The sequence below is a fragment of the Gastrolobium bilobum genome, unplaced genomic scaffold (assembly GCF_033153095.1).
Source record: "Gastrolobium bilobum isolate Gb01-03AN ecotype WA unplaced genomic scaffold, APGP_CSIRO_Gbil_v1 utg2263, whole genome shotgun sequence".
Taxonomy (NCBI): Eukaryota; Viridiplantae; Streptophyta; class Magnoliopsida; order Fabales; family Fabaceae; genus Gastrolobium; species Gastrolobium bilobum.
Window position 1 is genome coordinate 1 of NW_026895158.1, and position 58,302 is coordinate 58,302.

At 32.9% G+C, this 58,302-nt stretch overlaps 5 protein-coding genes across 6 annotated transcripts; 2 read left to right on the forward strand and 3 right to left on the reverse strand.

The window, feature by feature from the left end:
• Positions 1-11,654: 11,654 nt before the first annotated feature.
• LOC133296419 (pyruvate dehydrogenase (acetyl-transferring) kinase, mitochondrial-like) lies at positions 11,655-13,655 on the reverse strand. The gene is made up of 6 exons (XM_061495400.1): positions 13,413-13,655; positions 12,954-13,212; positions 12,633-12,813; positions 12,335-12,482; positions 11,852-12,065; positions 11,655-11,764 (listed from the first exon to the last, which is right to left on the reverse strand). The coding sequence occupies exons 1-6, from the start codon at positions 13,653-13,655 to the stop codon at positions 11,655-11,657; spliced, it is 1,155 nt and encodes a 384-aa protein (XP_061351384.1).
• A 4,754-nt stretch (positions 13,656-18,409) lies between these two features.
• On the forward strand, positions 18,410-23,051 carry LOC133296492 (novel plant SNARE 13-like). Its single transcript, XM_061495492.1, has 10 exons — positions 18,410-18,775; positions 19,948-20,040; positions 20,565-20,658; positions 20,975-21,012; positions 21,297-21,388; positions 21,681-21,760; positions 21,828-21,884; positions 21,976-22,068; positions 22,155-22,229; positions 22,583-23,051. The coding sequence occupies exons 1-10, from the start codon at positions 18,699-18,701 to the stop codon at positions 22,685-22,687; spliced, it is 804 nt and encodes a 267-aa protein (XP_061351476.1). The 5' UTR covers positions 18,410-18,698; the 3' UTR covers positions 22,688-23,051.
• Positions 23,052-28,883: 5,832 nt separating this feature from the next.
• Positions 28,884-34,971, forward strand: LOC133296530 (probable receptor-like protein kinase At5g18500). Its single transcript, XM_061495537.1, has 8 exons — positions 28,884-29,051; positions 29,886-30,553; positions 30,706-30,810; positions 31,179-31,301; positions 31,391-31,561; positions 31,972-32,101; positions 32,365-32,577; positions 34,483-34,971. The coding sequence occupies exons 2-8, from the start codon at positions 29,907-29,909 to the stop codon at positions 34,609-34,611; spliced, it is 1,518 nt and encodes a 505-aa protein (XP_061351521.1). The 5' UTR covers positions 28,884-29,051; positions 29,886-29,906; the 3' UTR covers positions 34,612-34,971.
• A 1,190-nt stretch (positions 34,972-36,161) lies between these two features.
• LOC133296425 (uncharacterized) lies at positions 36,162-36,620 on the reverse strand. The gene has a single exon (XM_061495410.1). It carries the CDS (start codon positions 36,618-36,620, stop codon positions 36,162-36,164), a length of 459 nt encoding a protein of 152 aa, XP_061351394.1.
• Positions 36,621-39,896: 3,276 nt separating this feature from the next.
• On the reverse strand, positions 39,897-43,943 carry LOC133296539 (pto-interacting protein 1-like). Of its 2 annotated transcripts, none has more exons than XM_061495548.1 (8): positions 43,812-43,943; positions 42,668-42,755; positions 42,020-42,267; positions 41,763-41,889; positions 41,340-41,613; positions 40,796-40,928; positions 40,629-40,715; positions 39,897-40,276 (listed from the first exon to the last, which is right to left on the reverse strand). In XM_061495548.1, the coding sequence occupies exons 2-8, from the start codon at positions 42,747-42,749 to the stop codon at positions 40,145-40,147; spliced, it is 1,083 nt and encodes a 360-aa protein (XP_061351532.1). In that variant the 5' UTR covers positions 42,750-42,755; positions 43,812-43,943; the 3' UTR covers positions 39,897-40,144. The 2 variants fall into 2 exon arrangements, with proteins under 2 accessions (XP_061351532.1, XP_061351530.1); XM_061495546.1 differs by having other exon boundaries at positions 42,668-42,760.
• Positions 43,944-58,302: the final 14,359 nt, after the last annotated feature.

Consider the following 58,302-nt stretch of genomic DNA (forward strand, 5'->3'; position numbering starts at 1 on the left):
TACTAGAATCAAAGCTGTGACAATTGTGGTAGAAATTCAAAGGACTCTCGAGGACATGAAAAGTAACTCTTGGTAAAGGTTGACACAGGGCTGATTGACCCATCCGCGTAAAAAAACAATGAGACTTATCAAAACGGGTCAGGTGAAAAATTTATTTACCATATTTGGGATAAAAAATAACATGTGGCACTTCTAGTTCTAGGAAGAGGTGTTATTGTGGCCAGCGCCTCTCCCTAACAAAAAAAAATTAGGACGTGTTGCTGATAAGCATATATTAGGATAATGGGCCATCAAGGCCCAATCCATTAAGAGTTAGTTAAATTAGTTACACATGTTAGTTTAGCCTCTTCTGTACATATATCAGAATGTACACAGAGATATTAACAATCAAGCAATATACAAAGTATTATTCAGATACATGCTTTCTTTTCAATTCTTTCATTTAGAACTCTCATTTGAGAGTTATCTTGCTTCCTGGGTCTGATATCTTTCATGGTATCAGAGCACACAAGATCCATGGACTCTCCACAATCAGATGCAACCTCCATGAGCAATGCCAACACGTCAACAACAAAAATCATCATGAAGTCTTTTTCCCAACCAATTGCTGATAAACTAGATGAAGACAGTTTTCTTCCATGGCAACAACTTGCCCTTGCAACCATCCACGGTCATGATCTTCAAGATCATCTTGATAAAGAAAAAATTCCACCTCAATATCAGACACCAGAAGATCAAGATCTGCAGATCATCAATGCTGCATACACTCAATGGCATCAACAAGACAATCTTCTTGTCTGATGGCTTCTTTCTTCGATGAACATGTCCTTCAAAAATAGAATGGTTGGCTGCACTCATGCATATGAGATCTGGATCAAACTTCAGGTATATTTTGCTTCTCATACTCAAGCGAAAATCAAGCAACTCAAGAACTTATTAAAGAACACCAAGAAAAAAGGTCCAGCTTCTGAATATCTACTGCAAATCAAGAAGATCACTGACTCTTTAGAGCTGTTGGTGCACCTCTTACTGATAATGAATACAATGAAGCAATTCTTGATGGATTGGGAGAAGAATATGCTCCCCTCATTACATCTGCAATGTCCAGATCTCCTCCATTCTCTATCATTGAATTAGAAGCCTTTCTACTGGCACAAGAAGACATGCTTGATCGCTTCAAGAAAACAGAACTCCCCCCATTCAAGCCAATTTCAATCAAAGAAATCCATCTCAAGACCCTGCAGCTATTTTCAATACACAAAATCAGCCATCAGAACCTGCTGGTAATCGTAATTTTGGTGCTCGAAGAGGCAGAGGTTACAGAAATTTCAGAGGAGGCAGATATTCCAACCCCTCTTGGAATCAAAATCGACTTCAATGTCAAATATGTGGCAGAAATGGCCACCCTGCTTCTAGATGTTTTTATCGCTATGATTCTTCTCCACAAAACACACCTACAGTTCCTATGAATCAGAGAACACCACCACCACCACCACCCACTTTTCATAATCCAACAGCTTACTTAGCTGGTCCTGCCTCCCTTGTTGACAATTCCTGGTATCCTGATTCTGGTACAACTCATCACCTCACCAATGATATTAACAATCTCACTACCTGTTCTGAATATAATGGATCCGATAAGGTACATGTTGGTAATGGTGCAGGTATGTCTATTCAACACTTTGGTAACTCCACCTTATGCACCTCCCATTCATCTACAATTTTTAAACTTAACAATTTACTGCATGTTCCTCACATTACTAAAAATCTGATTAGTGTATCCCAATTTGCCAAGGACAATGATGTTTATTTTGAGTTCTATCCTAATTATTGTCTTGTCAAATCTCAGGTTACCAAGGAAATTGTTCTCAAGGGCAATCTTAGAGATGGACTCTATCAGTTCACCAACTCTTATGAGCATTCACACCCTACATCACTCACATCTCCCACTGCACTTTATTCTAAACTTGCTTCTTTTGATGTTTGGCATAAACGTCTAGGACATGCTGCTCCACCTATTGTTAGAACTGTCTTACAACATTGTAATATTCCTTTTCATATGAATAAACGTTTTTCTGCTTCATCTGTTTGTGAAGCCTGCTGTCTAGGAAAAATTCACCAATTACCTCACTTTGATTCAAATACTCAATATACCTCTCCTCTTGAATTGGTTCTGATTGATGTTTGGGGTCCTGCACCTATTCCTGGTAATTCAGGATCATTTTATTATGTGTTATTTGTTGATACCTTTACTCGTTTTAGTTATCTATTTTTTCTGCGCAACAAATCTCAAGTTTATCAAACCTTTATACAATACAAGACAACTATTGAAAACCTCACTGGTTTCACAATTAAATCTGTGCAAACAGACAATGCCAAGGAATTCAATTCATCTCAGTTTAACCATTTTCTCAACATGCATGGCATCACTCACAGACTCACCTGCCCCTATTCTCATCAGCAAAATGGCAAAGTTGAAAGAAAACATCGCCACATTACAGAGGTTGGCTTGGCTCTCTTAGCCAATGCTAAATTACCTTTATCATACTGGGAAGAAGCCTTTATAGCAGCCATCTATCTTATCAATCGGTTACCAACACCTATCCTTCACTTTAAATCTCCCTTTGAACTCATATATCACAACAAACCCGATTACAGCTTTATGAAGATATTTGGCTGTGCTTGTTTTCCCCTACTTAGACCATATAACAGACATAAACTTGATTTTCGATCCACCAAATGTATTTTCTTAGGATATGCAGTTAATCACAAGGGATACAAGTGCCTTGCTCCAAATGGTAAAATCTACATCTCTAGAGATGTTTTATTTGATGAATTTAATTTTCCATATTCTGAATTATTTCCTCCATCATCTCCTATATCTCAATCAAATGATATTTCTCTCATTCCCCATATTCCTTTGTTACATCAGCATCTTCCTACACATATTTCTCCACCCTCTCATTTATCTGTTACTACTAACATTTCTCCTAGTGTTTCAGCATCACCATCCACCTCTCCTGATCCAAATCCTGTAGTTGCTCCTTCACATCCTATGCAAACTCGAGCCAAATCAGGGATCTTCAAACCAAAGTCCTTTGCAACTACAACCACTACCTCTGATCCACATCTTCTACATTCTGAACCTCAGAATGTTGCTCAAGCTCTCAAATCTCCTCATTGGAAACAAGCTATGCAGGAAGAATATACAGCCCTCATCAACAATGGTACCTGGACTGGATGATTTATTGGCCATCAATAACATCACGGTAAAGTATAGACATCCTATTCCTAGATTGGATGATTTATTGGATGAATTGCATGGTGCTTGTTTCTTCTCTGAAATTGATTTAAAAAGTGGATACCATCAAATTAGGATTAGAGAAGGGGATGAATGGAAAACAACTTTTAAAACTAAATATGGGCTGTATGAATGGTTGGTTATACCCTTTGGTTTAACCAATGCTCCTAGTACCTTCATGAGACTAATGAATCATGTGTTAAGGGAGTTTCTAGGAAAGTTTGTTGTGGTTTATTTTGATGATATTCTGATTTATAGCAAATCCTATGATGATCATCTTGTGCACTTGAGGTATGTTGTGGAAGCACTAAGGCATGAGAAATTGTATGCTAACATGGAAAAATGTGTGTTTTGTATAGACCATGTTGTTTTTCTTGGTTTTGTTGTTAGCTCACAAGGAGTGCAAGTTGATCAAGAGAAGGTGAAATCTATTCAAGAGTGGCCAACTCCTAAGAATGTAAGTGAGGTGAGAAGCTTTCATGGCTTAGCTAGTTTCTATAGGAGATTTGTTAAAGATTTCAGTACCATAGCTTCACCCTTGAATGAAGTGATTAAAAGGCATGTTGGTTTTAAATGGGGTGAAAAACAAGAGAAAGCCTTTGCTGCCCTCAAAGATAAATTAACTCATGCACCTATTCTTGTATTGCCTAATTTTTCTAAATCTTTTGAGATTGAATGTGATGCATCTAATGTGGGGATATGGGCTGTTTTGATGCAAGAGGGGCATCCCATTGCCTATTTTAGTGAAAAACTGAATGGGGCTGCACTTAATTATTCCACATATGATAAGGAATTGTAAGCATTGGTAAGGGCTTTGCAAACATGGCAACACTATCTCTTGCCCAAAGAGTTTGTCATCAACAGTGACCATGAGTCCTTAAAGTACTTAAAAGGACAAGGCAAGCTTAACAAAAGGCATGCCAAATGGGTAGAGTTCTTGGAGCAGTTTCCCTATGTGATCAAGCACAAGAAATGTAAGTCTAATGTAGTTGCAGATGCACTTTCAAGAAGGTATGCTTTGTTCTCTACTCTTGAAACTAAGTTTATTGGTTTTGATCATATTAAGGCATTGTATGAGCATGATCCAGACTTTGCACAAATCTATGAAACTTGTGTGGATGCTGCTCAAAATGGATTCTTTAGGCATAATGATTACTTATTTAAAGAAAAGAGATTGTGTGTTCCTAAAGGTTCTATTAGGGAATTACTTGTGAAAGAGGCACATGCGGGGGGATTAATGGGACATTTTGGAATCCAAAAGACTCTAGACATGCTGCATGAACATTTTTATTGGTCACACATGAAGCGTGATGTACATAAATTGTGTGAAAGATGCATTGTATGTAAGCAATCTAAGTCTAAATTATTGCCTCATGGGTTGTATACTCCTTTACCTATTCCAGATTGCCCTTGGATTGATATTTCTATGGATTTTGTGTTAGGACTACCTCGGTCTAAAAATGGTAAAGATTCTATTTTTGTTGTGGTGGACAGGTTTTCTAAGATGACACATTTTATTCCGTGCAAAAAAGTTGATGATGCAATCCATATTGCTGATTTGTTCTTCAAGGAAGTGGTAAGACTCCATGGACTTCCAAGAAGCATTGTCTCTGATCGTGATACTAAATTCTTAAGCCATTTTTGGAGGACATTATGGAGTAAGTTGGGGACTAAACTTCTCTTTTCTACTACTTGTCATCCACAAACTGATGGCCAAACTGAGGTAGTGAATAGAACTCTTTCTTCTCTTTTGAGGGCTGTAATTAAAAAGAACATCAAGTCATGGAAACAATGTTTGCCCCACGTTGAGTTTGCATATAACCGGGCAGTTCATAGTGCTACTCATTATTCTCCTTTTGAAATTGTTTATGGCTTTAACCCTCTCACTCCTCTTGATTTGCTACCTTTGCCTAACAACTCTATTTTTCAACATAAAGATGGTAAGAGTAAGGCTGAATATGTGCGAAAACTACATGAAAGGGTAAAAGAAAACATTGAGAAAAAGGTAGAGAGCTATGCTAAGCAGGCAAATAAAGGAAGGAAGAAGGTAATTTTTGAACCAGGTGATTGGGTGTGGGTTCATTTGCGAAAAGAGAGGTTCCCTTCCCAAAGGAAATCTAAGCTTCAACCAAGAGGAGATGGCCCTTTCCAAGTGCTGTCCAAAATTAATGATAATGCCTACAAAATAGACCTTCCTGGTGAGTATGGTGTAAGTGCTACTTTTAATGTGGCTGATTTGTCCCTTTTTGATGCAGGAGACGAGGATTACAATTTGAGGACAAATTCTTCTAAAGAAGGAGGGAATGATGAGGACATAGGAGGTGGCATGACCAAGACAACAAACTTGGAGGACATACAAGGTCTTGGAGGCCCAATGACAAGAGCAAAAGCTAAAAAGGCTAAAGAGGCTCTAAATCTCTTGGTGACCACTTTACTTGAGACAAGCCCAAGTCTAAAGGAAGAAGAGCCCAAAATGATACACTTAATTAAAATTGAAGACCTTGAAGAATAAGCCTCAATGGATATGCATGAAGGATTTATTTTACTTGGCCCAAATTCTGCACTTAATTTTTTATTTTCTTATATTTAGTTAAACTTTTTGTAATAAGGCTTATTGGGCTGGATTATTGGGCTGTCTATCTTCTTTTATGTGTAAGTACTTTTAGGTTAAACTCAATATGGTTGTTGCCCACTATATGAGGGAACACCATGGCTTTTGAAGACAGATTTGGAATATCAAGTTAACCTATTTTGGTGAGACTAGTTCTCTTGGGTTCTTTTGAGAATCTCTGAACTTATCAAGGGCATCAATCCTTGTGGCGTTCTTGGGCTTATCAATTCTTTCGAATTGTGGCGCCTACCTATAATCCTTAAACTCCAATTTCGTTCTATATTATCTTGGATTCATATCTCTCGAATTCCTTATCCTTTTCCGGTGATTCTTGTGCCAAAATCGTGATTCAAGAAGCCATCTTTCACCTCGTTTTGGAATCACCCAAATCAGAGGTCTGTAGCGTGAGATACGCTCTGTTCTTAACGGGTCGTGTTGGTGGATGAATTTGGGGTTAGAATTTCCATTCCTAGTAGATCCATTCCTCCATTCCTATTGGGAATCATATCATGTGGTATCAGAGGTGGGAGGGACAAGAGTCCAGGTACCATTGTTGATGAGGGCTGTATATTCTTCCTGCATAGCTTGTTTCCAATGAGGAGATTTGAGAGCTTGAGCAACATTCTGAGGTTCAGAATGTAGAAGATGTGGATCAGAGGTAGTGGTTGTAGTTGCAAAGGACTTTGGTTTGAAGATCCCTGATTTGGCTCGAGTTTGCATAGGATGTGAAGGAGCAACTACAGGATTTGGATCAGGAGAGGTGGATGGTGATGCTGAAACACTAGGAGAAATGTTAGTAGTAACAGATAAATGAGAGGGTGGAGAAATATGTGTAGGAAGATGCTGATGTAACAAAGGAATATGGGGAATGAGAGAAATATCATTTGATTGAGATATAGGAGATGATGGAGGAAATAATTCAGAATATGGAAAATTAAATTCATCAAATAAAACATCTCTAGAGATGTAGATTTTACCATTTGGAGCAAGGCACTTGTATCCCTTGTGATTAACTGCATATCCTAAGAAAATACATTTGGTGGATCGAAAATCAAGTTTATGTCTGTTATATGGTCTAAGTAGGGGAAAACAAGCACAGCCAAATATCTTCATAAAGCTGTAATCGGGTTTGTTGTGATATATGAGTTCAAAGGGAGATTTAAAGTGAAGGATAGGTGTTGGTAACCGATTGATAAGATAGATGGCTGCTATAAAGGCTTCTTCCCAGTATGATAAAGGTAATTTAGCATTGGCTAAGAGAGCCAAGCCAACCTCTGTAATGTGGCGATGTTTTCTTTCAACTTTGCCATTTTGCTGATGAGAATAGGGGCAGGTGAGTCTGTGAGTGATGCCATGCATGTTGAGAAAATGGTTAAACTGAGATGAATTGAATTCCTTGGCATTGTCTGTTTGCACAGATTTAATTGTGAAACCAGTGAGGTTTTCAATAGTTGTCTTGTATTGTATAAAGGTTTGATAAACTTGAGATTTGTTGCGCAGAAAAAATAGATAACTAAAACGAGTAAAGGTATCAACAAATAACACATAATAAAATGATCCTGAATTACCAGGAATAGGTGCAGGACCCCAAACATCAATCAGAACCAATTCAAGAGGAGAGGTATATTGAGTATTTGAATCAAAGTGAGGTAATTGGTGAATTTTTCCTAGACAGCAGGCTTCACAAACAGATGAAGCAGAAAAACGTTTATTCATATGAAAAGGAATATTACAATGTTGTAAGACAGTTCTAACAATAGGTGGAGCAGCATGTCCTAGACGTTTATGCCAAACATCAAAAGAAGCAAGTTTAGAATAAAGTGCAGTGGGAGATGTGAGTGATGTAGGGTGTGAATGCACATAAGAGTTGGTGAACTGATAGAGTCCATCTCTAAGATTGCCCTTGAGAACAATTTCCTTGGTAACCTGAGATTTGACAAGACAATAATTAGGATAGAACTCAAAATAAACATCATTGTCCTTGGCAAATTGGGATACACTAATCAGATTTTTAGTAATGTGAGGAACATGCAGTAAATTGTTGAGTTTAAAAACTGTAGATGAATGGGAGGTGCATAAGGTGGAGTTACCAAAGTGTTGAATAGACATACCTGCACCATTACCAACATGTACCTTATCGGATCCATTATATTCAGAACAGGTAGTGAGATTGTTAATATCATTGGTGAGGTGATGAGTTGTACCAGAATCAGGATACCAGGAATTGTCAACAAGGGAGGCAGGACCAGCTAAGTAAGCTGTTGGATTATGAAAAATGGGTGGTGGTGGTGGTGGTGTTCTCTGATTCATAGGAACTGTAGGTGTGTTTTGTGGAGAAGAATCATAGCGATAAAAACATCTAGAAGCAGGGTGGCCATTTCTGCCACATATTTGACATTGAAGTCGATTTTGATTCCAAGAGGGGTTGGAATATCTGCCTCCTCTGAAATTTCTGTAACCTCTGCCTCTTCGAGCACCAAAATTACGATTACCAGCAGGTTCTGATGGCTGATTTTGTGTATTGAAAATAGCTGCAGGGTCTTGAGATGGATTTCTTTGATTGAAATTGGCTTGAATGGGGGGAGTTCTGTTTTCTTGAAGCGATCAAGCATGTCTTCTTGTGCCAGTAGAAAGGCTTCTAATTCAATGATAGAGAATGGAGGAGATCTGGACATTGCAGATGTAATGAGGGGAGCATATTCTTCTCCCAATCCATCAAGAATTGCTTCATTGTATTCATTATCAGTAAGAGGTGCACCAACAGCTCCTAAAGAGTCAGTGATCTTCTTGATTTGCAGTAGATATTCAGAAGCTGGACCTTTTTTCTTGGTGTTCTTTAATAAGTTCTTGAGTTGCTTGATTTTCGCTTGAGTATGAGAAGCAAAATATACCTGAAGTTTGATCCAGATCTCATATGCATGAGTGCAGCCAACCATTCTATTTTTGAAGGACATGTTCATCGAAGAAAGAAGCCATGAGACAAGAAGATTGTCTTGTTGATGCCATTGAGTGTATGCAGCATTGATGATCTGCAGATCTTGATCTTCTGGTGTCTGATATTGAGGTGGAATTTTTTCTTTATCAAGATGATCTTGAAGATCATGACCGTGGATGGTTGCAAGGGCAAGTTGTTGCCATGGAAGAAAACTGTCTTCATCTAGTTTATCAGCAATTGGTTGGGAAAAAGACTTCATGATGATTTTTGTTGTTGACGTGTTGGCATTGCTCATGGAGGTTGCATCTGATTGTGGAGAGTCCATGGATCTTGTGTGCTCTGATACCATGAAAGATATCAGACCCAGGAAGCAAGATAACTCTCAAATGAGAGTTCTAAATGAAAGAATTGAAAAGAAAGCATGTATCTGAATAATACTTTGTATATTGCTTGATTGTTAATATCTCTGTGTACATTCTGATATATGTACAGAAGAGGCTAAACTAACATGTGTAACTAATTTAACTAACTCTTAATGGATTGGGCCTTGATGGCCCATATATTAGGATAATGGGCCATCAAGGCCCAATCCATTAAGAGTTAGTTAAATTAGTTACACATGTTAGTTTAGCCTCTTCTGTACATATATCAGAATGTACACAGAGATATTAACAATCAAGCAATATACAAAGTATTATTCAGATACATGCTTTCTTTTCAATTCTTTCATTTAGAACTCTCATTTGAGAGTTATCTTGCTTCCTGGGTCTGATATCTTTCAGTTGCATGTGGCAGTGTAAGTGAAACACAGCTAGAGGCTATAGTGCGTTTCTTTTGAATTGTTATTCTAATCGAATTGTCGAGATAGTTTAAAAATAGTATTTACTTATTCTAGGATTTTTTAGCTTTTGCTTCAATCATTGCCTTTATATATATTATTTCGGGAATTTTTTTAATCGTTTTCAAAAATGGTAGCAAGATATCATTTTTTGTTTCTGTCAAAAAAGCATACAACTAGAAGGTTAATTCCTGACTCTATATTTTTTTGGGATTAATGTTTCTCATATTATAAGAGATAAATTTTATCTCCTACACATACATAAAAGTATATAGGGTCTATGTGAGTCTAAATGAGAAGTAGAGAGAAAACATAAACTCCACACACTTTTATGTGTGTGTAGGAGATAAATTTCTCTTTTATAAAATGAGAAACAATAAATCTTTTTTTTTTTAATCAAAATACCTTTACCAATTCCCCAAATTATGGAATTCCTTAGATATTATCAAAATGAATCTTGTTTTTATAGTTGATAAGAGATTTCTTTATGCAAAATATGAATTGGAGTTTAAAGAAAGGAAAGGAGTCTCAACCGAGAGGAGAAGGAAGATTCGTTCAATCACTCAAACAATATGATGCCCTTGGTTGGGGCTTACTATTTGATTATATGGAAAGGTCTAATGAATTGGGATTTCTCTATCAGGTCATTGCGAGGCAAACAGATCGTTTGTGATGAAACCATATAATAACATCACTCAATCTCGTTCAACAATTTCCAATTTAAAGGTTTAATCAATGAAAAATTATTAATTAATATCATTTGAAAGACTCAATTCAAATAATAAATGTCAAAAGACAATAAAGTTTTCAATAATAAATCAATAATTAATATCAATGTCCAAAATCATTAATTGACATCATCCTGACCTTTCTCCGGCTTATCATTGGCAATATGCTCCGATTTCAAACTCAACATTTTCACCCAGACACGCTGGTTGTGCTTGTTGCACGGCTTAACCCAACACTTTACGACATGAGCTGATGATAACCATGCACTACCTTTGTTAGCGTTCCTGAAGGCACCACTCTCTTTCAAGAGGATTTGTGGCATGTCAAGCTCTGGTAAGATTCTTTATTTTGCATCAAATTAAACCACTTGCTCCATTGCTTGTGTGAGCCCTCGAAAGTTCGTGAGTTTCATTCTTGCTAACGTACTCCCCAAGTGGGATACTTAACGCGTTAGCTACAGCATTGCACAGGTTGATATGCACAATGCCAATGATTGAGGATTGGTTTTCAGAGTTTGCTCCCCCTCACAAGATTGCGATCCTTGATCTTGACCATTGTAGCACGTATGTTGCAAGGAATAAGGGCATAATGACTTGATATCATCTTCACCTTCCTCCAGCTTATCATTGATAATCTGCTCAGGGTTTCAAACTCAACATTGGCATCTAGACACAAGGGTTGCGCTTGTTGCACGACTTAACCCAACACTTTACGGCATGAGCTGGTGATAACCATGCACTACCTGTGTCCACGTTCGTGAAGGCATCACTCTCTTTCAAGAGGATTTGTGGCATGCCAAGCTCTGGTAAGATTCTTCGTTTTGCATCGAATTAAACCATTTGCTCCATTGTTTGTTTGGGCCCTCAAAAGTTCGTGAGTTTCATACTTGCTAATGTACTCCTTAAGCGGGATACTTAACACGTTAGCTACAACATTGCACGAGTTTATATGCATAATGCCTAGTATCCATTGTTTACGGCTAGAATTATGGGGTATCTAATCTCATTCGCTCCCCTAGCTTTCATCTCTCAATATCAGTGATTAAGGGGGTCGAAGACTAGGAAATGAATTATTATCATCCAAACATTTAATTCATCTTATTGTTAGATTCAATCTCCCTGTCTCTATATAAAGGAAAAAATATATTTCATTCTCTTCCTTTGGAGAAAGAAAGCGTCTTGTAAACAAATTTCCACCCAATCGTTTTGGTATTTTTTGTTTTTCTTTCTACCTGAATGAATCATTCAGCCGCTGACACAGCTGTAGCACATAATAGTGCAATCAAATTCAATAATTCAAAAGCCGTACAATATTGGAAACATTTTAGAAGAGAAACAAAAAGTTGCCATGCTGCAAGTACAACAGTAAAAACGTTGGAAGGAAATCTAAATGAAAAATATTGTGAATCAAGCGTGATATTAGTTATGGTTTACTTACCATATCCTTCCATAGAGATTACTTGAAGATCACCGCCAAAATACCTAGCATACAAGCGGCAAACAGGAAGCCCATGACCATATCCAGCCATTGTTACATTATCAGCTATTCCAAGATCTGAATGTTCATCCAATTGGTTTCTAGCTGTACTGTAGAGATATGTAAATATTTTTGGAAGACCACTTCTTGGTACTCCACCTCCCTCGTCTGAGACCTACCATGTTATTTAGATAAACAAAGCATCTTTTTTATAGCAAGTAAAAATGCCACAATGAAAGGCCAAAAATCCCAGAAAAAGGATAACTCCAAAAACTAGTAACTATACTTTAAAAGTTTGAGCTTTGTGTGGTACCTCCTGCATTATTGACCATTGGAATTTGTTTAACAATCATCTATCAATCAATAACACTGCTAACAGAACAAGAGGTACCACAACAAAGGGGTACCATGGAGCTCTCCTTAAAAGTTAATGAAACTAAGTACCTTTATGGTAACATCCTCTATTCCATCAGCAACTATTATTCTAATGGGAGAAGCAATCTTGTCAGAATCCATAAAACGGTCTTGGACTGCACGCAGTGAGTTCTTAACCAACTCAAATATCATAAGATGCAAGTGAGCTGGAACGTACCTGTTGAGGAAACATAACAGAATCAAAGAGAACTACACACCTATAAGATAAGTTCTAACAAGATAACCATTCCTAGCACAATAAACAAGAAGGGTTCTCTGGAAAAACAAAAGCAAATGAAGTCATAGAAGGGTGAAGGTTGTTACTCACGGAAAAATAAAATTAGGATCCCCATAAATATGTACATCTGGGGCACTGCCATATTCACGATAACACATAGCACGTGCATCCTCACTGGCATTCCATGCCACATCCATGGGAGACAATCTTGTATGAATACAACCTACACAATTGGGAAGAGGATAGGGATTGTGCAACTCAACATGTTGCCCTGAATCCCATCAAAATGAAAAAACACATACAACGAATTTAGAGTTTAGACCTCCCCCAGAAGGATTTAAATAGCCAAATTTTGGAACAAACAAACTGATTAGTCTTTTAGATGGCAGGCAGAGTGTTTTCAGAACTAACCAATAAGCATACGGATTCCAATTCTTGACATGTAAAAGCGATCAAGAAACTGATCTATCTCATCAGGATCCTTGTAAACAATCTTCCCATTCATACCTTGCTTCAACTGCTGAACACCAAGGGCCATGGTAGGTACTACATTGTTGTGTCTCACCTTGATGAACTTAATCATTTCAGTGAATTCTTTCTCATCATTCATATTCTTGATCTCAGGGAAAGATCTAAGATCACAGAAAGAATCCAAGTACCAATCTCTAACCTATAAATATAAAAAGAAAAAGAAAAAAAAGTGCAGGACAAAAGTTCAATAATCAATAAAGACTTGCAAAACCACAAGTTAACTTTAAAGCAAGTCCTTCTCCCTTATCTTTGCTAATAAGATTGCCTTAATGCACATCACTGAAACCTACATCACTCCAAGGGCATCGTAAACTAGTAGTATGGGAGATTCATACATACCTTCAAAACGGGAGGCTTATGAGATAAGCCATATGGGAGATTCTCAAGCTCAATGACTCTCCTAGCAATCCTAATAGGAAGCTCCCTGTAAAGGAACTGAGAAGAAATGAGCAAATTCTTGGGAATGGGTGTGGAACCAAACTCTATCATGTACCTCAAGCTCACCCCAGTCTGCTTCAAACAACCCCATCGGTTCACCTCCTCCATCAATGGTTCCAACACTTTCTTAATCTTAGCCGCCATGCCTCACTTCTATCTCTAGAGCCAACAACCCACAGAATGTAACAAAATCACCCCCACATAAAAACCGAAACCAAAGCGAGGAACACAGTGTGAGAAAGCCAAACATACATTAGTTATATAGATTAAAACAATAACAACACAACACCGATATAACCGTCCCCCAATTTGTGGAGAGAGAGAGGGAAACTGACGCGACCCAGAACATGGTTTTCCGCATAGACAGAAAAGGACAAGTGGGGTTGGTTTTTAACTGTAAAATTGATGACAAAGGTTCAAGCTTTTTAAAAATTGACGTGCTCTGTGATGTGTTCTTTGGGATCAATTGCATAACAGGGTGTTGTTGACACGTGGAGAATTATTGGTTTCTTACACGTGTCAAGATAATAATAAGTCTTTGTTTCGATTACTGCTCTCTTACTGCGTTGACCCCTTTCACCAACATTCCTAAGCCTACTTGTGTACCTTTTTTTTTTGACATTTCCTTACGTTGGAAAATCACAAGTAAATGTTTTTGCACAAGACCCTTCTTTCTTGATTTGATGTGCACCATTGCTTTCATGATTTTTTTTTCATTTAATGATAATTATTTTTTATTTGGATGTGAACCTTAGGGGTGTTCGCGGTCTGGATTGGATTGGATCGGTTTTAGAAGCAAAAATTATCCGATCCAATTTCTTCGGTTTGACCATGTAATCATCCATTCTGTTTGGACTTTTTTTCAAATCCGATCCGATCCAATTTTTTTCGGTTTGGATTGGATCCGTTTTCGATTTTTTGAAAATTCTAAAATTTGTTTCAGGCAAATAACATCTTTTATATATATATTGACTTTGTAAAAAAAAATTGAAATACAAAAGCATCAGTAAACGATAATATAGTTTATAGTTTTTTTGGGGGCAATGAGATATGAAACTCTGCGCAAATGAAATTTTATTGATGAGATGTGAATAGGTTTTTTTTTGGGTTTAGTTGATGGGTTAATGGATCTTAGGTTTAGAAATTTTTGGATTATAATTGAAGAAAGACCAAAGTAAGTAGAGAAAAATTAATATATTGGATCGGTTTGGATTAGATCGGTTTTTATTAAGCAATCCGAAAACCGATTCAATCCAATTAAAAGTTGCGACTTTTTTTCGATTTTTGATTTGTTCGGTTGTCGATTTTTCGATTCGGTCACCGTCGTTTGAATCGATTTGGATCGGTTGATGAACATCCCTAGATGTGGTGTTGGTGGTGAAGAGGGGGCTTTGGGGTGCAAGTGTCACGTGAGAATCAAGGCAATATTTATTTATTGTATTGAAATAAAAAAAAGGATAAGCGTATGTTTTTATGAATATACATAATAAAAGTTTTGTCTATCTTAAAAGCCTATTTAAGAACATACATTACATGAAAGCTTTTGAATAAGTTAAGAATTTCTTTTTTTTTTTTTACTTTTAAAACTACATAACCTTAAATAAAATTAATATGTTATAGTATTATATAATTAATAAATTATGAAAGTATTGTAAAATCTTAATTATATATCTAAGTAATAAATAAATATATTAGTTGCAATGGGGGAGCCAGTTGATAGCTAATTTTTAAAAATGATACAGATTTTTTTAAAAATTTATGGTACAACCTTAGCATTGGATGAGTTTTTAAAAATAATATAATTTTGACAGTTACTGAATTCTATTTGGTTGGATCTTTTGGCACTGATTGAGTTTTTCTTATGATTCCGCCACTGATTAATTGATAAATCAAGTAAATATTTTTTAAAAAGTCTACACCTTACTTATTTAAATAAGCCCCTTTAAAAGTTTAAACTTGACTTTATCGAAAAGTTAGTTGGGTCAAGATAATTTGAAAATAAGTTGGGCATTATATGTGGTATGATCTATTTTTACCCTTAATTACCAACTAAGATTTTAATTGTTGCTTGGAGGGCTTTCTAATTGCAACAATAATTAAGATGTTAATATCATTTCATACAATCAATTCTCTCAAAAATTTAAGTTATTAAATATAATATATGAATAATTTTATATTTCTTTTTTAATATGTCTGCTCACGATAAAAAAATTTGAACTTAAATAATGAAGTAATGAACAATACAGAGACCTATTTAGCATTTGCTAAGAAATTTCATCATATTTATTTATTAAAAGAATAAGGACGACAACAATGATGGAATTCTAGACCACTTAGTCATATAAGCTATAATATCATATCATACAACAAACTCTCCAAAAAAAAACTTAAACTATTAAATAAAACCACATCAATAATTTTATATTATATTCATAACATATGATGAATTTGGCTTCTTAAAATAAGAAACATTTTAGATGATAAAATACAGAGTTGTGTTTTGTCAATTAAAAAATTAACTACTGTCGTTGTAATATACATGGACATATATAACAAATTATGGAGTTGTTAACATCAATCTCATTGATTTTACTATAAAGAATCAAAATTTGCAATTTAACCTCTAATATTGTCTCATAATTAAAGTTGTTGAATTATAATACGTATTGTGTAGTGTTTAATTACTTTTTTGTATCGTGTATCTCGTGAATCGTATCGAATCGTAAGATACAAAAATATAATATTTTTTAAAAATATATATTAAAATATATATTTAATTATTTCCTTTATTAATATAAAATTTTCAGAGTATTTTTTGAGTTTAAATTACAAATAAAATTATTTCTTTCCTTATTATTAATAATATTTTTATATTTTTTAATTTAAATTATAAATCAAAATCTTAATTTTTTATATTAAAATTATGAATTTTAATTTAATTTTCAAATCGTACGATATATGATACGTATTGTATGATACAATATCGTATTGTCCGATATAAACTTCTTTTCGATATATCCCACAATATGTATCTTTGTGATTGTGAATCATATCGTGTATCACACGATATTAATAACTATGCTGATATTAATATTTTGGGATATATGTTAAAAGAAAAATATATGATCATACCACCTAAAACATGACAATATTTGAAAAGTCATGTCATTATCAATTCACACCCAAGCGTTGGTTTTCAATGCAATGATCGGATCAACCTGATTTTAATGTATTATATCTATGTCTATATAGACATTTAGATTTTTATTAAAAAAATAATAGAATTAATGATGAGGATTCATAGAATCTCATTAGTTTGTAATTCTATATTCATGAAATTAAAAAATATTTATTCATATCAAGTTCAAGTATACAATTTTTATAGAGATTTATAGATATTATGGTACAGAAAAAAATTCTCATCATGTTATAGATTGAAACTGACATGGGACCTATCATTTTTTTTAAAAATAAAAAAATAAAAGTGATTGGCACGACTTTCTATGTATCAGCAACAAGTTATAAAATTTTTCTGTAGCATAACAAACTCATTCTCCATTTTTATAAGATTGAATCATTTAGAAATACGCGAAGAGTTAAATTTTAATGTTAAAAATTTATATGACTTTACAAACACTTGTATAGACATTAAATGGGTAAAAAAAAATTAAATAGTAAAATACATATCTTGATTGACATAACGTGAATTGCATAACACACAAGACAAGACAAGACAAGACAAAAGAGTAACTAAGAGACAGCGCATTCCACTTCAACACCTGTGTTCTTGAGCCGCCACCCACCAAAATCATCAATTTCTCCGTTTTTTATTGCATCACAAGTTTCAGTTCATAACAACCAAATTATCTTTCTTCTAAAAACGCACCAACCTCAACTACAACTATTTCTGACTTCTAATTTCTAATTTGATTATCCTCTAATATTTTCACAATTTTACATCTCTAAAAGATTTTTTTTTTTTTTAAAAGAAAAATTGTTCATTAGTCAGCATTGTGAACGCAAAATTTAGCGCGATAAGAACATTTTAATGAAAACAAAACTTTCCCGCGTTGTGAGGGGTTTGCACATCATCACACACATTCTTTTAATTTTAAAATTTAAAATTTCTTTAATTTTATCGCTTAATAATAACAAAGAATTTAGAGGAAAAAGAAATAATAAATAGAAAAAGAATTTAAAGTTTATATAGTGAACGTAGATAAGTTATTTATATTTATACTTAAAACAACGTCGTTTTGAATTAAAAATTTATAATATTTCAAAAAAGTTTAATAAGAAATATTATTATAACTCTAAAATAAATTATAATTATAAAAATATTTTTATTTTCGTCTCAAAACGAAGTCGTTTTAAATTCAAGTTCTACTGCAATAAAAATGAACCCATAAAAAAATTTATATTTACAATATCTAATAATCAAATCTTAATTAATAATTTTTTTCAATTAGACGATTATAATTTATTGAATCACACCTAATAATTATAAGAGATCGTAAGTAAAAAAGTTATAAATGTAAATAGGGGCACAATATTATAACAATTAATTAGTGTTACTACCAATCAATTTCATCGTTAGATCAATTATATTGATCCAACAGTTATATTTATTTTCATCTTTGTATGATTATGATTTTTCATATTTAATGTGAAAATCATAACCATACAAATGTAAAAATAAATATAAAGTATTAAATATGAGAAATCGTAACCATACAAAGATGAAAATAAATATAACTGTTAAATCAACATAATCGATCTAAGTGATTGATAGTATCATATAAGTAGTAACATTAATTGATTCTTAAGTATCATATAAATAATAAATAAATTTGTTTTGTGACAGCGATTCTGTCTCTCTCTCTCTCTTCTCTCAACTTTTTCAGAGCACAGGTAGAAGCCAACTTGCATTCTGTTGTGTTGTTCTAACCTTTCTCGTTCTCTTACTTCCACGCAATGCAATATTATTCAAATTGATCCAAAAATTGCCACATTCTCCTTCTAATTCTCAATTTTCCATTCCTTTCCGTTAAAACAAACAACTATGCATCATCATCATCATCATCATCATCATCATCCTCTGTCAACAACGACCTAGGGTTTCTCTCCGCTATTCGTTTTTTTTTTCTTTTGCCGGGATTTTGGGGGCAGACTTAATCTCCGGCAGCCATGGCCACCAACTTGCAGATGACCCCTCAGCTCGAGCAGATCCACGGTGAAATTCGCGACAACTTTCGAGCCCTCGCGTATGCATTATCATTCCCTCTCTAATATTTTTATTGTTTTGATTCCGTATTTGTGTGTCATGTTTGATTGTATTCGTTGTGATGAATGCCACTTTCAAAGGAGAGAAAAAAAAAACTTGTAGCATGTTTGGGATGTGATTGATAATAAATTATATTGGTATTACAAGAGGTCATGATTTTATGTTTGTTGACATTGGGGGTTTACCCTCTGAAATGTAATTTTGTTCAATTTGAGTGGTAGGTCGCATGCGGATGTCCTTTCAATTCTTGAGTAAGTTCAGACTTTGTGTTGTTTGACCTTTAGGTTTAGGGATATTTGAAAATTTAGGTTTTTATTTTGTTTCTAAAGAAACAAAGTTGGCTAAATAACTATGGGAGGACAGTAGTTGATAAAATGAGTGTGGCTGTGGTGGAAATAGGATGATACTGGGAGGTTAGTAGTTCAACCACAAGAAGGCCTGTCTTCGATGCCACTTGATATGAATAGTCATGGTTGTATTGAAGAAACCACCTGATTGTAAGTGTGCTTAGTGCAGACTAAAAGTTGGTTGTTACTTGTTTGCATGTTATACTTGAAAGACTAAATGTTGCAGCTTATTTAAAATGATCAGTATGTGTCTGACTATCCAAAATCATTTTGAACTAAGGGTTTGCAAAAAATATTTATTACGCCACAGAGGAGATGCCCCTTAATGCGTGCCATTAATCTCATCAATTGCATGTCCTTATTCTTCATACTGATCATTTTGAACTCTGAAATATTTTGGGTGGTATAGTCATGCAATTTTATTTTTTTTCAACTTTCAATAGTTACATACGATTGCAGGATGTTCATGATGATGTGTATGTTTAGAATGACGTAAATCCGCATGGAATTATATTATTCTATATAAGGGGCTCATTTATATTCTGCGGAAAAATTTTCATCTGGAATTCAAAGGATAGCGAGACTCAGTTGCTAGGATCAACATTGCATGTTTTTATTCACTACTAGTATATGCATTTTTCTGGTCACATTGATTTATTTCTCATTTCTTGAAACTGTGTATATAACTGCCTCTGACCTTGGTTACCCTCTTTCACTCAGTGATGAGCTGAATCTTCTGATGGATATTATGTTATTCTTCCTTCATTAATATATTTCTTTTGATATATTCACCATTTGCATCCAGAAATGGCTTCCAGAAGCTGGATAAGATTAAAGATTCCAATAGACAAAGTAATCAGCTGGAAGAACTCACAGGAAAGATGAGGGAGTGCAAGCGGTAAGTAGTGCATTTATGTAATTGCAATCTTGATACCTCTTGTTGGTGACTCTGGGTCTCTGAAATCTGAAGGAGGTAAAATTTAAAAATCTGAGTGAAAAGGAAAATGCAGATTTTATTCAAAATATCAACTTTCACACTTCTCTTCTTCTCATAGGCTGGCATGGTGGAAATTTTGTTTGTTACTACTAATATCATAAACAAGAGTTCTGTAATGGAATTTACATCACATGCTAACTTTCTAGGGTTTGAATGATGATAATGTGGAAAACATGGAACCTTGTTATATATTGAATATTTTTATGATTTTTTTATTTTTTTTTACATATGTACGTTCTAGTTTATCATACTAGTTATGTGTTTTCCAGACTTCTTATTTGACAGGTAGAATTAGTATGTGATTTTCTATACGTCAATGCTGAAAGAAGTGAAATTTGTTTTGATTTTGACATATTTTGTAATTTTGATTTTGGAATGTGTTACTGGCATACTTAGCATATGAAGCGTTACTATTATGGTTTCAGGTTGATAAAAGAGTTTGATCGTGAGATTAAAGATGAAGAGGGAAGAAATCCCCCAGAAGTGAACAAGCAACTAAATGATGAAAAGCAATCAATGGTCAGTACACAGAACCTTTCTTGTTTTCTTGCTCATGTTGGAAATCTAGTATCTACCTCTTCAAAGTTTGGAAGGGCTGCAAGATCTTCTGTGTATTGTGAATTGACATTCCAGCTTATCCTGTTTTTGACGTGGAACAACTTTATAAATAATTTGCAAGCAATGCCATTTACTTTCTTTCTGGGTATTGTCAAGACATCAAATAAAGGGATCTCCATATGGTCAGAGGATTGTCCGTATGTTTGTTATGCATTGCATGTCCTTGCACATAAACATCCAACTCTTATATGTTTGCTAAGACACATTTTTCTTGCAGATCAAGGAGCTAAACTCATATGTGGCATTGAGAAAAACGTAAGTTCATCTATATACTTCCATCTTGGTCTTTAACATAGGATTGGTTCTTTTGAAGGTTATGAAACAAATCAGATGATTAATACGAATTTCCCCTGTGGGGCATATTCAATTTCCAAAATTATGAATTCGCGATAAATGTTTATGGTTGGTTTTAGCAGAACCAATAAAGCAAAATTTAATTTCCTTCTCTTATAGTTTTTTACTCCTAAATAAAAGTTTTATAATTTATACCTTGGGCTATTTGAAATGAGGATTAATACCAACACTTGGATGATAAACAGGTACATGAATACCCTTGGTAATAAAAAAGTTGAACTTTTTGACATGGGAGCAAGTGCACCTACAGCTGAAGAAAATGTTCAATTGGCATCAGGTAAAATGTTCAATGGAATTTGTAACTGATACCAATGAGATGATAGCAGCACTTCACCGCTGAAATTGATTTCACTGTATATTTGTGCTTCTATCGTGACCAGTCTCCATATAGAATCTAAGCATTGTATTTGGGTGCTAATTTTTGTAATGGCATCTTCAGGCTTTCATTTTTGTTGGTACATCCTTCTTGGGGTTGGGGGACTGGGGCATTCTTTGTGTGCTTTATGATTTTTTGTGTAGTGAATAACGGATTTATCTCAGCAAAATTGCTCATTTGGCATGTCCTATAGAAATGTCAAATCAAGAACTTATCAATGCTGGGATGAAGACAATGGATGAAACTGATCAGGCTATTGAGAGATCTAAGCAGGTGAGTCACTTCAGACTTATACCTCCCTTGCCCCTGGACCTCTGTTCTTACCCCTGTCCAAATGTAGGTTGTATATCAAACAGTTGAAGTGGGCACCCAAACTGCTGCTACGTTGAAGGGCCAAGTAAGTTTGATTTGCATTGAGTATGCTATACGAAGGGAAGAGTCTAAGTGATCACAAATTTGACCTTTATTTCTGTTTTCAAATTATGCAGACTGAACAAATGGGCCGTGTTGTTAACGAGCTTGATTCAATTCAGTTCTCAATTAAGAAGGCCTCCCAACTTGTTAAGGAGATTGGTAGACAGGTTGCTTCATTTTCTTTGCTTCTATGCATTATTTACTTTCCTTCAAACCTGTGTCATGGAACTAAATTGCCTTTCCCCATTATCAGGTAGCTACGGACAAGTGCATCATGCTTTTTCTGTTCCTTATCGTCTGTGGTGTAATTGCCATTATTGTCGTGAAGGTATCATGCTCATTTCACCTATTAATTCCACAAAGTCGACAGGATATGTTTTCCTCTCAAGTAATATATATTTTTTTTAAAAGTTAGTTAAACCAAGATGCTGAGAATTTATTCGAAAGAAGCATTTTTACATGAAATGTTTTAAACAATTTACTTTAGTAGTACAATATATAACATTGAAAAAAGGTTGCGAGAACTTGTATTGGATGATGATCCGTACTAGTGAGTGCCTGTTGAAATGCTTATGTGCATTACCTTGCCAACAGATGCTCCGTTGTTCGCTATTAAATGTTTCATATTTGTGTACAATGCTGATACTATGCTTCTGTATTAATCGGTATTATTTTTCGCAGATTGTGAATCCCCACAACAAAGATATCAGGGATATCCCAGGATTGGCTCCTCCAGCACCCACCAGGAGGCTTTTGTATGTAAGGACTGGAGAACATTTTGATTAATTCTTATTTGAACAAGAGTTTTCTCCATCCTAGTCCTACCAACTTTTTCGAAGTAGAGGATTGCTGTCTGGAGGCATCATTTTGGTCTCTTCAATTATTTAAATTTAAAAAATCTTGCTTATCCTGTTTGTGATTCTATGTAAATCACACGAGAGCCTTTCTGCTTTGCTTTGAGTGCCATGTTTCTTTATGTAACATTCCAATGGTGTATATGTCTAATTCAAAGGAGATTTATGGTTTCCCCTCCCCCCCTTATATTTTGATGTGTAATCTACGCATATATTCGAAACTGACTGCTGGATCGGTTTTGTAAATTACATTTATTCAGTTGTGCTTGCAGCTGTTCATATTAATTTTCTTTACCTTGACCTTTTTAAGTCTTACATATTTTTTTATTTTTTTTGGATACTATAATCATTAGTTCAATACGATACCTTTGGAAACTGATTGCCCCTCTCATTTATTAACATCCGTTTGTGGATAAGTTTGATGATTAATCTTCTCTAAAAAAAGGTTATTAACCTCAATAAACTACTCCAAATTACTGACAATGGTAATGGGTTATTGGGCTTGCCACGGCGCGTTCATCTATTTGAATTGATTGATCCAGCCCATTTATGTCACATTAAATAAAAAAAAATTATAGAATGGGTTTGGTGATGGCAGAAAACTTTTCCAGGCTTAGCCGATGTAAGAAACAACTAACCTGAAGACAATCTGGCATGATAATCGAACTTTTAGGATACTTTCTGCCTCCATGATTAATCTCCGAATAGCATACTACCTATTAAACACACAGGTATTTATTTTTAATTATTATTCTAATTGTTTCTTCATGTTGATAATCTAAATATAACCTTGACAAAGTTTTTGATTAATATATTTTAGAGTAAATTTATATTTAATTTTTGAAATATTGAGTCAACATAAATTTGGTCATAAAAGATATGTGACATTAATTTAGTCTCTTAATCATGAAAAGTGCCAACAAAATCGTTTTTTTGTGCTCACATCATAGGATTGAGTAGCGAAATTAATGTCATTTTCTACTATTGATAGACTAAATTAATGTCATCTTCCTATGGGTCATGACTAAGAGACTGAAATAGTGTTATACATTTTTCTAATATTAAGAGACTAAATTAATGTATCTTTTCATAATTTAAAGGCTAAATTGATGCTATTTATCTTTAACAAAATAAACTATTGCTAACTGAAACTTTCATAAACTAAAACTTTCAATGAATTTAGAAGATTAAAATATGCACAAATAGGGTCCTTTTTTTTTTTCTTTTTTTTTTTCTTTTTTTATGGATTCTGAGGCATCCGGGATGGAAGAAACAAGTAGGCTTCAACAATTTAATTTGACAATTAGTAATTTTACTGAACTTCAAAGATATTTCCAATCATCAAATTGCCATTTTTAGGTAGGAGATTTTAGTCAACATCATGATTCATGACAAATGCTTACTATCCTTAGCGTAAACTATTTATGAAAAAGATACATTCTCTGCATAAAGTAATTGAGTATCTCATAAAAATTGAAGTTATATCTATAACCCTGAACCAGAGCCAACCTCTGGATACTTACTTATTAAACAAAAACGTGTAAACTGTTAGGGATCTCATAATACTACGCTAGCACACACATTTAAAAAACTACCAATATTACATATAAAATGGATGGATGAACAAAACTTTCTTGACATTACCAGCTAAGCTAACTATATCATAAGTGTAACTTCAACGGACAAAGCAGTTTCAACTACTAAGCAGCACAATCCGTAAGCAACAGAAGCAGCAAACCAGAATGCACAACGTTGCGTGTGTGCTAACACTAGTTAACATTAATATGTGGACATGTCTCAAACGCCACAGCCACATCCAGATTTTGATATCCCACCAGCCAGAAATTCCAGCCTAAAGGGTTAGATGATTAATTGAAATCTCATGTGAATAGAACATAGATCAAGGTACACCAACTGATCTGTTCCTGGGAAAGTTTCTCTTGGCCTCACACTTCCAACATCAAAGATTCTTGTTCATGGACTAAGAACAAATCATTTGCAATAGTCCCATTATGGGCACTTTTTAATTGAAATGAAATCTATGCTGGGAGACCATATAATCCAATTATGATTGTTCTTTCTATAATATTTTAGTCTATTTTTGGGTTTTGTTGGGTTGGATTTTATTAAGGTGTTTGCTTTGAAGGTCTATGATAAGGCATAATCTAATGTGGGAAACTTCCCCTTTTGTTATTTTATTAAGCATGTGTGGTGTTGGTGTGGAACTTTGTTAATTATATATGTGTATCTACATCTATGAAGAATATTTAACTTTTTTGGGTCCCAATAGCATATGGTGCAATATAAATTTAGGACATGAAGGACCGTTTAAGAGGGTCAAGACAAGCCAAGAATATAATTAAAGGGTACTTTTGCTTTTGCTTTTGTTTTGTTTTTTTGTCTTTGGGTAAAAATGAATCTGAGTTGTGCTAAACAAGTAAATGAATCACACACATTTCTCTTTATTTATTTATTTATGTGTATAAAAGTACAAAGTTTAGTTAAGTTCTTCCTTATGTATCTAACTCCTGAGAAAATCTAACCTTAGAAGGCAAACGTCCTTCAAAGGTTGACTCTGATTTTACTTTCTTGTAAAAACCTACGGGAAATTGTCGGCAGAAGACGAGCCTTTGCATTTGTTTATGTTATCTGTGAGGATATGCTGTAACCAAATGCCTCCTTCCTTGGCTTACCCATTATGTGTAATAAGATATAGAAAAGAATAAAGCTAATTTTCTTCTTGAGAACATTTTTTATGGCTTTTTAACTTTGTCGCTTTGCTTAATTTGTTTACGATATTATATCTCAACATTATGTTCCAAAACGTTTGACATGGAATAATTATATTTAAAGATTTGAAATTCGAAATACTATTTATGGATCATGGACCAAACTAGTGTTTGGTTAATATGGTTAAAAGAAACTAGCTATGTGTTATTGGCTTTGAGATTTTTTTTATTTTTTTTTTGAATGATCAAACTTTGGAACTTATATATCGATTATTCTATACCTATCGCATATTTTAATACTATTAATTAAATTTACCTTTAACTTCAGTCAATATCATATTGATATTTTTTAAATAACAAATAAAACACTCACTTTTATGTGATTTGACTTTCTTTTAGAGCCTGTTTGGATTGCCTTCCCAATTTTTTTTTATGCCTGTTTATTTTAAAAATACTTTTTTATAAAAGCTAAATCTATTTAATTTTTTTAAAAAATATTTAATTTTTGACTTCAGTTTTTTTTAAAAGCTAAATTTTTTAGTTTTTTTTTACCAAAAAAATAAAATAAAAAAATGTAGTTTTTTTTAAAAAAAAGCAAGTTTTTGACTATTTTTATTATTTCTGTTTTTTTTTAAAAAACAAATATTCAAATAGATGTTTTTTGGGAAGTGTTTTTATTCTTAAAAAAAATAGATTTTGAAGAAAAAAAACTCATCCAAACAAAGACAAAGAGAGGAGAGAAAAACAATACCGTATATTTTGCGTGTATATTGGAAGAAATACCTATTTCTAAAATGGGGGAGAAGGAGTATACTGCGAGTCGAGACTCTAGAGAGAGCAGGCAGATATTTTATATATCTTAGTTTAAGCTAGAGTTAACTATTATTTTCATTAACATATTATGCTTCATATATATTCACTTTTGATTTTCTTATATAATTAACTATTGATAACAAGAATAATTCATTTCAACGTAATACTTTACATTTCATATAAAAGAAATTATGATAATATATATTTCAAGTGATAAAAACCTAAAATAATATTCTGCTACCCTTTCAAACAAAAGAAAAATAACTGCAGCACTTGATATAAAATAAAAATAAAAAAATTTGTGTGTGCAAAATTGGTGATCACATATACACACACATGCCAATGATTTGATTTTGGGATATACAATATAGCAATGATCCAAAGGGCGAGGACACGCTGTGAATAATAATGCGTGCATCCAAGTAAGTAACGCAATGTTCCATCAACATTAGGCAATGCAATCATGCAAGCGCATATGCTACCTACGCGGTTCTTAATTAATAAACAGTCATTGTCTTGCTGAGCTGCTTTTGGAATGTGTCTCGTCAAAATAAGACTCCTAACTTCATTATTTATCATCTGCTCAAGAATTATAACTATTTCTCATCTGAATAAATAATTTGAAAATGTTTCATATCTTCTATATATCAATAATAGTTTCTGCTTTCTTTTCCTTTTCTATATAGAAAAGGATATAGAAAAGCACTCGAATAACAAAAATAAAATAAAAAAGCACTTGCTTGCATTGTGCATCTATAGTATTTTTCTGTAACATAAGTTTCACGTTTTATATGATAGTTAAACAGAATATTAATTGTTCATGGATGACAACCATTTATTTCACTGTCTGTGGGACTTACTTTCCCTTTTACTCATCACTCATCCATATATTGTTGTTCATCACATTACAACATAGTGTTTATCTTAGAATATTTTATCCCTAATTGGGTGTGTGATTAAGTACTTCAATTTTTATTTTTATTTTTATTTTTCTCCCATACCCTTTGGAAGAAGAGAAAGGTTGAAAATAGAAACTAGAATTAACTCAACACAGTTTCAAAGTTATAGTTTAGTGGTCCATAGGGGAAAAGAAGGGAAGATAACATGGAGAATGGGGGGGGTATTATGGGGCTATCAGAAAACTGAGATGGTGTCCAGTCTGTTTCCTTGACTATCCAGCCTACTGAATGGGATAACAAAGTCTCAATAAATATTGAGATTAAAATGAATTTTAGTAATTTACGCAATTCAATGATATCGAAATTTGCAAAAACGATGACTTTGTTGTATGCTTATTCGGTGTGCAGTCTGTTCATTTGACCTTTTCAACTCTCTCTTTTTTCTTTTACAAATCTACATTCTGCCATTTCTTCAAGATCACACTGATTACTTGTCTCATGCAATGATATTAATGCTCTTAATTACAGATTAGTTTATTTATTTATAATATAGGAATATTGAAAATTTACCCCTAAAATTGATGTTTGAAAAAAAGAAAGAAGAGACATAATAAAATGAAGTTAATTACTTATTGAAGAATGGATATTTCTTTTTGTTTGCCACAATTGCTATTAATGTTTTTTTTTAATTATAAAAAATAATTTTATATTCTACACACACATAAATATACGTGAAACCGTTATAAGACCATATGAAAAAAAGAAAAATAGGCCCGTATATTTTTATGGGAGATGATATTATAACAATCAATTAGAGTTACTACTAATCAATTTTATCGTTAGATCGAATATGTATGTTGATCTAACAATTATATTTATTTTCATCTTTGTATGATTATGATTCTCCATACTTAATCTTTTATATTTATTTTTACCTTTTTATGGTTATGATTTTTCGTATTTAATGTTTTGAAATCATAACCATACAAAGATGAAAATAAAAATAACCTTTGGATCAACATAATCGATCTAATGCTAAAATTGATTGATAGTAATAATTGTATTAACTCTAATTGATTGTTACGAACTTACAATATCCTCCCCTATTTTTTTATATGTGTAAAACATATAAAATTATCGCTTGTAACAAAATAAGCGCTAATTGTCTATAAAAATAAAATAAAATAAGCGTTAATTCTTTTTTTTTTATGTCAAATACCATTTAAGCATCTGTTTATCTGTCAGTGTCACCATCTGAAGGAACCTTATGAATAATAAAAAACAATAAATGAAAAAGGACTTGAAATAGAAAAAGGGAAGGCACGCAGAGAAATGTGTGCTGTGGGGGAGGGAGAAATTTGAAGAAACAGCAAAGAAAAGTTTCCATTTTTGATGCTTGTTTTTTACCTCTATGCAATGTGAGTCCACGTCACTTGCCATCACCTACCACTGATAATTCCATGCCTTGTTATTAACCCCTACCCTAACATTTGCCTCTTCTTAGAATTTCATGTGCTTCTTGTGTGTTGTTCTCCAATTCCCTCCCTCCAACAACTGCATAACAGGGTCGGTGCCTTTGCCGTCACCTCCTCCTTCTGCTTTGTGTAGTGAGTTCGAGGAGGGGGCAATGGTGCTGCTCTGAGAAAGTCCATTTTTTTTTTTTAGATTGAAAACATAGACCCATTGACATAGTTGAGAAAACCCAGAAATCAAAATCACATTTTGACAATGGGGTTGAGCTGGGCATGCGCCAATGGGTTCACATCCAAGAGGGTTTTGGGAGCATAACAGATCTAGTGTTTAAGTTGATTCAGGGTCTGAAAAGGAGCTATAGATAAATCTGTGAAGGATTTAGGTCTGTATTCAATCTCTCTCATATAGTATTTTTCTTTTTTAAATCTCTGCTAAGTTGCTGGGAAATCACAGGGTAATGTTTGCTTAATTATTTTTGGTTTGCTAATTTGAACTTTAATTGGGCTCATTTTTCCTTCGTGTACAAAATTTTGAGTCTTTCTATCTTATTTGGTTATGAAGTGCAATGTGTAACCGATTTTATTTATCTTCATGCTCTTCTGGCCTCTTAAGATTTATATTTTCAAAAATACTTTTTAAGTCAACTTGTTGCAATTTTCTTTCCTAGCTTTGGTTTTTATTTGCTTTATTTGTCTGGGATATGAATACTGAGTCTCATATGCAGTTTAGTGTTCTTTCCTTTTGCATTTTTATTGGGAAACTGAATTTCTGTTAGTAAGCGGTGGGCCTTTTCCATTGTTTTTATATAAAAAAGGAGAGGAAAGTTATGCTTACAACCTATTTTCGTTTACAATCATATTTTAACCGTTGATTTCTGTCAATCAACGATTATCATTTATTGCGAATTAATAATTAATCAATGAGTTTGATTTGTGAAAATAATGATCGTTGATTGGCGGAAATCAACGGTTAAGATATGGTTGTAAGAGGTTGTAAATAAAAATAGGTTGTAAATATAACCTTACTCAAAAAAGGATTTTAAACAATTTAATTTCTTGCTGGGATTTTGTATAACTGGATGTGTGATTTTCTTTCCCAAACTAGGTGTACGTATGGTGTATCATTATTGTAGTTTGTCAATCATGTGTTTTACTTTGCAACTTCACTTGATGTATGCATTCAAGTGATTTCTTATATTTAACACTGACTTCTGCAGATATATATTAGCAGCAGAAAAATGGCATCTGATCTGAGTTCAGGGTTGTCCAAGAAAACTATTGTTTTTGGGTTGCAAGCGTGGGAATTAATGGGGATAATAGTTGGTTTGTTCATTATAATCATTCTTGTGGTGCTATCAATATGTCTTACTTCAAGAAAAAAATCCAGAAGAGTTAAGGGCATGGTTCCCCTTAGCCATATGTTATCTGTTTCAGAAGAGATCAAAGAGATTAGAGTTGATCAAGTTTCAGCAAATGATCGTCCCCAGAATGGTGCTTTTATGAGTCTGTATGACAAGTTCAGTGACAGGGATTCTGAAAAGGTTTTGATCCAAACAACAAATGGGGAAAATAGCAGCCAATCAGGCTCATTTATTCATGTTGAGAAAGACACTGCTGGCTCTCAATCCGGTGAAGAAAGTGGTCCAAAGTCTATTTCTGCTTTCAGGTCTTCTTTGCATCCTATAACTGCACCATCGCCTTTGTCTGGTCTGCCTGAATTCTCTCACCTTGGCTGGGGGCACTGGTTTACATTAAGAGACCTAGAACTTGCAACAAACAGGTTTTCAAAAGACAATATCATTGGGGAAGGTGGATATGGAGTTGTTTATCAAGGCCAGCTAATCAATGGGAGTCCTGTGGCTGTTAAGAAGCTACTCAATAATCTGTAAGTTTTGGCATTAGCTTTATTTAGTTTGCATTGCGGCCTTTATTTTTAATTTCAGTTTTGAACTAGATTTTATAATCTCTCGTTTCAAGTTTTATTAGGATGTCTGCATGCAGCTGGTTTATCTTATACTGTTGATGCCCGTTATGCAGAGGACAAGCTGAAAAGGAATTCAGAGTGGAAGTTGAGGCTATTGGTCATGTGCGGCACAAGAACTTGGTGAGACTATTGGGCTATTGCATTGAAGGCACTCACAGGTAGCATATTGTTTTGTTCTGCATTTTATTTGGGTTAAACATCCAGAATTCCACTTATGTTTTATTCTATATATTTTGGAATCCGCAAAGATGAATCATCACAAATTGCGTAATTGTGTCTACTTCCATCCATTTGTGTGTTTGACTGTTTGTGTCTGCTTTCATCTTGATTTGGATGTTTGATTGACATAGCTTACAAGCTTACCAAATGATAATGTAAACTTTTGTAGTATATTTCAAATGTATTAACTGCAGCAAATGGTGTCTAGATTTTTTTTTAAGCATAAAATTTCGTGGTAAATGCCATCCATGGTTTTATATTGTAAATTTGGATTCCTGATCCTTAGTGAATTCCTTGTTAATTTCAGGTTGTTGGTTTATGAGTATGTTAACAATGGAAATTTAGAGCAATGGCTTCATGGAGCCATGCGACAGTATGGTTTTCTTACTTGGGATGCTAGGATTAAAATTCTTCTTGGAACAGCTAAAGCGTATGATCATTTAGCCAATGTCCTGATTTCTTAAAATTTCCTTTTTAATTTTTAGTGATTCCTTTTACTGATCTATGATTATATTGCAGGCTGGCTTACTTGCATGAGGCAATTGAGCCAAAAGTTGTACATCGAGATATTAAGTCAAGCAATATTCTAATTGATGATGACTTCAATGCCAAAATATCTGACTTTGGGTTGGCTAAGTTACTGGGTGCTGGAAAAAGTCATATTACAACTCGAGTAATGGGTACTTTTGGGTAAGCCGTTTGTCTACAGATTTAGGACTTGTTGTTTGTTCTATGATTCAAAAGTAATTTCTCTTGTTATTTCTCATTTAGTAAGGCACTGTGACTAATGCGCTTTTGCAAATTTGAAATTTTATACTGCAAATTGAGAAGTCTTATAGTTAATCTTTTTGGTTAATTTTTCTTGGTAATCTAACCATGAATCGAACGATGTGCAGACCAGACCTAACGGGATATCAAGCATTTCATTTAGCCTTAACAATTTATGATTGATTGTCACTTCTAAATATCATTTCTAGTATTTTCCACAACATTGCAGACAGTTGTTTGCACCCCTATAATTTACTGAGTTGGCCTTTTTAACTGTCTCTAGTTGGCTAGCTATGTTCTCCTCCTTTTCATGCTTGCATTGCATTTTTCAGATATGTGGCTCCAGAATACGCCAATTCAGGCTTACTAAACGAGAAGAGTGATGTTTATAGCTATGGGGTATTGCTCCTTGAAGCAATTACTGGAAGAGACCCAGTGGATTATAGCCGACCAGCAGCTGAGGTGTGTCATTGTTACCTGTAAAGAAATCATTCAAGACTCTGACATGCATATTTATATAAATTTATTTGTGGGTAATTGATAAGAGTTAAGAACTTTCACTCTCCTCACTAAAATACATATATTCCCTTGAATTTTGAATGTGAAGAATGGCATAAATTAGAAATTTCCCTGGAGTACTTGGCAACTTTATTTGTTTCTGTTACACTTTATATCTTATTATATTTTGGACTTTTTTCCTTAATGTCATTGGATGGTTGTTGTAGGTAAATTTGGTTGACTGGCTCAAGATGATGGTGGGGAACAGGCGCGCAGAAGAGGTGGTGGACCCTAACATTGAGACCAGACCATCAACAAGTGCCCTTAAACGAGCCCTTTTGACTGCTTTGAGGTGTGTTGATCCAGATTCTGAGAAAAGACCAAAGATGAGTCAAGTTGTCCGCATGCTTGAATCAGAGGAATATCCCATACCTAGAGAGGTTTGACTTTAGATTCTCATCTATAAAGTCATAACAAGTTTCCAACTTTGTGTAGCAGTGGTGTCTAATGTTGTTAAGATCGAGATCTTACCTAAGATTGGGAGGGGATAAAAAGATCGTAAATCATAAAATCGACACGGATCGTAAGATCGTATCTGTGCATATAAATATTAAAATCATATGAATGATTAAATAATTTATTACATAATCACATTATATTAAGCTTTTTCATTTAAAGAAAAAAATAATTTATCACATAATCCTTAATTGATAATTTTTTAATTTTATGGTTAAATAAAAAAAAATATTCTTCCATTGTTACAATTTTATTATTTTTTATATATCATTATTATATAGTTAACCTTATTATAAATTACGATAGTTATAGTGAATTCTATAAAAAATAATCAAATAATGATAATATTAATTTAATAATAAATAAGTGTTCATATTCATCATACCCTGATAAGAACCTTGAGGTGCATCACCCCAAAAGCTAGCTCAAAAGGTGAGAGTGCTCAAGATCTTGTAAAGGCCCACATTAGTTGCCCATAACATCCAAGGTGGGACTCCAAGTCCCGTACCTTGCAAATGGGTCCTAACGTTCCACCACGCCTTGGGTTCCAAGTTCAAGGGTCCAACCCCCGGGTTCCAGTTCCAGGTTCCAATTTGTGAAACATAGTGAGTACTCTGATACCACTTGATAAGAACCTAGAGGTGCACTACCCCAAAAGCTAGCTCAAAGGATGAGAGTGCTTAAGGCCTTATAAACCCCACATTAGTTGTCCATACAACCAATGTGGGACTCCAAGTCCCATACCTTGCAAGTGGGTCCTAAGATACCCTCACCTCAACGGATAAAGAGACCCATCAAACTGAAGAGCTCTGCACACACACACACACACACACAGAGAGAGAGAGAGCAATGGCAGCAGTTTCATGCTCATGGCTTACCCTTCCCTCCAAAATGAGGAACCTTTCCCTCACTTCCTCTTCTTCTTCCTCGGCTTCCATCTCCAATTCCACTTCTCTGAGTTTCTTCAGAAACCTTTCTCACTGTCTTTTTACAAGGTACCAGCTCTCTCCTCTGTGTTGTCTTTGTTACCCTTTTTGTTTAATGGGGTTTCACTTTTCTTACACAGTTTCGACTCAATGCAAAAAATTTGATTTTGCTAGAGTTTTCAATTATGGGTCTGTGTTGGTTTTTGTTTCAGGTAGTGGCTTGTCGGAGAGAAGATGGTGATGGAACTGGTGTGAGCTATGTTCACCCTGAAGCTCTTCTCTCCATCCCCATCTTGCAAAGTTTCCTTTTCTTGTATAGTTCTTCTTCTTCACTTTCCAAGGTCTTATCTGTGGTTATTTTTCTCTCCGATCTCCGGTCTTCAGATTCTGATTGTGGGGCTTTTTTCACAATCATTAAAATGATGGGATGGGGCGATTCCACCGATTGAATGATTTTACTTGTCGATCTCACACGATCTTAGTGGAGGACGATCTCACTTGCGATTTGGATCGCTGGGATGACAAAAATCATAGGATCCTACGATCTTAATCGCTATCTTGACAATCTTGGTGGTGTCTCTCTTTTTCTAATGAAATTTTATTCGGTTCCTTGCAACAACCTCTAAATTCTTTTTTTGAGGAAACTGTAATTGAAACATTTACTTTGAGATCACTTCAAAGCAACTTATTCCTTTTTAAGACTTGCTCTTGGTGAAGTGTGTTGAAATTATGATCTAACAAGGATCAAACTCAAGATCACATGGTGGTAAAGGCTTTGATATTATGTTATGAATGTTATCTTCCAAAAGTTTAAGTTATTTGGTGAAAATACATGAATGATTTTATATCTAACAAAGTATTTGAAACATGATATGTTTCTGAATGAAGAGGGTGACATTTCAGGATCGTAGACGCCGAAAGAGTCAGGCAGGAAATATAGAGCTGGAGGAGGCCCAGAAGGAGACTTTTGATACAGAAAAGAGTGATGTTCCAGATTCTAAGTCCAATGGCAGAAGGAACCAACGGAAGTAGAACCATGGATTCATGGATAAGGTACACTAGTGAAGGGAGAATTTTTGCATTCTTTTGAGCTTCTATGAGTTCTGATAACTGCCGCATTTGACATCAAAGACATGGAGCAGGAATGAGTTGGGATGGTTTATATACTATTTGTTGTTATAGCTTAGATGTAGATGTTAGGCTGTAGATTTTTGTGTACGAATATGGGATTGAACAGATACCTTCCACTAGTGTGTACAGTTCATTGCTATTCATACCTTCCCTGTCTTTTTGTTTGTTTCACCACTCAATACGATCATAAAGGAATTGCTGTTTGTGTAAGATGATACCAAAATTTTATCAAGCGTGAAAGACACACAAAATATGTGCTTATTGTCTCTATAATAGCAGTGAAGAATTTCTTGATTATTATGGAAGCATAGGCTCTCCCAACTATTTTCTTTGTTATGACAGCCACTTTTAATACTACCTTTAGCAGCAGAGCTAGCTTCTGAGCAGCTTTTTTTTTTGTTTTCTTGGCAATAGTAAAATATTTAATAATAATTGAAAGTCTCATGGGATGTATAAAGGAAAATTTCAAAGTGTTAACAGACCAATAACTAAATATTGGACTTTAGACATAGAGAGAATTGGTTCTTCTATTAATTCTGAATTTTGTCGCCAATTATCTTAGACTTCACCAAGGAAGCACGAACAATTGTAAAAACAGGGAGAGTCGTGTCTGACACGCTCCGACACGGTGTCGGACACACGGTCAACTTTTTCCGACACGTTGATCATTCCGACACGCGACTTTGACCGTGTCCGACATGGTCAAATGACATTTTCGTAATTTTTTTTTAAATTTTTTTTTAATTTTTTTTTTTTTTAAATTAAAATATATTAATAAAGCTTCTACCTGATCATATCAATTTTATTTTTTTGTCTTTTTTTCCCTTAAGTAGATAAGAGATCATCTCAGCATCATTGTTGTCAATTCCTATCATGCTCTTGTTGTATCTCCTTGTCTCTGATCTCTCTATCTAATATTATATCTCTCTCTCATCCTAGTTCTTATTTTTTATTAAAGCTTCCATTTTTATAACGTGTTGATGGGTATTATTAATTTAGTTTCATTTTTTTGTTAAATTATTAAATATTAAATGAAATATACACTATATAAATTAAAAATATTATTTAATATTAAAACGTGTCCGAACGTGTCAAAATTCATTTTTTTTTAGGATTGACGTGTCGGAGTATCGTGTCACGTGTCGCGTGTCGTATCGATGCTACATATTCACTATTGTGTGCGTCAACAGTAAATACTCAAGTTCCCATTCTGCTTTCAATACTAGTATTCATTAACTTGATATTTGGTAATATATATCATTCAATTCTTCTGGAACAAAATATCAAAGAAATCACTAAATATCGCATCTTACAAAATCAACCAACAGAATTAAGTATGCATGCTTGACAAATCAATCCCGTGAAATTAACTAATTTATATATAGTAAATATTCTAGTTGCTAATTATTCATAATCAAGATCTCGTAGGGTAAAATAAAAATTCAAGCTTATTACTTGTTTTCTTTAATATCCTTCTCCTGTTCCTCTTGGTTCATGAAGGCCTTAAAAGGGAAGGACTTTCCAATCCCCATAGGGGTCTTAAAGAGTATTTTCTTTCCCTTTGGATCTTCAATGCTCATCTCAGTTATTGACACCCATAGCAGCATTTGCTTGCTCTTAATGCCTGTCATCTTTTTCATCTTAAACTTCTCAACATAGCCAGTGACTTCTACAGCATAACTCACCCTTGTGTTGGTTCCCTCAAAGAAATGCTCATATGGGGCCTTCTGTTTCATCCACACAAACCCAGTTTCTCTAACTCTGCCACACTCCACAAGGTCTTTCAAGGGAAGAACACCAGTGGGGAAACCAAGCTCTTCCAAGAGCTCTATGGAGTGGCGATGACAATCTTCAGAGCCATACACAATCTCTGCCCCTGCACGTTCCTTTGCCACAGAGTTGCTAGCCATTTCAAGAAAAGTCCTCCAATAGGGTACTATTAATTAAGGGCATACCATACCATTATATAATAATAATGGCCTACAAAGGGTCCTCTTCTAGTAAGGAAAGTTGCTGCTTGGAAGTTGAGCAGATTGGCCTATTTTGAGTGCATTGTTGTTCACCTAATTATGTCTACCATTTATTGTTTGGTGGGTTTTTGATTTGTTCACCTATGTATAAATAAATATATGCAGCAACCAGAGCTTGGGCACATTAGCTTGGTTAGATTAAGGTTTAATTATAACTTTACTAAGTTATGATAAAGATTTGGTTTACTTACATAAGTAGGTGGATTTTGTTACAAATAGGTGAAACTAATAATTTTCATGTCTGACATTTTGTGGTGGGGTTAGGTGTGGATTTTTTAGTGCAAACAAAGGTACAGTCTTCTCCTAATATGCATTTAAAAATAAAACAGATGAGACTATGAGAATAAAAAGTAATACATTTTCGTTGCACTAAACAGAAAATAAATCAAACAAAACATAACATAACATAATATGTTCCTATCTCATATTCCTTAGTTACCTGCTTTGTTTTTTAGGGTGATCATAACATTTTAGAACCCTTATCCTGTCCCGTTGCCTGTTCAAAACTATAATGGCATAATCTATTTTAAAATTTTAATTTTGATAATAAATTGCCACATCATTAAATGAACTTGATATTTTATACATAGTCAAACTCATTAAAAAAAGTAGAACAACACGTCAGTGTATTTTTTTATTTTTTTTTTCAATTTTACGAGGCATTGGTATTAAATTCATTTTTTGACCCTTTCTCATTCTGTGGTTTATGGGAAAACCTTCGCGCTTCTAGAATACGGGGTTCCCTTGAATGTGGAACTAGAAACTAAAATGAAAATCACTTTATTGATACTTGTTTAATATATATAATAAGAGAAAAGTGTTTGTCATTTTAAATGACAGAAAGTTATGTCATTTTAAGAGAGATACAGACACAGAAAATTTGAATTTTAAATTAAAAAAACCAATCACTTTCTCTCACACATGATTTTTATTTTTCCTGTGTCTATTTCTCTCTTAAAATGAAATAACTTGTGTCATTTAAAATGACAAATACCAAACTCATATAATAAAGGGGATTACATTTATCATTTAACATGACACAACAAAATTTTCTACACACACAATATTTTATGGGGCTCACTTTTTGAAACAAAAAAAAAAAACTACGGCACGCAAAACGAATCTCTATAACATTACACAATCACTTTTTCTACAACATAACTCTTATAAAACCCTATAATAAAAGGATAAAATATTATGCCTATTTTTTTATGCATACTATATTTATTTATTTCTATATAATTAAATTACAATCTCAACCAATAATGAAGATGATGGGAAAAAATATGTATAATATTTTATCCCTGTAATAAATATATGAAAATGACAAAAATAAAATATAAGTATATATCTCAGATTCACTTTATACCGTAATTTGTATTCAATTTTTTATATTTTGATTTTATTTTTTTAATCTATTTTTTCTATGTTTTTTTTAGTAGATAATTTCTCTAATCTTTTTCATCTATTCGTTGTTCGTTTCTATATTTTTAATCCATTTTTTTCTTTAAATCAACTTTATCAATTTCAACCAATATTTTAAATAAAAAAGTTCACTTTCAACCCGTATTTTAGAAATGAATGCAATGATTGAAGTAACAAGATCTCTCTCCCACACGATTTAATTAATTTAACCAATTACGTTTTCACCAAAAAAAAGTCAACCAATTAAGTTGAATATGTAATCATTAATCAAAAACATTTCCACATAACGAGGAATAATCAAAGTGATGACCCATCTGATTCCAATTCATTTTTTAAACATTTTTAACCTAAATGATATGTATTCGCATAGTTATTCATATCATAAGTTCATAACCCTCAATACTAAAATAATTCATTTATTATGCGGATTTATATAACATAAATAATGAAATAACTCATCAATTTTATTTTTCAAATAAAAATTACTTAAATAATTTCAAATTATTAAACAAAAATGAGATAAGTGTGATAAATATATAATCATTTAATTTAAATGAATCAATTACAAGCTGACATGAACACAAATGCTAATAAAACGAATATCATATTAATTCTTTCAATTAACTTCTTAATCAACACTAACTAGGGGTGGCGATATGGGTTGAGTCCGGCGGGTCAACCCGCCAACCCGCCAAAACGGGGCGGGTTGGGTTGAGATTTTCAACCCACCAACCCACCTCAACCCGCCCCGCCTAGAAGTGGGTCAAAACAGGTTCAACCCGCCGAGGGGCGGGTTGACCCGCCGGATTTTAAATTTTTTTATTATTTTTTTACAATTAGGTAGTATTTCATTAGTACTTAAATTTTTGTGATATTCAATTTTTTTTATCTTAGTACTTTCTAGAAAAAATAAAGAATAACAATTTTATTTATGACAAATGTTATCTATTTATAAAGTTCTAAAGAATGTTTGACAAATATTAGTATACATTTAAGGTTGAGACTAAAAAAAATATAGAGAAGTGTGAAATAAAATAAAATAATATTAAAAAAAATTCATAAAATATAATTTATTTTTGAATTTTAATTAAATTTTTTTTAATTGGCGGGTTGGTGGGTTGACCCGCCAACCCACCATAAAACGGGGTGGGTTCATTTTTACAACCCATATTTTTTGACGGGTCAACCCGTCCCGCCCCGTTTTTGGCGGGTTGATGGCGGGTCGGGACGGGTCAACCCAAATTGCCACCCCTAACACTAATACGAATACGAATACGGTCGACAAAAACACAAATATCTTGGATACGAATACAATACAAATTTTTTTTGTTCACTTGACACGAACACAGAAAAATTGTGTGGAGCTGAAAATTATTACCCCTACTCTGCATCATTGTTTAAACTTTTAAAATAATAGTGTGATCAAAATATTTCTCAAATTAAACTTTAAAATGAAAAAAAAAAAGACTAACTATCCTATGTCAAATCCGCATTGAGAGAAGCTCCTTCTAATTATATTGCTGTCGAACACCGTCAAGTTGAAAAAGGCTCAAGTTCCAAGATTCAACGGTAAAAGTCAACGGTATCAAAAAGTAAAAATAAGCATGCTTCTAGATTTCCCTAGCGTTGAGAAGAACTTTCATTTTAAAATTGCAAAGCAACTAGACGCATGTTCTCCCTAAGAAGTATATATATATATATATTTACTTGTATATGAGTTGTAGATCCGAACAAAACCAAACATTATAAAATTCCAATAAGCATTCAAAACTAGAAACTTAACTATAAATGGCGCTTGCCACTTTCATACATGACCATTATTTTTGTAGAATGCTTTACTAAATAAAGATACAAATACAATAATGCAAACAATACTTTAGACTATAACATATGATATGTAAATACTGACACTAGTCACAAAAGACAATTCGTTAAAGCTCTCTGCAGTCTGCACAAAAAGGAATGAATGGTTTTGGAATTTACATTTTTGGTGATTCCTTTGAGTGAACAGAACGAGTATTTAGTAGAGGCTGTAGAGCTTTCACTATAATGCTCATATTTGGCCGAAACTCAGCTTCATATTGCACACACAACGCAGCAACAGCAGCCATCTTTTACAAAAATACCAAGTAATACATAAGTGGGTGAAATCAATACTATAACAAATTTCCTTTAAATAAATTATTCAGTTGGCAAAAGCATATATTTCTTTAAGGCTTATTAAGAAGAGTAGGGTTATATTGACAAACTTTTTTTTTACAAACTTACAAAATACTTTATGTCTGACCGGTAATACTCTACTCAAGAGTGTATTACCGACCAGACATAGTGTAGTTTGTAAACAAAAAGTTTGTAAACATAACTTTCTCCTATTAAGAATAGAATAAAAAGTTTGCAACCAATATTCAACAATATAGTTGAACTAAAAGACAATATTCCATCACCAGAATATAACCTAATTACCTTTGCAACTGACTTTGAAGGGTAGTCTCCCTTTAATCTAACATCAACACATTGCTTCACCTTATCTTCACTAAGCTTTGGTGTTGCCTGATCAAATCCAATGAACAATAATCACAACATGCAAAATCCAAAATTCAATGAAACCACTTATGAAACAAAGTTGATACCCATGTCACAAGGCTTTGCTGTCCTCGGGGCAGTGTGTGATCAACAGGTTTACGCCCAGTTAAGAGTTCAAGCAGTATAACTCCAAAACTATAAACATCACTTTTTGAAGTGAGTTGTCCAGTCATTGCATATCTGTCATCCAAAAAATCAACCCCAATAAGTTCTTAAAACCACAACTGTAAAATGTGTAAAGAGACACAATGAACCAAATTTATAATTGAGTGTCAAGTGGATTGAAGTTCACTACATCACTGTCCACATATATCACTAATTTACTATTAAATATGGGTCAGGTTATATTTACAAACTCAATTATGTACTCTGAGAAGTACAAACACTTAAGTGTGTATTCCCCAAAGTACATGGTTGAATTTGTAAATATAACTCTTCCCATTAAATATTAATCTGTTGCATGTTTACTCAGTAATTTTCATCATCTTTTTTTTTTTTTACTTAACAGTTTTCTGTATGTGAAAAAGCAAGTTTGCACTGAAAAAAAAAAAACACATCAAAAAAGTATATTCGCATCCCAGAATTACTTACTCTGGAGCATGATAACCAAAGGTTCCAAGAACACGGGTCGAATGAAGACGTGCTGCTGCATCAGGGGCTTGATTTGACAAATCAAAATCAGCAATCTTTGCAACATCATCATCAAAAAGCAGTATGTTAGTAGACTTAATGTAACGATGGATGATATGCATCTCTGCCTTTTCATGAAGATATTCAAGTCCTCTGGCTGCTCCAACAGCAATTTTAACTCTCTGAGCCCATGTGAGCACTGGACCAGGTTGTGCACCCTTAATACCTTTGCGTCCTATATCCACAATTACAATAATATTACATATTGCAATGAAGATATTAATATACATTTATAATTACTCTATTTTTTATATATCTGTAATAGAATATATTTGTATAATTTATGCATAAAATGAGGAATAATATGGAATTGTTATGACTAACCATGTAGAATATCATGAAGAGATCCTTTAGGAGCAAACTCATAAGCAAGTGCACGAAAAGGACCATCAACGCAATAACTAATAAGCTCAACATAGTTTTCATGCTTTAGCCTTGATACGATGGAGACCTATAAAAGTCAGGAATCAAAAGTACAGCATATAAACATAGTTGAAATACAGAATATGGTGCAATAAATATAAAATAATGATTTACTATCTTATTGTTAAAAAAAAATTATGATTGCAATTGAACCAAACCTGAGAAAGAAATTCCTGGTCTGGTTGCTTACTAGAATCTAACTTTTTAATTGCCACAGCACGCCCATCTTTCAATACGGCATGATATACTTTCCCATATGAACCCTCACCAATGAAAGATTTTGAGCCAAAATTATCTGTCAAAGACTTCAATTCATCTACTGTAAGGGCAGGTACAGAAATGGGTTGAAAAATTATAGGCCGAGGAGTGGCTATTGCTGTGTGTCTGCCATGAAAACTGGCGTTCCCTGTATTGCACTAACAGAATTAGAGCTGCACCAAAGTGGAATCAAAATGAAAACAGAATTATAAAGTGCTAACATAAGTACAAATATACAATAAACACAATCGCTTAAACTACAAACTGAGTGAAGCACTAGAAGTAAACTTAAGACTAGCCATTTTCGGAACATCTCAATTTAGAAGCTGGTCAATAGAGAATGGCACAGAAAAATATCAAAAACATGTAAAATGTCAAGGACAGCAAGTTAAAATTGTCGTTGTATAGGAATTTGAGCAGACTACAGGCACAATCCATGAACCTTGCATTTCAGATCATGACAATGAATTCTATGAAATTAAATGTAAGATAGAATCTTAAAGAAGAAAGTTGTAAAGAAGGAAAAAAGACCGAAAATAGTGGATTACCAGTAGGATTGCTTTGCATGAAGGGTCCTTTGTCAGCAGGTGTATAACTATCATTTTCTTTGCAAAAGCCAAAGCAAGCCATGATCCTCTATTCTGGTGGTAAGTTTCAACATCAATGGTTAAATCATTGCAAGAAGTATCGATAAGACTAGGAATATACTATCAATAAAAAAAAAAAAACCCTTGCTTTCCCTGGCATGATAAACAACATCAAATAATAACAAAAGAAAACAACCAGTCAAACTAACTATTTAGTTAGGTTGTTATCTCATGCTAGTGTTTACACAACAATGTCTTAAGAGGATCAAATAGCAGCAATTTTGATTGCACATATTTCCAGTAGGATTTTGAAGTTCTCATGTAGTGGAATTACCTTTTCAGATAAAACTTTGAAAACTTCTGAGTTAATAACAATCTTTCTTTTTTCGACAGAAATTTAATGATCAGATGTTGATCATTCATTATACATTTATTTAACACAGGAACATTATGAAAATATGGCAAGCAATTATAAATTAACATAGATATACTCTTTTTTCATCCCTTTTCCCTTCACTCATATAAACTAAGTAATAATTTTAATTTTCCAAAAGGAATAAAGCACTGGAAACACATTATAGAAATGAATCAAAATTCAGAAGAATCACAAAACAACCCCACAAGTCAAAGACCAACAGCGGCATATTATATTATTCCCAATAAATAAATATGGTGAAAACGAATTCCACCAAAGGGTACATATGATTGAGGGACTCAAAACTTCAAGAAGCCAGAAAGTATACTAACAAATTTCTACTATATATATCCATATCTATGTACACCCCCAACACACACACACACACAAAAACACTCTACAAACAATTAACTCTCCAAAGTGATCAAAGGGAATTCTGGGTTTTGAATAAATAAAATAAAATAGTTACCTTTACAGAGAGATTCTGTAATCTCACTCTTTGACACAAAGTATATAACAAAATGAAAAAGAAAGAAAAAAAAAATCCCAGTTGTGATATTCCTATGTGTTCATGAAAAGAAAAGAGTAACTGGTGAAAAAGGCAAAGAAACGCAGAGCATTAGATGAACTAGTCAAACAGAACAAAACCCAAAAACCAAGATTCCGGGTTATGAAAGAGGAAAATCTCACCTATTAGAAAGACTCTGTGATTGCAGTGTTTTTGTCCTTTGGAGCACAAAATGGAAGAAGGGTAAAGGCAGAAGAAAAGAGAACACTTTGAATTTGGAACAGGAAGAAGAAAACTACCTTAACTTCACCGAGAAGAATGAAGAATGAAGAAAAAAGAAAGACATAACACCAACCGTTATTTATTATTGCCAAGTCAACACTCAAAACACCCTTTCCAATATGGCGGATGGTTACCTACGCGCTCTTTCGCTTTTTGGTCCCCACCACCCCCTTTTTTCCCTTCTCAATTACACATATTCCAGTCAAAAACAAAAATATTGCTTATTATCATCATTATAAAAAAAATAAAAATTAACATGTTCCTTTCTGATTAACATATTTTAGTTTTGTTTTTTTTCTCAAGTGCACCTCTTATTTTAAAAATCCAAATGGATATAATTTACGTTAATAACAAGGTAGCTGTTGGAGTCAATTAATATTCCAATTTGTATATCTGGCTGTTTCTGTCTACCACTGCCCATCGATACTATTCATAACTTGACTTGACAACAATTATTAATTATTATTTACTAGTTACTGACAATATTAATTTTTGTTACTTATATTCTATTTGGATATATAATTTTAAGAAAAAAATATTTAATTTTTTAAAGGAAAGTTATTTTATTTAAAATTAGAAAATTTTATTTAATATTTAGATTAAAAAAACCTCTCATTTTCTATAATCATGGTTTATGCTTCTCTCACCATAAAATAAAGTAATTTATAGCAAAGCTCATTTTTATAGTATCAAAAAAATAAAAATAAAAGTATGAACAATACTTTTCAATTATTTATTATTGAATTTGAAAATTATAAACTATTTAAATGAAGTTTACAACAGCACTGTATAATGAAACTATTTGAAATTCATATCAATTTGTGTCGTGTCGTTTATTGTCATGAAATTGACATCCTTTTCCAAAATCAAAGAGCATCTTAACATAAATACTACATATCAAAAAAAATATTTAGATGTATTTATATTTATGTTTTTTAATTCATATGAAAATATTTCGGGTTTCATTGTGAATGTCACACACGTGTGTCTCCATATATATAAAATATGAAAATTAAAAAGAAAGTATAATTGCATATCTTATTTAATAAACACCCCAAGTGGATTGTATTACTATTTTCTGTCATAAACGGACAAAGCTTGAAATTTAGTATTGAGAACAGGAATAATTTCTGATTGTTTAATAGAAGACAACTCCCACCCGAAACGGCAACAATTAATTTAGTTTATGTTTCAATATAATAACAGTAAACTGAAGACAAAATAAAACAAAAATAGATACTCGAGTCACAGACTCACAGTTGAGAATTTTTTTTCTTTCAAAAAATATAACTCTTTCACATTTTGTTTATAATATTCTCACATACATAAATATTTAAAACGCAATCAATAATTAAATTGATAATTATTCATTTTAAATAATAAATGTTTAAAAGTCAACCACAGGTTCAAGGTCTACAGAGGCATGTATCAAATAAGAGAAAATATTTTCTTTTGGGAAAGGGAGTATCTACTTCCTGAACACGCTCCAAAAAAGGATATTGGTGCGTAATCAAAGCCTATTATCTTAATAGCAAACTCTAATTTAAGACTTGGTAAACTGTCTCATACGTCAGTACTTCTTTCATTGGTAACACTTACATATATTTGGTATTTCTGGTAGGCCACCCTTCCATCATATTAAATACCTATCATACATGTTTTCATGTTATCTACACTTCTTTAAAAAATTTGTTACGTGTGTTCTATATTAATCTGTTTGTAAAGAACTACTATAACCTAAAAGCTCAACTTGTTTGAACTATTAAAATCTAGAGGTCCAATATGGCAATACACCATGAGCCCTTTTATTAAGGTTTAAAACATATTAAAAAAAATGGGGTGACAAAAATTGAGATCTAAAGAACTCTAAATTCTTTAGATCGTGGGAATTTTGATATTATGTAAAAAATTAATTTAATCTTAAAATTTAAATTATTAGATAAAACTACTTTTATTATTTTATATTATATTATTTCTTAATCCAACTTGAAAGGTAAATAAAAGATTTTATATTCAGACATTTTCCCTTGCAGAAAAATGATGAATTAACTCCATAGAGAAAAATATAGAGCTCATCTAATCTCATGTAGTAAAAGAGAAGGTCTCTCATTTTGCATAGGCACATGTGATAGGATCTATCATTTACAAAAAAGAAAAGAAAAAATGCCACAATTTTCGATAGATTTATTGGAGATAAAAATACTCTCACGTTGCATGAGAGTAGTTTTCTTAAAAATATATTTGTTTAGTTCCTACATACTCAGCCTGTTGGACTGTTGCGTAAGAAGCGCATTAGATATAATATAAGATTAATTATGTATCATTATCCCAAATTTTTTAGTAACATAAGAATTATGTATTCATTAACCATGATATATAAAGTGTGGAAATGGCTATTTTTTTTTTTCGGTAAACGTGGAAATGGCTATTAATGTCATACTGTGTTATCTATTTTTATTTGATAAAATATTATTGTAGAGTGTTTGTTGATCTATATATAACGTGATGTGATTAGTATTTTCCATTTTTTAACTGACAAGATAACAAGGAATTTATGGTTAGAATAGTCCCGAGTATTTTCGTATTGGTCATGCCCTAAAATCATGGTGAGACCTTGAAAGTGTTGAGATATATAGTCCCACATTGATTGGATGTGAAACTAATATGGTCTTTATAAGGCATTGGTCACTCCCACCCTTTGAGCTAGCTTTTGGGGTGGTGTATCCCAAGGTTCTTAACATGGTATCAGAGCCTCGCCGCCCCCCGCTTTCTCGTGTGGCGTTCTTAGCACAGGTAGGGTTGGGCCTGTTGCATCGTCCACTCTTCAAGCCCAATGGGCTCTTGTGTGAGGGGGCGTGTTGAGATATATAGTCTCACATTAGTTATATGTGCAACTAGTGTGGAGTTTATAAGGCCTTGAGTACTCTCACCCTTTGAGCTAGCTTTTGGAGTGGTGTATCTCAAGCTTATTTAGAGAAAGGCTGGACCCTTTATAAAATGGGCTCATATATTGGTCTAAAGCACAGTCTGATATTGCATTTTGCCAACTCAACTTTTGTATTCTTTTAAGAGTTTCGAGTAACAAAAGTTATAGGCCTTGAGGTTTCTACATATTGGGCCTTCACTGTGAGTCAGACTTAAGAATTGTCTTGAATTATATAATTTTTGTCACATTTTAATATAGATTTAAAGTATGAATTTTTTATATTATCATCTAGCGATATATATTTTTATATTTTTTAATAAATTTAACATCTTATATAGTTTTAAAATTTTTAAATAATATCATTACACGGTATTTAATGATTATAAAAAAAGATCTCTATAAATACCAACAAATTACGGTCAAAGTATTGAGAAGTATGATACAACCTCCACATGCATTTCTTCCATCAATGCTACAATACCTTAAAAGGAATAATATCCTTGCAAGACAAAATCATTGTCGAATTATTTGTTTTCAATGATTAATAGTTAATGTAGGCTAGTGGTTGAGGCCAATTAAAAATATATATATATATTAAAAAAGTTGCGGGTGTTTTGTTCACCGTAAAATTAAACAACAACAACCACAACAATAATAATAAAACTCTTTTTAAGTATTTTTCTGCCATAATTGTTTTTTATTTTTTTATGGTATCGTATCATACCATGATTCCATTTTTATTTTTATTTTTGATGCATTCTTAAAAGTGTTAATTGACCAACATGACATACAACCCAGCATCTTATAAATTAATATCAGATTCAAAGAACGAGCCAACCTCATGACACTTTTCCATCTTTAAAGTTTTTCCAATTTGAATTATTGAAGCTCGTCTTGGTATCTAGCTTGTTTAAAGGCAAAAAAAGGGAAACCAATAGTTATTTTGTTTTATCCTAGTTTTAAAGCACATATATTATTATATATATTTAAATGAGATTTAGAGAATTTATATTTATTTTCCTTTAAAGAAATATATATCTATTTCCATTACTTTTATGACACAGTAAAATAAGGGTGGAAATAACTTTTCATGAATTTTCAGACTCTTTGTTGAAAATATTAAGAAAAACCATACTTAATGATTATTTTCTCAATTAGTCATATGTTATCGAGTTCTGTAGAGTTGAAAGAGGATAATAACACAAGCATCAAGTTGTTGTAATTAATTTGCTAGTTATGAAAGAAGTAGCTAGGACCCATCTCCCTCACAGTGTCCTTTCCTTTCGCGGATTCTCTAAGAGCGGCATCCACATGATCAGAAAGTAGTGACGAAGGGTCAGGTAAAAGTGCTAAAATGCAAAGAACGGAAATGCCGACAACAGCCTTTGTTTGGGGATAGGAGCTTCGCCCGGCGAAACCCCATGCTTTGAGAGTTCCTTTCTGCCAGCACTTTCTTTCTCTACCCGGGAGTCACTTCATCAGTACCTGGGGCTACTGTCCCAGGATGCCAAACAAAGGTATGATCCATACATGGAAAGTGTCAACTTTGACTCACAAGCGCCACCCTCACCGGGTAAATCCGGAGAAGGGCAACTGCTTCTGTAGGTAACGACTCAAATTCATATTTTCATTTATAGAGTCGTGAACCAACGAGTCTTTAAGTAAGTGGGCGTTAAGCGTAACGAGCTTACAGGAGGTAGAAAATCTTTGCCGTTAGTCTTTTATAAAGAAATATTCAAGCTAGGCTAGTCAGAGAAGGAATACAGGTAAGAAGTCGAGAAGTCAACTAACTTATAGTGCTTTCCACACCCCGCCCCGTAGAGGGAAATTTACCTGTGAATGCGGTGCGGGCCACTGCTCTCCCTTTCACTCGAAACAAGAGTTTCGTGCCAAGCATAAAGATTGAATCAATAGGACCGTATTCTAATCCTAGAAATGCCATAACTCTCTTTCTGAATGTCTCGACTTTCTTTCTCAAAAAACCGGACAGGGGTGCGGAAATAGCAAGAATGAAATGAATAGGCTCTTGTCAATAGGTTGTTTGGCAGCTTTACGCGAATCCACACTAGCTAACTTTACACAGAAGGACCACCACCATTGATACATTGATAGTGGATTAAGTGGCAAACCTATACTATGCCCAAGTGCGGAGATACTTAAGTAAGGGTATCCTATTGCTAAACATCCGGCTACCCATAGTTTGAAGGGAAGAAGCCCATGTCTGGAGCTATGCCACTGTAGAATCATTAATATTCGCGGATACTATTAATATTATCGGACACAACAACCAGAAGCCATATCTTTCGAAGGAAATGAAACTGAGAATGATATAATGAAGTAAAGAAATATAGAATTAGAAAAAGCTAGAGCTGGGTATAAAGGCTTACGACCTGGAGATTCTTAGCTTGTTAGACACAATCTATGTTACTAGCTATTCAGTGGATTCCTAGCCCTATGAAACTCCCTGCTAGTCAGGTCAGGCCTTAGGCCAGATGGGGAAGAGTTAGACCTGGGTAGGGTTTCCATCTCTATATGCTGAACGAGGAGCTTTACCCATCCTCCACCCGAAAGGAGGCTTTTTTGCATGTTAGCGCCTCTCTATAGTGCCCATTTATCAAAGTCCTAAGCTTGGGAAATCACCCTACTTCGTTGTCTTTCTCTTTCTTCATCAATCGAATCGCTGTTCGAGACCCAGGATTCTATTTTATCATCAATCCAATCACCATTCACGTTTTTTTTTCTTATCAAGGAATAAATCGCTTGACTTGTATGACTTAGATGTCTCGTATTTCTCGAAAAAACGATTCGATTGATGGGATTTCAAATGAACGATTTGAAGACCTATTGATTCTAACAACTGATTACAGAGTGGATCACTCGGACCTTTCAATTCATAGATGTGGATCTCGGACCTATGAATGGGGATACTCCCGAAACTCACAAAGAAAAAAGGAAGTGAGTTAGACAAAAAGAGAAGAAATTTGGACAAAAAAAGAAGTAACTTGGACAAAAAGAAACAAAGTGACTTAGACAAATCTTTTTTGTCGATAACCTCAGAACAATCAATCGAATATTGATTAATACGTAATCGATCGAACATCAGATTCTAGATTATAAGTTCATAACCCTAGCCCATTCCCATTTTGGGCGTGGGCGGAACAGATCTACTAATTCTTTGATTCCAGTTAGTAAGATAAGAGTTGAACTAAGAAATAGATTCTAGAAGCTAAAAAAGGGTATCCTGAGCAATTTCAATAATAGGGTTCATTGAGATTCCTGGTATAGTAGATGCTATCACACATACAATCATACTCAATTCGATGGAATTGTTTGATCTTAAAGGGGACCTTATATAATTTCGCACGTGAGGAGTTATTTCTTGGTTTCGCCCAGTCATTAATAACTTGATTCTTGGAAAGGCTCTTTCTCTTTCGCATTGCTCTTGCGCTAGAGCCTGCGGGGATAAAAGAAAGTCTCGCGGGTCTCTCCGACTCTGATTAGTGACATAGAGAAGAAAAGAAGATTTTGTCCATTTTAGCAGATAAGATATATATATAAGAATTAATGTTATCACTTTATCTCTTATACAAACATAAAATTATGTGAGACTTATGTTTTTTTTCTCTATCTTTTTTTTCACATATCCTTACAAATTTTTATGTGTGTGTATGAGATAAAATTATCTCCTATAACATGAGAAATATTAATCTCATATATATATATATATATATATATAGAATAAATGTCTTGTAATAATATCTTCTAAAGACGGTAGCTTGGTAATTATTATTTTTATATATATTCAACGGTTTATCAAATATTTAATTAGTCCGTTTCTAATACTATTGGACTCATTATATGGGATGGCTCTCCCAGAATCATTGTTGGTAATTAAATTTTAAAAGGTGTCAAATTACTACTACATTCTAGGTGTAATTTAATATGTGGGTAAATTAATATTCTTTTCCTTTTTCAAATTATACGTTTTTAAAAGATTATATTTTTCTAAAAAATAAAATGTATTATTTTTGTTTTAGAGATTTTTCTAAAAAATAAAGTGTAAAATTAAACTCTAAAATTTTTAGAGATTAAAATATATTATACATTAATTTTTTTTTTTGGGTAGACAAAAGGTCTAAGCCAAATATTATACATTAATTTATACGAATATCAAGCAATTTTTTTGTTTTTTTTTTAATACATTAAAAATTGAACACAACACCTACTACCCACTGTCGCCTCCACTAGTAGGCTAACCTAGTGACTTTCAAATAACCTCTTAATAATAGCTATAAACAAGCTTTTTAAGAATAATTTTTTTGTCTTTAACATTATTTAATATTTAGTACATGTACTTAATAATTAATTTTATTCAAATACTTTTATTTTATTCGATTTATTTAATTTTTTTTACACTCTTAAAAATGAATATGATTCAGTTTAATTCAATTTTTAGCATAAATCGAACCAAATTGACAATGTGGTTTGGTTATTGAACCAAATTGATTTTGAAAAAACAGTTTGCTTCTTGAACCTGTTTGAATAAAATGATTTAGTTCTTAAACTAGTTTAAAAAAATAAATTTTTTTATGCGGTGTGGATCAGTTAACAGTTCACTTCAATTCATTTGATTTTTTTTACATCCCTAATAATAATAAAGTTATGTATTTGAAAAGATAATAATAATATGAGAATTTTTTTTTTAAGTGAGTACTTGATTTAATTATGCTGAGTAAAGCATTTGAAACTTAAGTGAAACACTTCCTTATAGAGGTGTTCATCAACCGATTCAAATCGCGATGACCGAACCGAAAAATCGAAAATTAAAATAATCGAAAATCGAAAAAAATCACAAAATTTAATTGGATTGGATCAGATTTTGGATGGGTTAGTGAAAAACTGATCCAATCCAAACCGATTCAATTATTCACCAACCTTACCATGTACCTACTTGGACCTTTTCCCAATCATAGCCTAAAAATCATATAGAAAAATTCTAAATCCAAAACTCATTAACCCATCATGTTGGAGAAAGTGAGTTGTGCTTGATCTATGTTATGTTTTTTTTTTTTAAGATACATAATATATTTTTATTACATAAGTTATTGTTGTATAGTAGTTCTTCTATAAGATGAAAATTTAGGTTATTTCGTATCTCAGGCAACCATATTATAAATTTTATGTTGAAAGTAAAAGATGATAATTTAACATTTTGTTGTACAATGCTTCTAGATTGCACAATAATCATCATACAAACTTTACAAAGCCGATACATATAAAAGATATATTATTTGCCAAATAATCAGCATACAAATCTTAGGTTTTTCAAAAAATCGAAAACCGATCTAATCCAAACCGAATAAAATCGGATTGGAGATCGGATTTGAAAAAAAAATTAAACCGAATGAATAATTACATGATTAAACCGAATGGATTGGATCAGATGATTTTTACTTCTAAAACGAATCCAATCCAGACTGCGAACACCCCTACTTCCTTAATACAATAGAACGAGAAAATTTAGAGGCTAGCTCCTTAAGTAGAAGGTTCATAAACTGAAATGTTACTTGAGAGATTATATTCCACTCACTTGAATTAAAGCAAGTTGTTTCAAATAAATAATCGGGTTTTGAACACGAAACTTCGATGACTGAGAAAAACCTCAGAACTAAATCATATAAGTGGAATCAGAATTGCAAACAGAACCATGTAATTTTCTATTAATCTTGGACTTGAAATATTGAATATAAGATATACAAGCCCCCACACCAACCTTTTTGTGTTTGTAAAAACTTAATTAAAAAGAAACATTGTTTTCTGTCCATTAATTAGTTATACATTGTGTTAAATTAAAGGTGATATAAATGAATATGGGTTGATTCTTCAAAATATGGAGATATCAGTCATGTCTCCATCGTGCCCTGAAAGAGTCATCATGAGGTAAAAGAGTGCAGGTTTTTCATGTTTACAGAGATGACAGGGTCACTTCCGGAGGTTGAGATTGAAAGAGATGGGATTCCCCACAACACATTGGCTTATATGATTCTAACATGTGACCTTCACATTACAAAAACACTTAATCTTGTGCTAATGTTTTCCTTTACAAATGTGCAAACATATTTTATAAAATTTGTTTTAAATTATTTAGATAAGGTTTATAATTATTGTTTAATAATTCACAAAAAAAAAAGAGAGAGATGTTACGACCAGCATTGTATAAAGAATATGTCAATGCATGAATCATTACTAGTGAGATTTGCCTTTTTCCCCCATTAAATAAACAAATTGAAATGGAATATGTGCTGATTCTGCTGGAAAAAATATTCAATGTCTGTGGAAAAATTCTCCAAATTGGGAAAAGCACCCACTGTAGCTAAGTTTGACAACGGCATTAAGCAGACACGTTTGGATTTTTGGTTCCTTCAGGACAGAGATAAAAAAGAAAAGTTGTTATCAAAAAAAAAAAGAAAAAAGAAAAGAAAAGAAGAGAGAATAGAGAAATTGTAGTACAAATCTTATGTCCACACGAGGAAAGAGATAATGTCGTCCATACTAACCACATGTGCTACCCGTCATTTGGTCTCTCTGGGACCGTAATGCAGTATTGCAGTACAATATATATGCACAATGTTCTACTCAGTAGTTTTATATATGATAAAAAAAATTCTCATATTACAGAAAATTTCTAATATTGTGTAATACATACAATAAATATTAAATCTATTTAGTTAAAAAAAAATATTTTCTCTTATTACATGAGAAAAATAAATCCATTATATATATATATATATATATATATATATATATATATATAAAATATTTGTTTTTTTAAAGAATATAACTTTATATTATTTTTTATTCTAATCGTTGATTTCCGTCAATCAATATTTATAATTTTTTGGGTCAAATTTAATGGACCAAATTTATTATTAATTAATTAATAATTTTGAACTAATAAATTATAACCGTTGATTTCCATCATCAACGGTTAGGATCTAAAATGACAGAAGATTATATCCTTTAAAAGCACAAATATTTTTTCATATATATATATATATATGGGGAGAGTTATATTTAAAGACTACATTATATATTCTTGGAAGTACACTAGGTTACACAATGTACTTCCGAGAGTACGTAGTATAATTTACAAAAATTTGTAAACAGATCTTTCTCCTATATATATATATATTATATATATATATATATATATATATATATATATATATATATATATATATACGGTTAATCTTTTCTCATTTTACATCAGAAAAGATTCTCATGTTACACACACAATTAAAAGGTGAGTCCCATTTTTATTTTTTTGTCTTTTCACTTTTTTGTGAACCCCACTTATATATTGAGTGTGTAACATGAGAAAATTTTTCATATAAAGTGAAAAAATTAATCCATATATATATATATATATATATATATTTCTCATGTTATAAAAAAATAAAAATTATCTCCTGTATATACATAAAAGTGTGTAAGACTCATCTGAGACCATATGAAAAAAATGAAAAAGAAAATATGAGTCTTACACACTTTATGTGTGTAGGAGTTGAGCACTTTTGTTGTGGTCCCTCCGAACCAAAAATGGAAAATCAGAAGGGATTGGAAGAGAAATATAATAAAAGAGAGAAGTATAAGAGTACTTTTTTTTACCAAAAACGATAAAGGAGCACAAATTTTTTTATATTCTGAGAGTATATTAAAAAATCCGGTAGGAGTTTTAATATACACCTTAAAGTTAAAAATAAAAAATTAAAAGAAAATCAACCTACTGACAGTTAAACCTTTACATTAAGTCACCCTTATTTTTGTAACCGAAATATTTTTAAGAATAGCTAACTGTTAGTCTTAGCAAGAAACATTATCCCTCGTTTCACGGCCAAGATAACAAATGGAGTATTACTTAATGTTACATGAATATAAATAGAATTGAAACATTACCCACAAATTGATTTGAAACAATTTAGCACCGAACACTCAAATACCTTACCCTGGTAAACAGGAAGGAAGCACACTGAGAAATTTAATAAATAAAAATCTATAAAGCATTTGTGTATTCATCTCATAATTCAATTTGGAATCATTTTGTTTTTATCGGAGAGTACTGATAACGAAATGGCCTCTAAGATTGTGGGTTTCCCACTTTCCATCACTTATTAGAGCCCTCAGTGGAACTCAATAAAATCTCAAAATAGGATTTTCCCAAGTGGATTTTGAGTCACTTCGAACACCCTTTTCAAGTTTCTAACATTGCTCAGACCCACATTAAAGATCTTTAGCTTTCACTTGCTTTTCGATACCGAACACAAACAATTATTATTTTTTTGTCCCCATTCATGAGTTGTGTCTATCCAATCAACTACTTTGAGGTGGATTAATTGCTTGAATAATCCAGCAGGTTAATCATCAGTGAGTAGTTATTACGGTTTATCAACTCAAGTTAACTGATTTTGTTATTATTTATACTGGAAAAAGACCCTCTCCAGCAATAACACCTTTTGAGCTGTTAACAAATTAACTCCTTCCCTTTTATTAAATATTAACAAGCAGCCAAATCATCATATATACGCGTGAATATTATAATTATTATTACTGTCTGAACTAAGAAAGATCAACCATTACCATTTACCAAGACTCTTTTCTGATTGAATTATAAACCACTGTCATGTGTATCCTCAATCAGTAAAATGATATTAATTTATATATTCTCTGTTTAAGATATTATGAAAAAGATAAATAATATTTATGGGTAATAAATGAACTAGGGTTTTTAGCCCGGCTCGTGAAGGCCTGATCTTACATATCTAAAATTGATTATTCGAACCATACTTGAATTTATATAAAAGTTCATTCAATAAAAATGTCTCAGACTCAAATTCAAAAAGTCTGCTAATTTGTATTTGTATTTTATATTTTTTATATTACTCATAATAGCCCTCTCTCTTTAATCCATTTCACCCTCATTTTATTAGTTAAACAGATTTTTTGAATGATTTTATTCTATATTATGCTACTTGGATATATATTGAATTTATGAATTTTTGTGGAATTATTATTGTTGTTGATCGTATATTTTGTTTAGATAAATTTTGATTGTTTTATTTTTTTAACAAACTAATAAGCTAAACCAAATTTTTATTTTTTTGTAAATAAGTTAGATCACAGTCTAATAATTATATTTGTAACAAATTAGCTAACACAATTAAATAAAAACTTAGCCTTTTCAACCAAAATTCGGTCCTTAAAACCCCCCCCCCCACACTGATATTTATTATCTGCTTTTTCTTTTCCTCCTATTACAATATGTTTTCCCATTAATTCTTTGAGCTCAAACGTTTGACGGTGCAACTCCAACCAGAAGATATTTCCAATATGATTTGACTCCTTATACCGATATAAAACAGGCTCATGTGGTAGGTCATATATAAAAATAACACTCCAAACTCGCATATAATTTAAGAATATGATATTTTACTTATTTTTTTTCTTGCCTGTCTTATTTATTTATATTTAATATTGTTAGATCAAAATTTTATTTCTTCTCTTTCCTCTTGAGATTATGATATAATGATATTAAAGATAAATACATAAGGTAGACAAGAAAAAAATATAAAAATAATAACTTATCCCTAAAAATTAACACCTATTTTCATATGTTAAATGAGGATGATTGTATTACATACTTATTTTTTACGAACTCTTATAAATTACATTATGTACTAAGGGGTAGTATATTATTTGCAACAATGTACGACCCCTAGTACATAATGTAATTTACAAGAGTTCGTAAAAAAAAATTATAAATATATTTTTTTCCATATTAAATATATTTTTAAATTTAAGTTATAAACCCACATATAAAAAAAAATTATTATCATATAATTAAATTTGTTCATAAATTTATAAAAATCATGTCACACTTTTTTTCTATAAAATTGTTATTAGTGTTTTATATTTTATAAGTTTATTCATTTTATGGAAAATGATTAATTTATATTGATGTATGAATAATGAGAGTAGATCTTCTCATGTGAAAAAGTGATTATATTATTTGATCACAATCACTCATTGATGATGAGATAAGAGAGAGAAAATTATATAATTTTTAAATGAGTGGTTGTGATCAAATAACATGAACACATGATTAGGGGTGTTAACGGGCCGAGCCGAGCCGAGTTTTGGTCTGAAAAGGCTAAGTCTGTGTTTAAATGTGTCGGCCTTACCAAGCCTGTCACCTGTTACGAATATATGATCGGCTTGTGGCCTGCCTTATTTACAAAAAATAAAAGCCTGATTTAGCCTGTTAGCATGTTCAAAAGAAATAAGACAACAAAAATTTATCCAAACATAATATACAATCAACAACACTAGTAATTTCATAAATATTCATAAATTCAATGTATATCCAAACAGCATAATATAGAATAAAATCATTCAAAAAGTCCATTTAAAGAATAAAATATGATGAAATGGATTGAGAAGAAAGAGACGGCTATTACAAATAGTATAAAAATATAAATAAAAATAAAAATTAATACACTTGGTCAGCCTGAGAGGCTCCAAGGCCGAGCTTTTGAATTGGAGCCTGCGACCTTTTTACTAAACGAGCTTTTATACAAGTCCAAACCTGGTTCCAACAACTAATATTAGGCATGTAAGCTCAGGCATTCACGAGCCGAGCCAAAAGCCCCTAAAAGGCCTCTGGCTCGTTTATCACCCCTACACATGATCACTTTTACATATGAGAGGATTTACTCCCATGAATAATAAGTTCTATCTCGCACTTAACAATTTTATTTTATTAGTTACATTAATAGTTAGATGCAACAGGTGTTTGAAATTTTGACGGATCGAATTAATTTGATTTCGGGTTTCTGATTTCCAATTTCTATTCTTCCTAAGGTGGTGTTTGTTTCAGGTTTTTGTCAAATTTTTCTGGGGAAGTGATGCATGCATTCTAGTAACTCCATGTTTGGTTCATTGATTTCTATTTTTTTACCCATATTTCCTTGTTGTCCATCTATCTTGCATTGTGTGTGATTTGTCTGAAAATCACTGTTACAGATTGCTTCCTAGAAGGTGGTATTTTGTGTAAAAACTGAAGAAGTTGAAAAAGTGACAAAAGTGATATAAATGGGTGACTGTATTAACCCTCACACTAGTCAACCTCTTGCTTACTACTACAGCTCGTGGCTAGCGTATATGTTCGTCTATATAAGGATCAGTTCGAGATATCGAAAACAGGTTGGTCACGACTCTCTTTGGGTTGGCGAGATTCATTATGAACATTCACTTTACCTCGCCTCTCTCCGTTACTCTATTTTTTAGCTTCTTTGACTGATTTGTTCGTTGATAGAAAGTTCCACCTTGCCGCTGATTTTGGGGTTTAGTTCTATCAAGTAAGGTAAGGCCACCTCTGAAGAGAACCTGCTGGAACTTGGATTGCTGAG

Excerpts from the sequence above, each read along its gene's own strand:
- LOC133296492 (XM_061495492.1), top strand. The coding sequence starts at position 18,699 with ATGGCCACCAACTTGCAGATGACCCCTCAGCTCGAGCAGATCCACGGT. Across the intron at positions 20,041-20,564 it reads AAGATGAGGGAGTGCAAGCG|GTTGATAAAAGAGTTTGATC; the intron begins GTAAGTAGTGCA and ends TTATGGTTTCAG. Across the intron at positions 21,013-21,296 it reads TATGTGGCATTGAGAAAAAC|GTACATGAATACCCTTGGTA; the intron begins GTAAGTTCATCT and ends GATGATAAACAG.
- LOC133296419 (XM_061495400.1), bottom strand. The coding sequence starts at position 13,655 with ATGGCGGCTAAGATTAAGAAAGTGTTGGAACCATTGATGGAGGAGGTG. Across the intron at positions 13,213-13,412 it reads ATAAGCCTCCCGTTTTGAAG|GTTAGAGATTGGTACTTGGA; the intron begins GTATGTATGAAT and ends TTATATTTATAG. Across the intron at positions 11,765-11,851 it reads AATCTCTATGGAAGGATATG|CATGGCAACTTTTTGTTTCT; the intron begins GTAAGTAAACCA and ends TTGTACTTGCAG.
- LOC133296539 (XM_061495548.1), bottom strand. The coding sequence starts at position 42,749 with ATGGCTTGCTTTGGCTTTTGCAAAGAAAATGATAGTTATACACCTGCT. Across the intron at positions 41,890-42,019 it reads ACCAGGAATTTCTTTCTCAG|GTCTCCATCGTATCAAGGCT; the intron begins GTTTGGTTCAAT and ends TGACTTTTATAG. Across the intron at positions 41,614-41,762 it reads TCTTCATGATATTCTACATG|GACGCAAAGGTATTAAGGGT; the intron begins GTTAGTCATAAC and ends TTGTGGATATAG.
- LOC133296425 (XM_061495410.1), bottom strand. The coding sequence starts at position 36,620 with ATGGCTAGCAACTCTGTGGCAAAGGAACGTGCAGGGGCAGAGATTGTG.
- LOC133296530 (XM_061495537.1), top strand. The coding sequence starts at position 29,907 with ATGGCATCTGATCTGAGTTCAGGGTTGTCCAAGAAAACTATTGTTTTT. Across the intron at positions 31,302-31,390 it reads CTTCTTGGAACAGCTAAAGC|GCTGGCTTACTTGCATGAGG; the intron begins GTATGATCATTT and ends ATTATATTGCAG. Across the intron at positions 31,562-31,971 it reads CGAGTAATGGGTACTTTTGG|ATATGTGGCTCCAGAATACG; the intron begins GTAAGCCGTTTG and ends TGCATTTTTCAG.